The sequence below is a fragment of the Chionomys nivalis genome, chromosome 3 (genome assembly GCF_950005125.1).
Source record: "Chionomys nivalis chromosome 3, mChiNiv1.1, whole genome shotgun sequence".
In the NCBI taxonomy this organism is placed as follows: Eukaryota; Metazoa; Chordata; class Mammalia; order Rodentia; family Cricetidae; genus Chionomys; species Chionomys nivalis.
This window is the reverse complement of record NC_080088.1, coordinates 83362930-83433930: the sequence shown is the minus strand read 5'-3', so window position 1 is coordinate 83433930 and position 71001 is coordinate 83362930. Positions and strand designations below refer to the sequence as shown.

The 71001-nt window shown below is 46.2% G+C and overlaps 3 protein-coding genes across 5 annotated transcripts in view; 2 read left to right on the top strand and 1 right to left on the bottom strand.

The window, feature by feature from the left end:
- Medag (mesenteric estrogen dependent adipogenesis) overlaps positions 1–15113 on the top strand; it is an 18666-nt gene extending 3553 nt beyond the window's left edge. Inside the window, exons 2-5 of the mRNA XM_057764868.1 lie at positions 6219–6328; positions 9854–9966; positions 10224–10509; positions 12559–15113. Of these exons, the coding sequence (XP_057620851.1) occupies positions 6219–6328; positions 9854–9966; positions 10224–10509; positions 12559–12683 (634 nt within the window). The 3' untranslated portion in view covers positions 12684–15113. The remainder of the gene's footprint in view (positions 1–6218; positions 6329–9853; positions 9967–10223; positions 10510–12558) is intronic.
- A 10937-nt stretch (positions 15114–26050) lies between these two features.
- Positions 26051–27159, bottom strand: LOC130871907 (renin receptor-like). Its single transcript, XM_057765615.1, has one exon. It carries the CDS (start codon positions 27135–27137, stop codon positions 26082–26084), a length of 1056 nt encoding a protein of 351 aa, XP_057621598.1. The 5' UTR covers positions 27138–27159; the 3' UTR covers positions 26051–26081.
- Positions 27160–28059: 900 nt separating this feature from the next.
- Tex26 (testis expressed 26) lies at positions 28060–59609 on the top strand. 3 transcript variants are annotated; one of them, XM_057765540.1, is made up of 7 exons: positions 28068–28137; positions 35604–35688; positions 41856–42021; positions 45864–46008; positions 49753–49929; positions 52193–52354; positions 58986–59609. In XM_057765540.1, the coding sequence occupies exons 1-7, from the start codon at positions 28077–28079 to the stop codon at positions 59078–59080; spliced, it is 891 nt and encodes a 296-aa protein (XP_057621523.1). In that variant the 5' UTR covers positions 28068–28076; the 3' UTR covers positions 59081–59609. The 3 variants fall into 3 exon arrangements, with proteins under 3 accessions (XP_057621521.1, XP_057621522.1, XP_057621523.1); XM_057765538.1 differs by lacking the exon at positions 35604–35688 and having other exon boundaries at positions 28060–28137; XM_057765539.1 differs by lacking the exons at positions 35604–35688; positions 41856–42021 and having other exon boundaries at positions 28066–28137.
- Positions 59610–71001: the final 11392 nt, after the last annotated feature.

Genomic DNA, 71001 nt, shown 5'->3' with positions numbered 1-71001 from the left:
GGCAATTGATGTAGGTGAGCAGCCTGGTTTCAATGTGTCTGGCATCTGCAGAGTCTGTCTGTCCACAATAGGAACTTGACATTTGTCGTAACAAGCTGAGGCCTAGCAGTGATGGACTTCAGCGAGCTTTCATCTTTTTTTGCAGCCACCGCATTCCTGCCTTAGGTGCGGGATGGCATCTAACCAAGAACAGCGGCCATGGCAGTTAGATTGAGAAAGGCAGGGGCAGGATCTTCAGCGCTTTGCACCACTGACCTTTGAGGACCATACACAGACCTTCCCAGAAATGGAGATGCAGTACCAGTGTCCCCGGCCAACTCAGATGCTCCAAGACGTGTGGCTAAGAATCCTTGCTCTACTAATTACTTAGGTTTTTAGCCCCCACGATGAGCATTTTGTGTGAGGAATAGTCCATAGTGTAATCAAGGTGCAAGGCCTCAAAGGTGTGCTCTCTTCCTTTCCTGGGCTCCTTTCCCAAGAAACTTCAAAGTGCTAGGAGCCCCTCACTGAAGGCGTCTCTCCTCTTTCCTCGGGTTCTTTTTTCTGATACTTAACATTTTTTCTCAACACAACACTAAGTAAATTATAGAAGGCAAGCCTTTCCTGGTTGTTTAGTGATGGCCATAAAGATCCTCTGAAAACCTGCTTTAAAATATTTGTTTTAATTTGTGGAGTTAATGAGCAAATCTCTACCATCCACATCATCATCATTCAAGATTTCTGTCCATGTCATATCTACAGCCTGCTCAGGACACTACCCGTATGTAATGGTTACCAAGAGGCTTGAAAGACAAACCCACATTGATCATTGTGCATGCACACACACATTCACACACACATACACACACACAGAGACACATACACAGATATACACAGACACATACAGACACACACAGAGAGACACACACAGACACACATACACAGACACATATACGACATACACACACACAGAGACACATACACAGATATACACAGACACATACAGACACACACAGAGAGACACACGCAGACACACATACACAGACACATATACGACATACACACACACAGAGACACATACACATACACAGATATACACAGACACACAGAGAGACACACACAGACACATACACACACACGACACAGACAGACAGACGCACATACCATCTTTCCCCTAGGATGCAGCCTATTACTGACATGCATTGGCAATATCTGGCAAACATGACCTCTGCACTGTGCACTGCTCTCCTGGAATGAAAGAGGCTTCTGGGTAATCTAAATAAATAAAAGAAGAAGTGTGACTGCTAATGTTGACTTGAGTCCCCAGAAGGGCGCAAAGTATTTTACCAGTATCATCGTGTGAAATCGCACAACGTGGACCCTATTGCTGTTGTTTATTTTTTTATGAAGGAAAAATAAAGGTAATGAACCCATGGAAGACTCTGGCATCGGCTGAGCTGTGGTTTCTAAGCAGGGCTGTCGGATTATGCCTGTGAGTTCAGGAGACTGCCACAAGCAAGAAGCAATCTGCCTTCCAATGGATTGGCAGCTTCTCACACTTCCGGAGGCCCCCAGATAAAAAACTGGGTTTCCATCAGTTGTTCACACTGAGTATAAATCAGTCTGATGAAGGAACTAAGGGTGGGATTTTTAAGGAAGAAGATATAGAATCTGGCCTTACCCATAGCCGACCAACTGGGAGATAAGCAACCCTCTTCTGTCAGGGCATCCTGTGGGGGTAGAAATGCTTGGGAATTGTGGGTAAAGAAGAGTAGGTCTGGGCTGTCCAAGCCTCATCTCCATCCCACAGTGAGAAGTGACAGCCTTCTGCCAGCTCTGGCAGGGCCACAGTTCCGTGTGTCAGCGTGGAGGTCTCTACTCGGCCAGCTTGGGCCCTGTCCTGTGACCTCCTGCTCTCCCTCCGGTCTCAGACGTAGAAACTGACGTTTGCAGCGTCCTTCCCCAGGAGACAGCGTGATACTGATGAGGTGACACCCGTCCATCTGCACCCTGAGCAGTGAGTAGGATGAGAGTCAGCCTCGAGGAAGTGTATGTGAGCCTGAGCGGCAAGCCCTGCACTGTGTCTGGGGCGGGACCCTGAGACATTTCCTTACTTTTTGTAAAGTAAGTTTCCTCATCTGTCAAATGAGAATAACAATCACCTTATAAAATGGGCTTAGTGAAGACAGGACTTTCATTCCCAGCACCCACATCTGATGGCTCTCCACTGCCTCCAACTCCTGCTCCAGGGTACCCGATGCCCCCTTCTGGCCTCTGTGGGAACTGCATCCACATTCACAAACCCATCCACAGAAACATGTACATACATAATGAAAAAAAAAAAAACTCTTAAAAATAATCACCTCAGTATTAGAATTAGACTTGGCGAAGTCCCGAAGGAACAAATATTGGCACATATTGATCCTTTGCTAGCCATTAGTTTCTGTATCATTACTGAGCCTCATACGGGAGCCCAAAAACTTCATGTGAACCGTATTTGATCTAATCACCCTCTCATGGGAAGCTTGTCTGTTTTGTTGGTGATGGAAATGAGTTTCAGGAAAAGTTAAACAGCCTCAGAGATCACAGCTCAGGCACTCCAAGGCTTCCTGGCTTGGCTCCCCCAGAGACTCGCTCTGGTTTTAAGCTATGCTGTCTGCTTCTTAGTAGCAGCACCCCCGGTCATTGTTAAATGGCTGCCTGCCTTCTGCCCTCACCAGCTGCGCCTCCTGTCTGCTACAGCAGCCCTCTTGCTCCTTGCCTATGTGTTTTTGGCAGTCTCTCACCGGTACCTACCTTGGCTTTCCCCTGACGTTTCGGTGTGTGAATGATGGACCAACTTTTAAGTTCAAGTGATGGGGCGCCCTCTTCCGTTGGTGTTTCTCAAACTGTTGGCAATTTAACATGCAAGTTTCCTGGGGTTCTCGATGAAGACACAGGTTCTGGGTGGATGGAATTGGGCAGGGAGTTGAGTTCTGCGCTTGGATGGATTCTCAGGCAGCTGATGCAGGCGGTCCAGGGACCACATGCTGAGCAAGAAGGACTTCTACCGCTACCATTGCACATTGAAATAATGGGTTTTGAAGCCGGGCGGTGGTGGCGCACGCCTTTAATCCCAGCACTCGGGAGGCAGAGGCAGGCGGATCTCTGTGAGTTCGAGACCAGCCTGGTCTACAAGAGCTAGTTCCAGGACAGGCTCCAAAACCACAGAGAAACCCTGTCTCGAAAAACAAAAAAAAATTAAAATAAATAAATAAATAAATAAATAAATAAATAATGAGTTTTCCCTGGCTCTCTAATGTACTACGTGACTCTTGCTCATTTTTGTGTTAGCAGACCCTCCTCACAGTGGGTCACAGAGAGCTATGACTGACGGTCAAGGTTAGATGTGACTCGGGGGTCACTGTGAGCCTTGGTTCTGGAATGGAGTTCACACATCACTGAGCTTGGACTTGAATTCCATCTTATTTTGAGACATGGCTTTCTCTGACATTGTCCTGCCCTCAGATCTTTGCCCTGAGGTCAGGCTTAGAAAGTTATAGTCTAAAAGTAATTTGGGGACGGTGTAAAATGAAGACACGATCATTAAAAGGACCTGTTATCTTAAAGTAACCTTAAAGCTGTTTACATTTTGCCACCCCCTATGCTAACTTTAGCAAACATAATATTCAGGGCACGGAGGTGATATTTGCATTACTAATTCAGAAGTGTTCGTGATTAAATACGGAATAACTGGTCCCTGGTGCCAGCTAGTAAGACATCCTGAATTAAAAGCAATAACTAAATGTCATCAGGCAGATACGGAAACACCTGTGGAACGGAATGGCGAGACCCTCTCATCTTTTTGTTTTGTAATGATTTTTATATTCAAATTTTACAATCCTAAATTTCCAATAAGCATCCACATTTACTTATCTCACATGGACAGAGGGACCATGATTGAGAACTGGGAATGGGATTAGTGAGGTAGAGTGGCCGCCTTTCACTTAGGTTACTTACGTGGTTACTAAACTGAAAGCTTCAGGAGTCAATACATCGTACTTTTTAAATCGTGCACCATTGTGAACTACACAACGCAATCTTTTGTGTCACTCCTTCCTACCCAGCACGTGGCTTATCCCTTTGTCCTGAGTGCCCAGGCTGTATATGCTGCCCACCTGCCATCACTTAGACTTCTAGCTTCTCAGCTCCACTGTCTGAGTACTGCAGATTGCAGCACTGTGTGCGGACGCGGTGCCGTCAAGTGGTTCCACGGCTTCCGGGTGGATAAGAAGGGATTCCTGTGGTTCTTCTTTGTGGCCAGGTTAGACATAGGGAAGGTATTCCTTTTCTATAAATTATGCTGTCAAAATTCTCTGATATACAGCATTTGCACACACCCAGGACGAAGGACCCTTTAAATGACCTCCGAGTCATCATAGGCAGGGAAGTTCCGCTGCACCTGCTTCTACCGTCCAGTTGTTTCCTTTGGCTCACACTCTACACGCAGTGCGTGACCACGTCTAGTTTACACACAGACTCAGTGTGGGACTTCCTAGATCCTCTCCTCTGCATGCAGCCATGTCTCTCTGAGCCCTACGGCACGGCAAGAGGCCTGTCACTGCATTCTAAGGGCCCCTTGTTCCCAGCTAGTGATCGCTTCTGACTTGATGCTTCTTCTTCTTGTACTGTGTGTGGGTTTGCTGAAGACAACTTGGCAATAGCAAAATTCAGTGATGTCTCTGGCCGGATGTCAGTTGATCTTATAGGGAGAAGGAAACGCCACACTGTCGTTGTGTCCTCAAAAAAGTGTGTGGAACTGCTTCCTTTGGGGGCTCCATTGTGCATGAGTACCAGGTGCTCCTCTAGTGAGCAGCCATTAGACTGCAGACAAGGGAAAGGGAATTGCCGTGGGGAAGGTGGTGAGAATGCTAAATGGGTGGGTGGGTCACAGGTGCCACACACACCACACACACACACACAGAGGGGGGGGAGAGAGAGAGAGAGAGAGAGAGAGAGAGAGAGAGAGAGAGAGAGAGAATGGGACTGGCATTGGCTTTTGAAACCTGCAGCTAGTGACAAGACCCACACAATTCCTAATTCTTCGCTAACGGTTCTACTAAGTGGGGAGCGAGCATTCAAGCATATAATTCTACGGAGACATTCTCATTCAGACTACTACACCCTTGAAGGAAGCCGGTGTGCATTTGGATCTTTTTATTAACCATATAGAGGCATATGAAGGCTGCTTGGGAAAATCGGAGGGTAGTGGAGGAAAGCTAACTCACAAGATGAGAGTCAGTCAGGACTGACTCAGAGAGAACTTTCTGGAGTAGAATAACAAGGAAGCTATATTTAATGAGGATATGGACAGAAATCTATTAACAGTTTGGTTTTTGTAATTACACGAACCGAGAATGGAAGAAATGTGAATTAGTAATAGTTTGTAGGAAAGATGATTAATGGCGTGACCCATGCAGGAGGTTGTGCTTCTCTTGGGATTACGGGGGGAGGGGGGGGCAGGGGAGGAGAGGGAAAATTCCAGACCTTTTAGGCAGGATGAATCCACTGAAGAAGGGTCAGCAAATTCTACCTCTTCAATTCTGCTCTTTTTGTTCATTTTTATGGTTAAGGGAATGGTTTTTTACTATAGTTATGAGAGAAAGAGAGAAAATAGCCAGAGGCAGTTATATAACAGTCATGTGGAAGAGTCCAGAGCAGAGAGAGAAAGCAGTAGACTGAACATGGTCGGCAGACTGGACCAGGCCATGAGAGACAGCAGAGAAAGACACACACGCACATACCACACACACACACACACACACACACACACACACGAGGCGGGGAGACACAGAGATGAAGAGGAGCATAGAGAGAGGGAGAGCATGGGAAGGTGAGAGAGACAAAGAGACAGGGTGGGGTTGTTTATCATTGATCTGGGGGGAACTCGGGGCTCTGATAGCTTCAGATGAACTCTTTGCTCATGTGATGTAGGACATTGGTCGCATCTGGCAAAGGCTTCTCTCAAAGCAACACGTTGATACCAATTCACCCCAAGGACCATAGAACCCTCAGTTACTCAGGAACGACCGGAAGGGGATTCCCTTATGTGTGTAAGATGTGGTGTCCTTTATTAGGACACATTTTAAGAAACATTCCTCAAAGGCTGTGGCTGAGGTCGGCTTACGTCTAGTCAGTACGTCACCTTCCTCATGTGGGAGCGGGCGCTACATCTGCTGTTATTTCTCCTCTTTCCGCAGATATGTGGAACTGACCACCTACTCTGATTATAAAGACTACAGGGAAACGATATTGAGCAAGCCCATGCTGTTCTTTACTAATGTGCAGACCAAGAAGGACACCTCCAAAGGTAGGTGTATAAATAGTCTGCATTTGGTTCGGCCTTGCTGGGTGGCGGGCTAAGGTAGGAGAGGGGCCCAAAGAAGAGAGGGTAGACGTCAGCCACGCCAAGGACAACAGCGAGTTGCTCTGCACAGCCATTTGGAGTGCTGTACATAAGGCTGGCTCAGCGAACCTCAAATGATAGACACCCCCTCCACACACTTCTCACTTCCTGTTCAGGAAGGAAGTGACCTGACACGGAGCCTTCAGAGGTTTGACTTCCTTTCTAGACAGGAAATGATTTGACATTCTAGTCCTTCTGGGGTTGGAGGAATGGTCGGAGTAATGAAACCCTCATGTATCAAATATTGGGTCTGAGGTGTGTTTTCTCATTACTAGCTAGACTAACAACCTGCAGGGTCTGTGGTCCAAATGGAGATGCCTCGAGCATGAAAGTAGGTACAGCTGATCATTTATCTTTGAGAAAGATTTAAGGTTCTTATTTTCCAGTGTATTTTGTGTAGGTGGGTGTTTTGTCTCCACATAGATCTAGGTTCCACTTACTTGCCTGGTACCCTTGGAGGCCAGAGAGGGGACTGGATCTCCTGGAACTGGGGTTACAGATGGTTGTGAGCTGCTGTGTGGGTTCAGAGAATAGAATGTAGGATCTCTGGAAAAACAACCAGTGCTCTTAATCTCCAAGCCATCTCTCCAGTCCTTAAATTTCATTTTAAATTATGTGTGTGTCCAGAGTGGTACATGTACCTGTATGTGTACAGTATCTTTGGGGACCAGGCGAGGGCACTGGATTTCAGGGAGCTGGAGTTACAGGCAGCTGTCACCCACCTGATGTGGGTGCTGGGAACTAAATCCAGGTCCTCTGTAAGAGCAGTTCGTGCTTTTAGCACGGATCCATCCCTCCGTCCCCACAGTTATTGATTTTCCCAGATAAAGGTATAAAGTTCACTGTGGCAGGATGCAGAGCCAGCATCCCTGTGGGGTAAATATTTTGTCCTTGTTTTAAAGATGAGGGAAACTAAGATTTTTTCCTTGAGGGTAGTTGTAGGCACTTTAGGTTTTGTGTTTCTGGGTGTTACAGGACAGTCTCTAAAGCTACAGAGAAACTTTGTTTTTTTTTTTTTAAAAAAAACAAACAAAAACAAACAAAAGACAGGGTTTCACTGTGTAGCCCTAGCTGTCCTGGAACTCACTCTGTAGACCAGGCTGGCCTCAAACTCAGAGATCCACTTGCCTCTACTTTCTGAGTGCTAGGGTTAAAAATGTGTGCCACCCACCTGGCCTAAGTAATATTCCTAAAATGAGTTCAAGGTAATAACTAGTAACTGGCTCATTTCAGACAGACTCCCTCAACACCCCTCGGTAACCGGAGCACTCTCTGCCCTCTCGGTTACTGGAGCACTCTCTGCCCTCTGGGTTACCAGAACACTCTCTGCCCTCTCGGTTACCGGAACACTCTCTGCCCTCTCGGTTACTGGAGCACTCTCTGCCCTCTCGGTTACTGGAGCACTCTCTGTTCATCATCCCGACTCAAAGTTAGAATGTTTTGTTTGCTGGAGAGGCCAGAGCACAGCTGGCGGTGACCAGCCACATGTGACTAGCCACATCCTAGTACCGCGTGTGATCTGGTTTGGTGATGTCCTGGAAGCTGGCCAGGTCTCCAGGATTGTAACTCACAGATGTATAAGTGCAACCCCTGACTTGCTCCCCGCCCCCCCGGAGAAATCTAAAGAAAGAATGAGAACTCTTAGTTCAGCATTTTAATCAAAGTTCCAAGAGTGGCACAAGAAGGAATCTGAGAGAGATTCAGAGAGCATGCGTAATTGCATGGTAACGTCTACGGGTAAAGACATAGGACCACAACAGCTGGCCAGCTGTGAGAAAAGAGAGGGCATGAAAAAGTTCTGTAATCTCAAAACCAAAAGATGACTAAGCTTGCACAAGGATGACTGTAACTAAGGCAACATGTCAGCCCTCCTGCAATTCTAGACCACAGTTTATGCAAATTAGGAGCTCCCGTCCTCCAGAAAACACTGCCGTCGTCTAGAAGCCTGTCGTGGTAAACACGCAGACCGGCAGACCGACAGATCTGTGAATGTGCAGTGTGCCTCCTGCCTAGTTGCGGCATAGGCCAGACCTAGGCGTTTAATGAGCCTTTGTTCTGGGTTCCGAGTAGCTGTTCGCTTTATCCCTTGCCTCAAATAGCAGATAACGTGGTTTCTATCTAAATCTCCTTTTAAAAGTTCAGGAGGAGGGAAAACGTGGGTCAGAAAACTAAAAATGAGTAAGATTAGTATAAAATGCATTCAGGGCTGGAGAGATGGCTCAGCAGTTAGGAGCACTGGCTGCTCTTCCATGGGACCTGGGTTCTAGTCCCAGCACCCAGGTGGAGCTACCAGCAACTGCAACTCCAGTTCTAGGCATATGGCGTCCTCTTCTGGCCTCTGAGAGCACCAGGCATCCAAGTGGCACACAGATATACATGCAGGCAAAACACCCATACACGTAAATCAAAAGAAATAAATCTTCAAAAAACACATTCCTTAAAAATAGAAATGCTTGCCTTTGGCCCACAGAGTTAGCCTCTGAGATATCTCAAAGGCAATAGATATTCTCAAAACCATATAACAGCTGGTCCACGCCTGGAAGCAGAGACTGGCATGCATGCTTTGCCTTGCTTGATAAACTAATTTGGGCTTGGTTCTTGTGCTGGGAAAGAGATAATTGGTTAATAATATTTCATTTTTTTTAAATGAAGAAACAATCTCCCTTTGTTTATATTGTGTGTGTTGGGCAAGACTCAGGGGGCAGACTCCACCTCCAATGCCTTGATGCTTGGGACTCTAGCCTAGAGCAATGGAGATATCTTAAGCAATGGTTCTCAAACTTCTAATGCTGCAACCCTTCAGTACAATTCCACACATTGTTGTGAGTCTCCAATCATAAAATTATGGCTGCTACTTCATAATTGTAGTTTTGCTACTGCTATGAATCATGATGTAACTATCTGATATGCAGGATATCTGATATCCGACCCCTGTGGGGGACGTGCCCCACAGGTTGAGAACTACTGGCTTACCGGCTTAGGAAGCCTAAATTCCATCCTGAAGACCACAATGTGGAGGCAAGAACCCACTGGAGCAAGCTGTCCCCTGCCTTCTGTGTGTGTGTGCGCATAAACACACACACACACACACACACAAAATCAATAAACAAATGTAAAAAAAAAATTGCAGAAAGAACCTTTTCCACACTGGAGACACACCGTGGAAGGGAGGTTCTCATGGAAGGGGCTTTTGATTTCCAAGGTAGCTGAAGCCCAAGCCTGCATTCACAGTAGCCCAGAGCGTCGTTCACATCGACAAGGTTCTGGAGAACATTGCTAGAAGTCTAGCTGGGCACCTGAGGAAGCTGTCGGGAAAGAGAACAGATGCATAAAATCTTCCGAAGCGGCTCCGGGTGTGCTTCTGCTAACCGAAAGAAGCATGTTTGGGTCACACAGATGCTTTTTCTGACTTCTGCTTGCCTCTTCTAGAAAGGACCTATGCATTTCTTGTGAACACAAGGCACCCCAAGATAAGGAGGCAGATAGAGCAAGGGATGGACATGGCCATTTCCTCAGTGATCGGAGAAAGCTACCGACTTCAGGTGAGCCGGGCTTTCGGCAGGAGGACTGCCTCTCCACAAAGCGACCAGCGGCCCTAGCTGGTGGACCGCCTTCTCAGAGCGCAAGGCTGTGGACATTCGGGCTGTGGTTGTAATGTCCATGTGGTTTTGTATGCATGTCATTTAACTTCTCTCTCTCTCTCTCTCTCTCTCTCTCTCTCTCTCTCTCTCTCCCTCCCTCCCTCCCTCCCTCCCTCCCTCCCTCCCTCCCTCTCTATCTCTCTATCTCTCTCTCTCAGTTTGATTTCCAGGAAGTCGTGCAGAATTTTTTTCCTCCAGGTACTGAAGTGCTGAATGGGCAGAACTTGAGCTTCGCCTACGAATTCAAGGCAGACGCCCTGTTTGATTTCCTTTACTGGTTTGGGCTCAGCAATTCCACTGTAAAAGTGCGCGGGAAGGTTCTGAACTTGACGAGCATGAACCCCGAAAAGAAAGAAACAATTAAGTTATTTCTGGAAAAAATGAGCGAACCTCTAATCCGAAGGAGGAGTTTCTCTGACCGGAAGTTCAGTGTCACATCTAGAGGTATGTTGCCCACTCTTAGGGGGTGGGAAAGATGGCTGGTTCAAAGGGTGGAGCCCAGAGCGAGAGCCAAGTGGCCACTAACGGAAACACCAGAGGTCTGCCTCCATACAAAGAGAACGATGATACCCCGGCAGGTGGCTTTAATCCCAGCGCTCTGGGAGCTCAGTGCCAGCCTGGACTACATAGCAAGGTCCAGATCAGCACCTGCTACCTGCAGCTTGGGGAGGAAGGAATAAGAGATGTTTGATAGCCTAAATGAGACGCAGGGCACAGTGGTGCGTACCTGTCTCTAGCTGGATATGACAGTGAGGCAGGAGGATCACTTGAGCCCAGGAGTTTGAGGCTAGCCTAGGCAACATGGGGATCCTGTTTCAGACAAAAAGAAAAGAGGAGAAATGGACAAAGAAAACAAAAGGGAAGAAAGAGGTAGTGCGTTTTCTGACATCAGTTATCTGATGCAGCAAGTGCAGAATGCTAATTTAAATGAAAAACTGTTGATTTAAGTATCTGTGCTCACTTCAGCACAGGGTTTGACTATTTTGGAAAGAGTGCCGCCTCCCTCATTTCATCTGTGTGCACTCCTGGTAACAGAGCCATCGGCCAGCTTGCAGGCTCCGTGGCCGCGGTCTCTGTCTTAACTGTGTGTTCCAAAGGGCTCTCAGACGCTACAAGAATAACTCCTGGGAAGGTTTCATTTACCAACCCAACATGACATATGGCGGGTTCTTGGTTTTGAAATGCGCCTAGCTCAGACAGATGGCGCCTTCCTCTGTGAGACGCTCTCTGAGGGATAGCTAGCCTGGACCCCAGAGCGCTTCCAGAATCAGGTGGGTGTTTGCAGCAACTTGGGCCCAGGGCCCCGCAGTGCTCTGCAGCGCAGATGTCAATGGTCTAGATTAATTGTATTTAATAACAGTTCTTTCTTCCTCTGTGTACAGCCGAAGTCCTTACTCAAGGGCTTCTTATCCTGGAAATTGTCTGTTTCTCTCCCTCTTTCCTCTCTCCCCCGTCCCTCCTGCCCTCTGCCTCCATCCATGTCCCACTCTTTCCCTCTTTCTCTTGTCTTTCTTTCTCTCCATCTCTGCCCCCCCATTTCAGCTTCTGTCTGTTTCATCCCCCCCATCCCCATCCCCAATCCATCTTGTCTTAGCTTTATCTCTCTGCCTGTGCTTTCTCCTTCACGTTACAATCCAAAGCTTTGTGGGTGGTCTCGGCTTGTTTTGGCTGTGCCACCTTTGCCTGGGCCTCAGTCTCACCCACTGGCCCCATCCCGGGCGGCATTCCTGCGTCATTGTGACTCAGCTTCTGTCCCTGCGTAGGGTTTCCCGTAGGGCACATGTGGTGTGAAAGTGTGCGCTTCCTAGAAAGTTTCCCCCGAGCCAGGCCTAGGGCCTCCTCAGCTCGAGAGCAATGGAGAGGATGGCCTGCACTGCCAATGGCACAGCTACGGCACACCTGTCGCACTGGCAGGCTGCCGAGCCTGGCACCCAGCTCTCAGACTGACTGGCAGCCCACCAAGGTTGGCAGTCTGTTCTGTTGGTATCAGAAGCTGACCTCTGGCTGGGAATGCAACTCAGTAGTAGAGGGCTTGTTTTCATCTTCCACCAGAATCTGACCCCTGACCTCTGACCTCGGTCCTAAGCATCCCTTTCCCAACACCTGCTGTTTACCCCCAATTCTCCAGCCCTCTGGAAAGCAAGTAGTAGTCATAGCAATGGTATCAATCAACAATTTTTTTTTTCTTTTTGATGAAGTCTCACTATGTACCCTTGGCTAGCCTGAAACTCGCTCTGTAGACCAGGCTGGTCATGAACTCATAGAGATCCACCAGTTTCTGCCTCCTGAGTGCTGGGATTAAAGGCGCGTGCCATCACACCCAGCCAGCAGAAAGAGCACTGATGAGAGAAAATCAGCACATTTTTGTTTAGCTCTTTGAGTGTCCCCGAGGAAGCCAGGGCTCACGACTGAAGTGGCTTTTGGATGAGTTTTGATGGCCCTTTCTCTTCCTGTCGTGATGTCATAACGAGCACCTTCTTTACTGTGTTTTAGGTTCAATCGATGATGTTTTTAACTGCAACCTGTCACCCAGATCATCGGTTACAGAGCCACTTTTGGCAGGATTATCATTTCCAAGGGTTCTGGAATCTGAAGAGACATCCAGCCAGTTAATCTGATTGGTCTGAAGATTCTAGCTGATGCCCTTTGACGGGGCCCCTGAAGCAGACAGTTGGGTTGAAGGGGTAAGAGGAGAGAGGAAGTGGGCACTTCCATCCCTTTGCCAGCCCCTGGTCCTCCAAGATCCTGTAAAGGCCCTTTCCCCCATTTCCCTGGGCATGGTGCCCTGGCTGGCCCAGTGCGCATGCTTTCCCTCAGGGTTATGATTATGGGATGGAAGGGTTCTGTCCCTATGGCACACGGTGCCACTGACATTGAACATCTGAAGACTCTGAGGGATTCTCAGGGGACTGCCACCCTGGACTCTCTGACTGGGACCTTAACCCTGGTGCTTCAGTGGATCACGGATGCCCTCTGCTTGGAACTCACTTTTAGGCTCAGTGCCCAGCAGGCCTGGGGTAAGCTCTTCTCTTGTAAGTGTGTTAGGCAAAGCTGGTACCATATTTCACTTAGAGACAAGTATGGTTTTTATTCCGCCCATGGGAAACCTTGAGGACATTCAAGATCCTGGCTCTGGTGGATCTGCAGGGTGCCAGGATGAACCCTGCCAGGAATGTAAAGCCAGGTGGCGCAGCAATCCACCAGTGACAAGACCGTGTCCCCCTCCCTGAAGGCACACCATGCGAGTTGGCATTTGAAATACGCTTTTAGCAATCTTAACGTGAAAGCCATTACCAAAGTGGATGGAACAGCAGCGCACGTCCCGCCTCACAGCTAAAATGGGATTCACCAAGAGGAAAGATATTATCCAGTCTACGTGTAAACGCTTATGTGAGTGGCCAGGCGTGGGACACACCCGCAATCCCAGCACTTGGGAGCTGGAGGCAAGAGAATCAGGAGTTTGAGATCATCCTCGCTGTATAGGGAGCTCCAGGCCTATCTGGGCTATTTACACAGACGATTCTGTCTCACGAAAACAACAAAAGCTCTGCATTTGTGGATAACTGCAAATAGTCGCAGGAAGCCAGATGTGTGGACCCTGAGTATCGTTTCTCTCTACCCGTTAATAACATTCCCATGCTCCGTATTTTGATAACACTACTTGCTGACGGCCTGACCTTTGCATCTGAAATGCTATCTAGTGCATACGCACAATTAAAACTTTCCTTGGCGCTCAACCTGCAAGTGATTAAATTTGTGGCCGAAAGGGTATGGGGTGGGCCCCTTGAGGTCTGTAGGTGGTGGGTTTTCTTTGTAGTGCACTAGACGTCAGCACAGGTGTGGTTTTCAGAGTCACTTCCTCAAGGAGACACTCCAACAGCGAGGCCGGGAGTATTTGGAGAGAGAAGATGAAGTTTGTATGGAGAAAAAGAGGAGCAAAGTGCTTCATGGGAGAATAAATACACTATTAGATTCAGGAAAAAGACCAATAATAAAGAGTTGGAACCAGCTCTCCAACCATGGAAACAAACCATTGGTGCATGGTGAGAATTAAACTCTTCCCCGAGGAAATAAAAGCTCCATTCATAAGACTGACAATTTGCTTTTGAAACTGAGCTGAGAAAATAGTCAGTAACATCCGCAGAAAGGGACTGGAGATCTGGGACGTTAATCTCGTCATTCAGATTTCTCGGTTGACTCTGAAGTCGCTAACTCCATTGTTCACCCAACTGAGTTTTATCAGTTGCCTGTCCCCAAATGCACAGTGATAGTGTATTTTATTGGCAATTATTTCAGAGAAGTAAGATTGGCAAATCTATAACTTGGTGATAGCTCCTCCTGGCTGAAGGAGGCCTCGAACTGGGCACACGTGCGGCCTGATGTGGACCAGTAGCGTGGAAGACTAGGAAAAATCTGTGGCCTGCTCCCACCAAAGCTCCTGCTGAAATGGGATCCTCAGAGTCACCTGTTCCTGCATTTATATCGGCACTTGCTGACTACACATAACAGTGTGTTTTACGATAATCTCATGCATGTCCATATGATCACGTTCATATACCCCAACTTGCTCTTTGGCTAACTTCCTCCCCCGCTTCCACTCCTACTTCCATGGCTGTTTTCTGGAAATTTCTGTCTGAGGACAGTGATTAGTCTAGGGCTCCTTAGCTGCCACAACCTCAGGAAGTTTCAAGGCCCGTGATGGTCAGTCAGTTCCATGTGTCAGCTTGACTTGACCAAGGAGCCTAGATTTGGTGCGGCATCATTCTGGATGTTTCCATGAGAGATGAAGTTAACCTTAAATTAATGACCTCTGAGTAAGGCCAGAAGTCCTCTCTAATGTGGGTGGATCTCACTTAATCAAAAGATTCCTCCCCTGCAAGAAGGACTCTGCCAGTGCTGATGGCCTTTGGATTGACAGTGCAGACGCTTTGCTGAGTCTCCACCTACTGGTTCACCCTAGATGGTGCATCTAAGGATGCCCAACCCTGAAGTTCAAGGCTAGCCTGGGATATATGAGTCTTGTCTAAAACAAGAAAGTACCCAAGGGACGGGGGACACACACACACAGAGACAGAGAGAGACAGAGAGACAGAGAGGGAGAAGAACATAGAGGGAGAGCATGGGAGAGTGTGAGAGAGGACAGAGGGATGGAGGGACTTGTCTTCATTATTAATCCAGGGGGATTTAGGGCTTTGATAGCTTCAGATGAACTTTTTGTCCACATGAGAGACAGAGAAAGACAGAGAGAGAGAGAGAGAGAGAGAGAGAGAGAGAGAGAGAGAGAGAATGAATATGAGTTTTCCTGCTTATTAGTTTCTAGAATCCTAACATAGAATGAATCCACAAATCGAGACAATGTCTTAGTTCACCAATTAGCTAAAAAGAACACAGTGTGCTTTTCACACATTCCTTGATGCAAATAACACACACTCCATGGTAGTAGTGTCTTGCCTACATCAAAAAACGAGGCAGAGTAGCTCACTCAGTTTCTGTTGTGGTTAATATAGATTGTCAGTCTCATAGGGTCTAGAGTCACCTAGGAGACACCTTTCCTCTTGCTTGGGAAAGTTTAGTTAGTTAATCTAGTTCATTAAGACAGGAAGCCCTACCCTCCCATGGTTTGGGACCCTGGACTACACAGAAGAAAGAAGGTTAGCTGAGTACAGACATTCATTGCTCTCAGCTTGCGACCTCAGATGCAAATGGACCCAGCAGCTGTCTTGTGATTTCCCTGCCATGATGGACATTCAGTCAAAATAGAACTCCCCCTCCCCCACTTCCTTCAGCTGCATTTGTCAAGGGCTTCAACACAGAAACAAGAAAAGTAGCTCAGACGATACCTTTGTGCTTAGAGTGGCAGGGGCATGACTGTGAACCGGCTTGACTGGCTCTGGTCTCTTCTGGGCTGCTGGAGAAGCCACCGTGGGGCTCTTCTTCACCCTTGACTAATTCTCTCTGAACTTTCCCACAACTTCTTTCTTCCTCCTAGTCAGGAACTGAACTCACAGTCTGCTCTGTATTTCTAGAGCATTGATCACAATTTCTAGTGTGGGTCGATGTGTGTGTGCATGTGTGTGTGCGTGTGTGTGTGTGTGTGTGAACTTGGCACAAGCTATGGTCATTTGGGAAGAGGGAACTTCAACTGAGGAAATTTCTCCATCAGATTGGCCTAGGGGCATTCTACTGACTAATGATTGATGTGGGAAGGTCCAGCCCACCGTGGGCGGTACCAACCCTGAGCAGGTGGGCCTGGGTTATATAATGAAGCAGGCTGAGTAAGCCCTGGGGAACAGCATTGTTCTACAGTTCCTTCCTCCAGGTTCCTGCCCTGGTGGGCTGTGATGTGGAAGTGTAAGATGAACTAAATCTTTTCCTCTCTAGGTTGCTTTTGGTGGTGGTGACAGAAAACAGACTAGGACCCTGTGAAACTCAAGACTCAGAGGCCCCTCTCCAGCCTCCCCCCCACCCCCCACCCCCTACCCCTCCCCCCCCACCCCCCCACCCCCGGTCTCTTCCTGGGCCCCTCTGCCCTCCTGAAGCTCCGAGCTCACGCCCTGATCCTTACTCTTGACCTACAAACTTGGCCAGGTCTCTCTCCTCTTAAGTAATAGTGTCACCTGACTACCATTGGCCTGCTGTGCCGGTTCACAGCTTTCATTTATGCTGTTTGTTAACAATAAAGTCACAAGCTATGTAAAGTTTTATTTTTTTTTCTGTTATATGTCAAAAATCCCGATTTCCTTTGCGAGCCAGCTTTTGGAAATCACCAGTTCTTTTATTCTGGTCTTAGTTACTAACATTAACTCAGATTATACATAACACTTCGCACACTATATGTAGGCTATAGAATATAGATGTGTGTGTGTGTGAGTATACATGTATATGTAGGTTATAGAATATATGTGTGTGAGAGAGAGTATACATGTATGTGTAGTTATCAAATATATATGTGTGTGAGAGAGAGTATACATGTAAGTATAGTTATAGAATATATATGTGTGTGAGAGAGAGTGTATACACATATATGTAGGTATATAGAAAGATACTTCAAAGAGCCCTTACCGGAAGTAGAGGCGGAGCCAGTAGAAAGGTAGAGAAAGCCACTGCAGACGATTAGACACTTATGAACCCAGCTAGAGGTGTATGAAGGTGATCACGGAGTCCAGCAGAATCAAGGTCACTGGATGGACAGAGCGATGGACAGAGGACCATGATTTTGGTGGCCCCGGGAGGCAGGTAGTGGGACTCGGTGATGTGCTAAAGCCCTGAGGACAATCAGGAGTTTGGTATGCATTGGGGGATGAGATGTGTGCACTGGGGGATGAGATGACAGGTTAGTAGGACCACTGTCGTCCATCGCTGGGCATCCTTCTTTGTCTGTGGCTCAGGTGAGAGCATTTTATCCTTTGTTGGCCTAGTCTGTTTAATGAGCTCTTCAGCCTGGTTTTTCTGATGTGGTATTAGTGGGTCCCTGTCCTCACTCCACTTGGTAAGTCTGTAGTGGGCATGTTTAGGTGTGAGTCATTCATCAGTACCTCCTAGGGAGTCCTGCACAGCTCCTGGGGTTCACAGCTGGAATGAGGTACACACTCATCTGCCTCAGGATTTGTGCCTTCAGCAAAGCTAAATGCTGCTTGTAAAGTGAGGAAAGCGCAGCCTGAATGTTTCCCCTACCGTATGAAGTCATCTAGAGCCAGGAGCAGTCTGCAGCTCCTTTAACCTCCTCCCTTCCTCCCTCCCTCCCCACGGGAGATTTACAGCTTGACAGCTGTGATTGCTGTCTGCTCACTTTTACCACCCAATGTCTTTACCGCTTCACACTGTGTGTGCAGAAAGAGAGATTTATTACAATTAAGTTTGTTGGAAACAATGGATTAACTTTTTTTTTTCAATTTAATTTCTTTACTGATTCTTCGGGAGTTTCACATCATGTTGAAATTTTGCTCACCTCCTGGTTCTCCCTCACCTCACCCCTGCTGTGCCCTTCCCCCCACGCAATAAAATTTTTAAGAAAACTCAAAGCAAAGCAAACAAACAAGCAAAAACAAGAACAAAACAAACCAAAAAAGAAAGAAAGAAACTCTTTGCTTCTCCCCCTCTCCCGCCTTTCCAACACTCTTCAACTGTCCTGGTGGCGTTGGAGTCCTCGAGTGCCATATCATAGACCCTCTTGTCCAGTCAGCTTTACTAGCAAATGTTCACTGCAGTGAGTCACTGCTCTGGTTCGAGGCCTCTGGTTTCTGGCACACCGTCATCCTGAAAGACCCCCAGTGGGGACCTTCCCTCAAGTGGAGACCCCCGGACCCAAAGACTAGGCCGAGACCACGGGTCGGATGCAAACTGCAAGAGGTTTATTAGGTAGACACAGGTACCTGCGGGTGGCAAAGTCCTTCGGAGGACTTGCGCGCCTGCAGACTGGGAGGAGGTCTTTTTATAGGAAAGAGGGCAGCAAAAGGACGTTTGCAGAAGCAGAAGCGTGGTTATCGGAATGAGGCGGGGGGGGGGGGGGGGCGGCATGAATGGTTTTTCCTCTCCCAGCATGGATGTCTGGCAGCAGACATCCTGCTCTTATCTTATAGATATCCTACTTTGCAGTCATCCTGCTTTGTAGATGTCCTATCTTATAGATATCCTGTTTTCCTCTCACGAGAGCAGGCTAGCTGCTGATCCTGAGAATCTTTCAAGCAAACAGGACGTTCTCCCGGGAGCCTGCTAGCTGCGGGTTCTGAGGAGGGGGTCTGTAGGGTCTTTCAATCCCTGGGTCCTCACTGGAACTTCTCTGGGGTATCCTGCAGGTATTGTTCCCCAGGACCAGTCCCTTCACAAGCGCCGGCAGGTCCTAGATGGGGTAGATGTTAGGGTGGGACAACCCAGGGCCTGGCTGTGGGCCTGAGTAGTAGCTGAGCGGGTCAGTCTGGGTCCCTGGGGCCACCCGCCTCAGGTGAGGGGGCTGGCGTCAGTTCCCCTATGCCCATACCCTCAGGGTTGGCTCACCCCTGCCTGTGGGGTGGGTTGGGGCCATCTCTCCCAAGTACAGAGACCCACTGTCTCATGAGGACCAGCTCTCTTGCTAGAATGTTTAGTGAGAGACAAGGCTAGCTTTTCTTGGACAGAAGAAGTGCGGAGCCAGCTCAGCATGGTTCCTATGGGCCCCGAGGTGACACAGGCCTCAAACATCAACACAGACACCAGCTACAGCTTGACCATGGACCCAGACATGGCTCTTGGCAGCAGTGTGGGCCTGGACAACATCCTGACTTTGGGTGGAAGCACAAACAGACCATCCTGACTCGGGTTGGGATGATTTTGATAGTAACGTGGTCCCTGGACACTACCGAGGTCTCACGTTGTGGCCCTAACCCTGGGCTTCTATGTGACCTTTGGTGGCAATACAGGACTCGACTTAGTGCAGACCCTGGCTGCAGTAGGGCTATGAATCCAGGCTCCAGGTGGATGCCCCGCCCACCCATTTCAGGATGACTCTGGCCACAGCATGGGCCCTGGACACCATCAGGGCTATAGGTTGTGGCCCAGACCCAGGGGTCCATGTGGCCTTTGGTGGCAACTTGGGCCATGGACTTCAACACAGACCTCAACTATAGTAGGATCATGAACCTAGACACGGTCCTCAGTAGCAGCCTGGGTCTGGTTATCATCATGGACCCAGGTGGTGGCAAAGGTCACCCAGATTGGCATGATTCCAGCGGCAGCATTGTCCCTGGACACCAATAGACTCTGACTGCAGTAGGACTGTGGACCCAAAAGTGGTCCAAGGTGTCTGATCAGACCCCTGGGCAACCACACAGTCTTTGACAACTGATTAACTTTTAACCTACTGAATCCACACCTCCGTTGTTTGAGATCTATGCAAAACTACCGAGGCAAGTCAGTGACCTAGATGCTTTGTTTCCTGAGTGACAGTTCTGAGTTCTCCTAAAGTTCAGCTTGGTACCTTCACTTGACTGGGCACTGAGCAAACCACTAATTGAGCCGCCGCCTCACTCAGGTGACCTGTAGCTCTGCTGCTGGTCTTGCAGAACCCAGTCCTGTTGCCACAAGCTCTGTGCCTGCACCCTCCCCCATCACAGCACTGAGAAATTGTTTCAGCTTCTCCGGACTCCACTTCTCTTCTGGGTGTTGCCCCCTCCCCTTTGCTTGGCTGGCTCCACGCATCCTTGAGAAGCGGACGTCTTGTCTTTGCGCAGGCTGTCTGCAAGCCCCTGTCATATCTAGGGTGCTGCTTTCAGTGTCACCACACAGCTCATATTCAATACACAAGCAGTGTTTGTTGAGAGGAAAGAGAAGAAAGGAAAGCACACAACAGAACTAACCAAACAGGCAATGGCTTAATCAGTTATAGGCTTGCCTGACTTCAAAGTCAGGAACCTGGCCATGCCACTCACAGTAATAAGACCCAGAGCAAAATACATATGTTGAGTAGAAATAAGGAATTATAATAAGAATGGAGACATAGAGTAGAAATGAGGAAAAAGAGAAATAACTTCGCTTGTGTGGGTAACCACTGATAAACTGTGGTCAGGGTTATACCTTTGTAAGCCCAGTGTTTACAGACAAGAGACCTGGAGCTCACAAAAGGATCTGCTTTCCCCCAGAGGGAAAGTGACAAAGATGGCTTCTGGATCTGCATTCAGTGCACATCCCACATTTTAGCTTGCCTAAGAGGAGACAAATCTAAGATATTAATATGAACTCACTTTAAAAATTCTATATGCTCATTGCTCTGCTTTAAAAATATATTTATCTTAAATTATACTATGCTAATCAGCCCTACCATTTCCAGATAGCTAATCTGTTATTGGGTGTCACTTTCTTAATTTAGATGCCACTACTAAACCCTAATTTAGACTCATTTCTTTTTAAATACCATTGACAGAAGTCTGTGCCTCCTAACTTCTTCTGCTGTTTACTGCATTAAAATGTGCTACATTCCTGACATTGTGTGTATGAGGCTCCCTTAACAGAACGCTCTGAATTAGTTCTTAATTTTAAAGATGATGCTTTGTGGTTTTTGCAAAGGACCAGAGTCCAGTTCCCAGCACCTACATCCAGACTCCCCCATCCACATCCAGTGACTCATAGCTTCCTGTAACTCCAGTTCTAAGGGCTCTAATGTCCTCTTCTGGTCTCCTCAGGTACCTGCCCACCCCTCCCACACACACACATTTAAAAGTGACAAAAATAAATCATAAAAATGTCACTTGCAGACACATTTGTGATCTTTGATGCCTACTCAATGCTTCTTAATAAAATAAAGTCCTCTTTGGGAGACCTTATTTTCCTTTAAGACCTGATGCTACAATTATTCCTTTTAGGGTAAATAGGAGTTGTAAATTGTTATTTTTATTTCCTTTTTTAAAAAACAGGATTTCTTTACCCAGCTCTGGGTGGGCTAGACTCATTATGTTGACCAGGTTTGTCTCAGATTCTCAGAGCTCCATCTCTGCCTCCAGAGTGCTGGGATGAAAGGCCAGACTGTCAATCACCTACTAAACAAGTTTCCAGAAATCTCCATTGCGTATTTCCTGAGCCCTCTTCCCAAGAGTGAATGGTAGCTGTCTTCTTTTCTGGAACCGTAGTTACTAAGCACCTACTATGTAACTGATAACCAGCAGTCGTCAGGAATATGAACACAAGATACTGTCTGCACCCAGTGATGAACACACGGCTTCTTGTGCTATGAGGGAATGTTATGCTCAGATCACGGAATCCCTCCAAAACCAACTAGGAGACCAAGTTCTGTATGTAAAAGCAAAGAGCCTTTTTATTCTTACACAAGTTCGCAAACTCGGACTCTCCATATATCCATAGTATTGGAGTGGTCAGAGAGCCCTGAGCTCAGTTAGGGTTGGCTTTTATGGTAGCAAAGGCGGGGCAGAGAGAGATTTCTGAAGGTTCAGGACTCCTGATTGGCTGACATTTGTCTAGGGGTGTCCTGGTGAAAAGGATGGGTGTGTACTGGCAGGTGATCCTTTCCTCAATGGTTGGAATTTTAGGAATTTCCTTTGGATTTTCTGTTCCTGGCTGGTGCCTAGGTAGTCTCAGTTTGTGGTCTTTCTTGGAAACAGGTAAACTACTGAGAGTCAGGCCTCTATTGGGCTTGTCATGGCTGGTCCTACAGAGGGGTCCCGTGAGTGAACGAGGGGCTGCAAAAAGCACTAAGTTTCCTGCGTGTACAGTGTTAAATGTTAGTTCAAAATCAATCATGTAACCTCAGGATCCTGGAAGCTTAGGGTGTTTATCATATAGAGTTGAACAGAGAGCTTGGTTACTACGTAGATCTGAGCAAGGAGACCGTTATTACATGGTGATAAACAGGGAGTCAGGGTTTATGGTATCCATGGAGACAGTTATAGATCGTAATGATCTCTGGGAAGAAGTTATGATGCACATTTTCTGCACACGCTGTACACACCCACACTCAGACCACCGAGGAAGGTTTTGCTATTTTCCTCTAAGCCTCAATCAGGAATGCTCCATTTTAAAAAAGGGCTATTTGATTTGCTGATTTGAGTTTCAAAAAAATCTGGTAATGAGTTTTGGCTTAGGGTTGGGGCAGAACTTCCGTTTTTGAAATGGGCCTAAGCATACTTCTGGCACTTTGTACTTGATATTTATGCAAAATGGTCTTCAGGTGTTGGTGATTACAGAAACCAAAGTACTGGCCGATGCTGAGAAGAGCTGAAGACAGTGAACCCGGCAGCATCTAATATTCAGCCAAGATTTAATTCTTTATATAAAACAAACAAGCATAACCATCTCATTAGTATGAAAATTTGCTTTTATCTTTCATAGATGGTAAAATTATATGCACAGCAATGAATTGTTTGAAAATAAAGTTCCCTGTGGTTATTAATAAATGTTTGACCTGTGTATCTGTTTTGTAAACCTTATATGCCTGGCTTGCATAAAAATTCTCAGGCACAGAGTGGTCACAAATGGAGAATAAAAAGTCAAACTCTAGCATGCATACACAGGTGGGTAGGTCAGCATACAGTAGCGTATTGGCCCTCACTGCAACCAATGGTTGGTACTGGGAATGCAGTTTGTACATTTTTATACTTTTTAAAAACAGGGTCTCCTGTAACCCAGGCTGTCCTTGAACACACTATGTAGTAGAGCATGATTTTGAACTCTTGGTCCTGCTGCCTCTGTAATGGAAAAATAAAAATTGCTGCGGATCCCTGAGTAGCTTGCTACGGGCTCCCCGGTAGTGGCAGGCAGTAGGCGGGGGTCCCAAGAGCAGCCAGTCCTAGGCAGGGACTGTGTATGAGAACATGCTGCAGGTCTCCGAGGTGAGAGACAGACAGGCACACCACACAGAGGGAGGTTGGACATTTATTCAGGGGGTTATGGAGGGGAAGGGAGAAGTGGAGAAGAGCAGAGAGGCAGAAGTGGGGAGGTTGAAGCTGCCTCTCTGAGAGGAAGATGAAAAAGAGAGAGAACTCAGGCTGGAAGCTAAAGATCAGCTTGCCTCAGGATGGGGGAGGGAGTGGGCGTGGCTTGTTTCTTAAAGAGACAGATCATTACATTCCCATCTCTTTTTTATAATAAAAAGGTGGGCGGTGGTGGCACATGCCTTTAATCCCAGCACTTGGGAGGCAGAGGCAGGCAGATCTCTGTGAGTTCGAGACCAGCCTGGTCTACAAGAGCTAGTTCCAGAACAGGCTCCAAAACCACAGAGAACCCTGTCTCGAAAAAAAAAAAAACAAAAAAAACAAAAAAAAAACAAAACAAAACCAAAAAAAGGTGGGAGGTTAGGCACCACAGGTTAAAGGAATTGGGGCGGCGAATTCTTAAGACTTTTTCCTGCTTATTTGTGGGCGTTGTCTTGGGGGGGGGGACCTGAGAAGGCTGGGTACCGGTCACATCCTGGCATAGTTGGGCTCTTTGCTCCTGTCTGGTGTTTGTGGTGTGGAAATGTCTGGTGTCTCTTACACCTGTTTAAGGTATTGGCAGAACAAAGGACAAAGTTAAGTTAAGGAAAACAATTTTAGGACCAGGGAATTGAGGGGGATGTATCTGACCTGTTTAAGGTGGATCCTTCAATTCGGCTCCCTGGAACTCACAAGAATTCTTTGTGCTTGTGAAAACAGAAGTTTTAGACACATACATTGTATAAACAGTAGCATATTTATGTCAGAATGACTGTGACAGATATTTTTGCACAATGAAAAGTATTTTTAAGACTATGGAAGGCAGTGTGAGAGAGAAATTTGATAACTTGTATTTGTCCTCACACCTTTATAACTTGCAGGTCTTGTATTTGTATTTTACTGAAATTTGTTTGGTGAGGTTGTCCTTTTAAACTGACAAAACCTCTCAACTGTCAAACTGCATCAGAGATCTTTGAGAAAGATAAAATTTTACTTGAGTTACTGATTAAAAAATGATAGAGAACTTACTTGGTCAACACCTAGAGCTACTCCTCAGGGTCCTCCATGGTTGCTGAAGGTCACATTGCCTTTTGCTGTTTAGCACAGGGCCTGCCAGACTCCAGAAGATCCTGTGGGCTAAGAAATCTGTAGGAAGACAAGCCTACCTTGACCTGAGCAGCTAGGCTGTCGATTCCAGCGATTCTGTCCACACCTGGAGATCTTTAGTTTAAATGAAAGGCAGTTTTTCCCGGTGGTCAGCACTTTGCAGTTGCAGTGAATTGCAGATGGACGTTGTTGTGTGCCCATTTGTCTTCTGTCTTCTTTGGAGGAAGTAGAGTGTTGCTACTAGGAGCCAAACTGTCTCTTTGTTATGAAAAGTTTTTTAATAATTAAATATTTAAATGTCATATTCCCCAGATCTCTGAGCAGTTGAGGGCTGTTTATCAGGTATAACTACAGTATAGAATCTGCCTGGAAAGCTAGGTCTGAGCTTGACTGTACTGACTCTCAACTTAACAGGTAAGATTCACACTCATAAAAAGACAGAAAGAAGAAAAAACTGCTTGTAATAGGTTAACGGCAGAACTGACAATAGTAGAGAACATCTTAATATATTTTAAATGAGGGATGGATTAAATATAAAGTATTTTTGTAAGGGACTTAAAAGTACATACCAGTTTAAAACATGAGACTTACTGTTTTTGTAGTTTGGAGTGAGATGCAATAAACAGACAATTATAACATATAGCAGAAAACATGAGTGCATTTAAGTTGAACACACATACACAGAATGAACAGAAATTGGGCAAAGTGGATGCTCTTGGTGGACCCTACCAAAGGCATGCCACTGCACAAAACACACATGTAACAGAGTCAGTGAGAAGAATTTAGAGACAAAAACATAAGTAAACCAGATGAGGCAGGGTAGACTTCAGTAAAGATGGGAGAACTTGGTCACCTGACCTGGCTCTCGGTTCTTCTGAAATCAACACAGTATTTTTAATGTTTTAATATCTCTACTAAACCACACAGATCACCAAACTTGCAGAAGAGATTAACAACAGCTAACCTGCCAATCACACACACACACTTCCAAAACTAAGTGATTGTAGAAGCATATCCAGTATTTTTGGGATACGCTTAGTTAAAACCTTCCCTCCTGTCTCGGAGATATTTACATCAGATTAAAGACATTTACAAATAGTTCATAGTGAATAACAATTGAACTAGGATTTATCTGTCCTGTGCAAGGAACTCAAGCATTTGAAAGCTTCTAAGAAACCCAGTGCATTCTCCAATATGAAAAACACAACTACTCCAAATGGTTTATATTTCATTCAGTGCATATTTCTAAATGTATTAAATGGAATGAAATTATGTTATTCCATGGCTATATCAACAATATTTGAACATCTATGGAATCTACATCACAATTCAATTGTGTTAGTATTATAAGCCACTCTAAGGAAACAATAAGCACACACAAAATAGAGAACAAAATCTATGTTTTCTTTAAAATAAATTTAAGGTATACCATCTACTTTAAACCATAGTAAAAGATATACTTTAACAGAAAGCAAATTCCCAAAACCTGTTATCTAAGTGTAGTATAAGGAAAACTCAATCCATCCGAATCTTCTGGTTTGTCATCCTGTAAATGACGCTATCATATCCAGGATCCATATTCCAAATGTTGTAAGAGGTGATGATCACAGCCAAGGCCAAGCCAATCATAATCCACAGTACTAAGTTGAAAACCACTGAATACTCCAAATTATACTTATATGCAAGGTTATAGGGATTTGGGGCGGTCTCTTGTTTTGCCTCAAGGATGGTCCTTGACTTCCTCACAAGGGATGTATCAAATGATTTGACAGTCACTAACTCTACCACTGCGTTCCCACCATAGAGACTGTACATGTCATCTGCAAACTTTTGGAGAGCATCCACAAGGATCCTAGAGGCATCCCTGAATTGTTCAGAGTCTTCCCCATAGCGCTTCCCAAGTTCATCCAATCCCGCCAGCTCCAATGAATACAAGTCGGGAGAATGATCTTTGGCTAGATGCTTATGACGAGCCAACAAGCTCGAAATATCATGTAGCATTTGCAGTTCAGAAAGGAAGAGCAGGTCAGCTTCATTATTCCTACTCAGAGAATTGGGGGGAAGAGAGCTGAGGACGGAGTTTTCTTGAAACAGACGATTACATAGTTGCCGTAATGTGACTGAAAGGTCTTCAAAAACAGAGTTTGCTTTTCCCACCATATCTACTCTTCCCTCACTGGGAGCCCACTGCAAAACCACAGGAGTTTCTTCAGAAAATAAGGAGTGGATGGAACTCGCAACACTGTCGAGACTGAAAGGAACTGCATTCTCCAAAGGGTAGGAGAGGACACTGCCCGCGCGGAGAGCCAGTTTGTCCACTCCCTTCACCATCACCATAATGGTAGCCCGTGGCCGGTGGAAGAGATTACCCACTGCAAGCCCTGGCCAAGATAGGTCTTCTTTCACAGAGAAGCCCATGGACAATGCAGCCACGTCTGGGATTCGATCTCCTGGTATGGGCCAATTTCCTTTTCGGAATACAACAGACCCTGGCGACCTTAATATGCTAAATTCATTCCCTAAAGCACCCATCACCTGCAAGCACAGGAGAGCAACGATGAACACAGCCATGATGCCACCCGGCAGTAGCGGAGATAGGCCACACGAAAAAGGGACGCTTGGACTCGAGGGAGCACGGCAGTCCGATTGAGTGACGAGAGAGAGGAGAGAAGAGGGAGCCGGAAGCTGTCTTCAGAGAGGGAGCTAGAAAAAAGGGAGAACTCAGGCAGGAAGCTGAAGGCAGGAAGCTGAAGATCAGCTTGCCTCAGCGGAAGGGGGAGGAAGTGGGCGTGGCTTGTCTCTTAAAGAGACAGAGACCATTTCAGCCTCCACCTCCCAAGTGCTGGAAATGCAGTCCTGTGCCACCAGGCCTGGACACCCCTTTGGACTTGTACCCCCCCCCCAAAAAAAAAAGCCTCAAGGCAAAATAAGCTTTTCTTTGTAATTAGCCCGTCCCTAGTGTTTCCTGGCCTAGGCTCTGGGTTGACCCTAGCAGGGACCTGTTAGAGAACCTCTGAGCGTCTTTCCACTCATACCAGATCCTGTGCCTGAAATTTCCAGGCACATCTTGCCTATATTTGTTTGCACTGAAATTTATGAGTGGACACAATGTGTGGTTGGGAGTCTGGCAGTTCACTTTGGTGTTTTTAACACTTGGGGTATTCAATATTTTGAGGCAAGGCATCTCTTTCCGGGTCTGGCCTCCTTCCTACCTTAGCCTTCTAATTCTGGGGTCACACTCACACGTGTGCACCAGTACACGAGGTCTGAAACTAGCTTTCAGTTTGCTCCTGTTTGCCAGTACACAAAACAATGGCATGGAAAGTATTGCTAGGACTAGAGAAGCAGGTGAAGGCCAGGGATACACCCCCAACCCACCCTGGGGCCGGAGACTCAGTGAAAAAGAAGGCTGTCGGGCGTTTCCATAGCGACGCGTCACAAAGGCACAGCTCAGAGGGTGGGGCTCCGAGCCGAGTATTTCTTCTGCGGAAGACGGCCTTTTGGGACGAGATGGCCCAATGTAGTGACAAGGCTCCGTGCCCCACTGAATGTGACCCCAAGCTCCAGTCAAGTAAGACTGCCCACGCTGCGGGACTGCGGGGCAGGGTGTGCCGTGTGTGCGGTGGGGATGTCTGAAGTAGGTAGGGGTGTCTGAAGTGCTCTTTAGGGGTGTTGCCTCGCTCTTAGAGGAGAGTCTAACCCAAGGAGGCACAAGTGAGTCAAAATGACCAAGAGACCGTAACCTCGCTCTGTCCAACCCTTCGTACTCCCTGCTTTGCTCTCTCTCTCTCTCTCTCTCTCTCTCTCTCTCTCTCTCTCTCTCTCTCTCTCTCTCTCTCTTTCTCTCTCCCCCCCCCCCTTTAAACGCTTCAGGAATAATCCTGAGAGGACAAGAAAAAAAACAAAACAGTGTCCTTGCAGAGATAACAGGGTCGAAGACCAGTGAACAGAACCGGGGAAGCTTGGGAGGGAGAGAAGGATCCAAGCTGGTTCTTCAGTCGTTGTCTGGCAAACAGCAAATACAGTGGGCCGGGGAGGGGAGGGAGAGGAGCGGAGTCTGTGGGCGGGGCGGCGGGAGGGGTGGGGGTCAGCGGGTCGGGGCTGCTATGGCTGCAGACAGCGCTGCGAGCTAGCTGGGCCTGTTTCAAAGGCTCTCTGCCAGGTGACAGATGGAGAGCTTTTCTCTGCGGTTCTTGCTTGCGGAGGCAGCGGGAGTTTACCAGCTCAGCGTTTTGCGTTCGCGGAAAGACAACCTCCCCGACCGTTAGCTGTGACACCAGTATCATGATTACTAACTGCACCGTCAGCTCCTCCATCCCTTCCGAGCCATAATGGCCAGCTTCTGCCGTCTAGCCTAGCTGGTTATAGGGCTGTGCAGATTCTTTAGAATTATGCTTCTAAGAGAACAATGAAGTGTGTGTTTACATTCCAGTCTTGTTCTCTGTAAAACTAAGAATGGAAAGTGAAAGCAAAAAAAAAAAAAAAACAGTTCAAAAACGTCAAATGTTCTCAGATTCTATGGGAGAGATGGAGGGGGGAAAATCTCCCAGGATTCCCAAGGGGACTCCTTAATTCCCCTTTCCCTTTCTAAGCACTCTGTCAGGGTTCACTGCCGGTAGTCTTCCTCCTTGTCTGGAATAGGTGAGGTTAGGAGTCCCCCTCTTACCTGGGTGATCATCCTCCACAGGACTTCCCTGCTGCACAAACTGCCAGGGACGCTCCTGTTTGTCCCCAGCTCCAGATGTTCAGATGGAACTAGTCAGCTGCTCCTGTGTCCCAGAAGGCCTCTACCTCAGCATGTTCCTGTTCTCCTTGGAACCTTCCAGACACTGAGAGCGTAATGCCGAGGGCCCAGGCTGTTAGAGAAGGCAGCTTCATTGGTACCTTCATTTGTTTACAGAGCTCTTTGATTCAGCCTCCACTTTTTTCTCCCGGGTCATCTTGACTCTGACCCTTGAGTCTGTCACAGCCACCACAGCCCCATCTCTGTTGCTGATAAAGTCACACTCCTAAAGGAGTTACCCTGTGTCACTATTTAATCTTTGGTCCCCAAATAGATAGATGGGGCCAGTTTTTTAGTCACTCCCGTGACTGAGTGAGTAATTCTGGGGTACTGTACTCTTTTTTCATGGTTGCTATGCAAAACCACAGACTTAGATATAGATTCTAAGTGCAGGCAGGGCCTTGTGCCTCTGGAGTCTCCTGGCCAGGAATCTTCCTTCTCTCCTTCAGTTTCAGCTGGCTATCAGTAGTTATTTTGTTTTTAATCTATTTATTTTTGAGAAGACTCTCACTAACTAGTTCAGCCTGACCTTGAACTCATGATCCTCCCTCTTCTGCCTCTGAAGTGCTCTGAACACTGGCACGTGCCACCACCTCTGCTTCTGTGAGCATTCATAACCATGGACATGTCATTAAGTCTCACTTCTGAGGTCCCAGTGTCTGTCACAGGGATACTTGCCTTGGCATTTAAGGTCCCAGAGAACAATCAGGGTGATTTTCCCATTTCCAGATCCGTGACTGCATGCTTAAGGATGTCCTCGTCGGAACACCGTCAGTTTCCAGGTTCCAGGATGTCGGACATAGGCCTCATGAGCACATGGGAAGTACTTATTACTTAGTGAGTTTGGCCATCTGTCGAAAACCGTGCCATGTTGGGCTGCCGTATGTCAAAAGCCAACTTCAACATAACTCACATGTTCCAGGGTAGGAGCCTAAGGATTGGAAATGTTAGGAACAGAGATGTAGAAGAACTAAGACAGAAACATAGAACAGCATTGGCACATTCAGCGAATACTGAATTCCTCTCGTTTATTCTTCCATATGCTTATATATTTCACTCCAAAAGGGGAGGGGGAGGCAACAGACATCATCAGCATGACACAGGGAATAGACCTGAGTTCTCCGACCTTTGGTCCACACTCAAAATACTAATTAACCACACCCTAGGCCAGACTCTCTCATTTGTAGCCACTTGTGCTGTTAACAACTTTGAAAGAGCACAAGTAATCAAACTCTCTATTTCCTCATTAAAGCTGTATATAATCTGTCTGTATTCATTTACGTCGTTACAACCTTCAGACAAGGTGGAATAGGCTCACATTTCTGGGTCTCCACAGTCATCAGACGGTGAGAGTGAGAACTGACAGATGCAGGGCTGGAGGAATGGTTGAGCAGCTAAGAGCACTGACTCCTCCTGCAGAGGGTTCAGGTCTCAGCACCCGTGTGATTCCAGGGGATACAACAGCCTCCTGGCCTCTGTGGGCCCCTGCAGGCACCCGGTGCACACAAACTCACACAGGCACATATATACACATAAAACAACAAAAGGATCAACTGTTACAAAGAATTATTAGATGTTGTTAGTACCTGTGTAGTCAGACTTTGGGCTGCCAGCTCCCAAATAATGACACAGAGACTTCTTATTAATTATGAAAGCTTGACCTTAGCTTAGGCTTGTTCCCAACTAGCTCTTATAACTTAAATTAACCCATTTATTATCTATATAATCTACCATTACATATATATTATAGAGTATATATAATCTATAGATTATTTATATAATCTACATTCTGCCGTGTGGCTCGTTACTTCTCCCCCATACTGTGCGTCTGACTTGCTGTGCTCACTGGCGAATCTCACATGCCTCAGATTCTTCCCAGAGTTCCTATCTCTGTCTGGAAGTCCCATCTATCCTCTTCTGACTAGCTATTAAGCCAATCAGAAGGTGCCTTGGCAGAGACACATCTTCACAGTGTACAAAAACATCATTCCACAACATACCTGCCTTATAAGCCCATATAAACATACCAGGCAGTTGCATGGGTGTCCCAGAAGGGCCTCTACCTCAGCATGCGCAAAAACTTATATCAACATATCAGATTGTTGTGAAAACAGAATAGTATACACAGAAAACTTTGTATGATTTAGTACAGTACACACATTAGTCTATTTAATAATATAATAATAACATATAATTTATCTTTTTTTTAGACAGGGTCTCACTGTGTAGCTTGGGCTAGCCTGGAACTCTTGTGTAGATTAGGAAGCTTTCAAATTCAACAGAGATAAGGGTGTCTCTGCCTCCTGAGGGCTAGGATGCAAGGCCTCTGCCTCCGCAGCCTGATTAACACTATTAACACAACCATGAACACCTTGGGTAAGTCACCATGGTTACCAGGCAGGGTAAGGCCTTCTGAGATAGGCAGTCAGGAGCTGGACTGTTTCTCCTCAGTTTCACTCACAATGGGCCATTCGGTGCTTCAAACTCTAGCTCCTTCTGCACATCAGAGAAATGCCTTCTTCACATCTGTTTCCCTGTCAGACCCCTATCAAACTAAACCACAACTCGGATGGCCCCCCTCCCCCATTTGATAAAATCCCTCTGGGATCTGACCTTGTCCCTTCCCCACATCTGAGCAAAAGGATGGCACCTTCTCAGGGTGCCAGGGGAACCTAGGATGTCAGCCCCCTGCTGAAGCTGTGCTCCTGTGACTCAAGGCATCTCCACCCTGTGCTTTTCCAAGCTGGAAAGGGGCTCTGTGTCCCAGTGTTGAGCACCACGTTGTCTCACACGTGGGGGGTGGGGTGGGGGGGGAGTGGGATGGGGGGGGTGGATGAACTAGAACTAGAGAAGAAAGAACCAGTCAGGAGGACAAAGGCACCACAGGAGAGATGGGTTTGGGGCCACTGAGAAAGCCTTGGGGATTCCGCCCACCTCTGAGAGTGCAGAAGAAACCAGTGACCTGCGAAGATTTCCCCGGAGACCAGTTTGTGGATGTTGTCACTATGGATTATAGGATTCTCTAGTGAGGTAGAGGAGTAGCGCCGTTTCCAGGACCTTTGTCAATGCGGATCAAGGCATACGTGTACAAAACTGACAGACAGGATTGCAGTAAGAAGAGCATTCAACAGGAAACGGAGGTGCGCTGGGAATCAGATGGGCATCCGAGAGTGCTGGGATGCGAGAACAGACAGAAGCTGGGCTGTGCTCAGGTGGCACGGAAAGGAGACCTTCTTGGCCTCGGGCCCTGGAGGCAGCCAGGCATGATGCTCCCCTCCCTCTTGACTCCTAGAGCCAGGCGTTCAGTAATCCATGTTGCCAGCTGCCGGTCCCCAGCTGTCCTCGGCAGAGGAAAGACCCCCGTACAGGAACATGTGTCTGTGCGATTGACTGGAAGGCACGGCCTGGAGCGGTTTCCCCCGGGTTTTCAAGGCCTATCTGGGTCTAATGAAAGCAGTCTAGCCTCTAGACGAATGAGCACACACATACACAAGAAATTCCAAGCCATATTCTTACAAAGTAAAAAAGCAACCAATAATAACCCAGAAATGCAAAATGAGACCATGACTGAATTTACAGTGAACACCTCTGGAGGCACTATGCTCTGACATCATATTTGGTACTGGCCCTGCATACGACCCACTGTGAACTGAAAGGGGCTGGGTTACTCCTGGGCAGGCAGTGTATGCAGTGTGGATATGATGGACCGCAAGTGGTACACAGCCAAAGCTGGAGGGATCTGGATGGCCCGAGATTTTTTATCAGTCAACTCAAAATGGCATGCGGTTTTAAATTTACAAGTCAATTTCTAGAGTTTTGCCTTTGAAGTTTTGGATGGTGGTTGACTAAAATACCCTTCATTAAAATTACAGATCAGGGAGACTGCTGTATTCTTAACAAATTTTGGGGCACTTTGTTGATATGGGGTCTGATGACACAGAGTTGGTCTGTTGATGGAGAGTGCAGGTCTGATGATGTGGAGAGCTGGTCTGTGGATTTATGGAGTTTCTCTGCTGACATAGGAAGTTGGGCAGGTAAGCTCTGCTCACTGATAGGTCTCAGCATCCTTCTGGAGTCATTGGCTGACACAGGAAGTTGGGCAGGTAAGCTCTGCTCACTGATAGGTCTCGGCATCCTTCTGACATCATTGGCACTGTTTCCTCTGTCACCTGAAGTCCCTTTCCTTACCTTTCATGACACCACACACTGGGTTTCTCCTATATTAGCTGGCTGCTTTTTACAGCTCTTTCCCTGGGTTCTCTTCTCAGTCTTCAAGTCCAGGATTTGGCCTTGTAAGCTAACTTCACTGTTGATTTACCTGTACTCATAGATTCAGTAACACCCATGCTACAGAATTTTAGTTATTGAAAAGGGTGAGCTATTATACCCCAGGTAAGTCACTGTAAGACACTGAAATAAGCAAAAGATACCTTTCATATATGAGTTCACTTTTGTAAATCCAAACGGTGAGAGCCAAGTCCCACTGCCTTAGTTACTTTTCTATTGCGGTGACAAAACTCTGCCACCAAGGTTACTTATAAAAGAAAGCGTTGAATTTGGAGGCTTGCTGTTCCAGAGGGTTAGGGTTCAAGACTACCATGTCATGGACCATGGCAGCAGGTGGGCAGCATGGTGCTGGGAGCAGTAACTGGGAGCTTACAGCTGATCCACAGATAGGGCACAGAAGGAGTGAGGGGAAAGAGAGGAGAGAAAGACACTTGGCCTAACATGGACTTTTAAAACTTTTAAAAGTGTGCCCACAGTTGACATACCTCCTCCAACAAGGCCACACCTTCTAATCCTTCTCAGACACTGTGAACTGGTGACTAAGCATTCAAATATATGTCTGTGAGGGCATTCTGACTCAAACCACCACAGGCATTATGTCTATGTTTACACGTATGCATATATTTCAGCAGATGATCGCATGTCCATGTGTGCATGCCAGAGGAGGCAGAGACACGCTTCCGTGGGGCTGCCTTCAGCATCCAAGGAGTTACCTGAAAGGCAGGTCCTAGGAGCTCCACTGCAGAAGGCATTTCAAAGAGCAAGCATATGATGAAGAAGAGCTGGAATGCATTAAAGACACTTCTAACATGGACCTTCAGCATCAGGGTTAAGAGAAAGAGAGGCACTTAGAGAAAGAGTGAGACGTATCCGAGTGTGGGTATGGGCTTCCCCAGGGAGCCCCGGCTTCACTGTCTACAGTGAGCTCATACACATGATCCCATGGTTTTCTAAGTTACGGCATTTCAAGGGTGTAATTGACAACATAGTTTAATGATTAAGCAAAGCCTAAAATTTAAATAAAATCTAAAAGTTAAGTAAAGATATACACGCAAGCTTACTTATTTCTTGCATCAAGAATTTCTGGTGGAGTTGACATTTTAAGGTAGTTTTTATGTTGTTTCAGGTGGTTCTGTGTGTGTAGACTTAGGGATGGGTGAGGAGATCTCATACGGTAAACTTCTGGTCCTAAGCCCTTGTTGTCTTTAACACCCTTGTTTGAAGTCGCTTTGGTAAAACATGCCTGTTCTCTGCAGGCAAAAGTCCCTGTTTCCTCTTAATTTTCTTTGTATTTGGCCTCATGCAGATGTGGAACACAATAGGTAGGGCTGCTAACATGGGCTGGCAGGAAGGAAGACTGGGGAGGAGGGTGGCTGTGGGCACGAGATGAAGAGGCAAGGGGAGATGCCAACTTGTGCCCGTATTTTCCTAACATGGCACAAGCTTGTCACTAAAGTGTAATAGGGGCCACTTGAAGGTAGAACTCACGTCAACTTTCTTCACACTGTTGAACAAACACCTTAGAGTTGTTAAGATAGCGTGTATGTGGGGATGGAGGCCCCCTCAGTGGTTAAGAGCACTGACAGCTCTCACTGTCAGAGGACCCAAGTTCAGTTCCTCATTGGGTTGTTCAGAATCATCTGGCCCTCTTCTGGCCTCTTCAGTCACTAGCTCATGTGACATATGTTCACACGTGCGTGCATTCACACACACCTAAACTGAGAAATAGCACACACGAATGCTCAAGAGAAGCGACTAGCCTGTTATAATGTCGGCACAAACCCAATAAATAAGCCCACCTTCCCCTTCCTGCTGAGACCATCAATTGACCCTTACGATTCATTGGACCCTAAGATGAAATTACAGTACAGATTTTTTTCTTTTGCAGTCTAATTTTAGTTATGAAAACAATATCTGGTTGGGATATTCTGCTTTGCCACATTTCAAATCACCCTGGTGTCCTTTAGCAGGTAACACCAACTGGGATTCCTATGCTACCACCATGAAGACAGCATTCACACCTAAAGCAGGAGCAGTGGCCAATTTAATACGGTAGGTGTCCGCTTGGGTCGCATCCACAGACCCTTTGCAGTTTGACTTTGTCTTTTATTAATCAGAATCCAAAACGAGTAGAAATAGCAACTGGAGACACAGGTAGAGTAGGGCCTATCATCCACTCTGCGGTCATCTGCTTATCTTGAGAACCCACCTTTCAAAATTCAGCCAAACTTTTTTTAAGAAAGACAGAAAAATCCCCCACTTGTTCTTCCCAATGTCGCTGAACACTGTGGGTTGCTGTAGACCCGTGTTGACATATATTAGAAATGACTCGAGCACCTCCCATAGACTACCGCAGGCAGGCAATGTGGTGGCTGCTGAGTCCATGGATGAGTGCATGGGAGGACATTTGTCACCGCTGTCACCTGTGCTGTCCTGGAGGCTCATACAGCTGTCCTCTGCCTCCACTCTCCCAGTTACTGCAGTGTTGGCTTGCAAAGCTTCTCCTCTAGATGCATGTGAACTGAGGGCTGTGGGTGTTTTTGACCGCTTCTGAGTTCAATGGTGTGTGTGCATGTGTGCGTGCATGTGTGCATGCGTGTGTGTGCATGTTTGTGTGTGCGTGTGTGTGTTACTTTTCTGTAGCCATGATGGAAGTAAGAGCTTAGTTAGGCGTATGGTTCCAGATGTTAATGAGAGCAGGCAGCGGGAGCAGGAAGCTGAGAGAGCATGTCTTCACCACGAACCAGACAGAGAGCAGTTTGCAAGTGGCTAAGCGATGAGCCCACCTTCCCACAGAAATGCACTTCCTCCAGCAAGCATGCGCCACCTAAGGGTTCCATACCTGCCCAAACAGTGCCACCGAGTGCCGAAATACCCTGAAATACCCGAGCTTATGGAAGACATTTCTCATTTAAACCACCACGGTGACTGAGCAGGGAGGAGGGGCAGTCCTGTCTTTCACTGCATGACCCCTTGATGGGTCTCCATGGCCTGTGCTCACTCTGGAAACCAATTCTATGAACAAGAATCAGCCCTTTAGAGTTGATCCTGGGAAGTCAGGTGGATTATGAGCAAACTTCTGGCTTGCACTTCTTATCTCTGCCGCCCAGGAAGACATCACACTACTCATGCCTCAGTTTACCTGTCTGTACAAAGGGTACGATGATCCTTGCCGAGCAATGGAGGGAGTTCTCGAGCCACTCACAGAGCAGTTTGTTCAAAGACATTAGTAATTTTCATTTATAGACAAACAAAATGATTGGTAGTCCTGCATCAGCACAAGACTGCAGGACTCCTAAGGTCTGAGCTGCCGGATGTCCCACTGAGCTGGGGAAGTCATCACTGTCCTCTCCTGAGGAGTATGCCAGGTCCACGGGCTCTGACGGTTGTCTAAAGAGGGAGCATTTGGGATGAAAGCCAAAACCAGAGGCATCCGGTGATTTTTCAAATTCACATATTTTCAAAGTTTTCATAGCTGCAAAGGATGATACTTCCAGCCCGATCGAAACATTGATATTTCAAAATAAGCTTTTAACCACTCTCAGTGGGTACTTCAAATGCCTTAGCACACTAATATTAACTGAAGCTATCTAAATAGCTCAGGTTACCCTCAAGACCACCCTCCTTTCTTTACCTCTCAAGGGTTGTCTTTTTCCTTCTTAAGTGCTCTACTTGTCCACAAATGCTCCTCCTGTTGTGACATATTTATTTCTCTCTTATTATTTCACTTCTTCCTTTTCTCCCCACAACCCTTTCCATGTAACACTCCCTTGATCTTTCTCAAATTCATGGCCCCTATTTATTGTTTCATATATATGTGTGTGTGTGTGTGTGTGTGTGTATATTTCTAAATAGATAACTACAACCTGCTTAGTCCATATAATATTGCTTGTATGGACATGATTTCATGGTTGACCACTTGACGTTGGGTAACCAACTGGTGTGTGCTTCCCTGGAGAAGACTATTTCTCCCGTTCTCAGAGTTCTGTAGCTGTCTGTAGCCCTTTGTCTAGAGTTGAAGCCCTGTCGGATTTCTCTTCCACGTTAGAATACCTATTGGTGTCATCCTTGTTCTGGTCTTGTTTAGGCAGCCACGTTGGTGAGACTTCACAACTGTAGCTTCGCTGATGTTTTTAGGAGACACAGAGTCACAGCAAACGTACCGTTCCTCTGGCACTTCCAATCATTCCATTCCCTCTTCCACAGTTACCCCTGAGCTTCAGGTGCAGGGGTTGTGGTGAAGATGCCTCAGGTGGGGCGGGGCACCACACAACTACTTGCTCTTTGCATTTTGATAGACTATAGTTTTATGTAATGGTCTCTGTCCATTGCAAATGTTTTCTCTTGTGAGAAGTGAGACATATACTTGTATATGAAGATTTGGAGTTAGGAACCACAGAAAGAGAGAGAGAGAAACAGGCAATGTTTGTCTTTTGGGGCTGGAGTCACCTCACCCAATAAAATCTTTTCTAGTTCCACCCATTTACTTGCAAAGTTCACGATCTCATTTTTCTTTACACACTGAATAGTATTCCACGGCGTATACATACCACATTTTCTTCTATCCATTCTCCAGCGGAAGGACATTTAGGTTGTGGAAGCAATTTATTGATCACCCTATTATACTTCTTTGTAACTGAGTATATTAATTGGAAATGTTTTAAACATTATCTATGACCTAAAGATTTGAGTTACCACAGTTATTTTAAGCACATAATTGCTCAAACCAATACATATGAAGCTTATAATAAATATATTATTTATAAGACAATTTATATATTATATATGAAGTTAATAATTAATAAACTAAAAGTACTTTTAGAGGAACTGTGTGCTGAGATAAATGAGCTTATGCATCCAGCCTCCTGTGTCGTTTTTAGGGTGATAGGGTACCTGGCATCTGCTTCTTTCCACTTTGGGTTTTTTCCAGTGCCCAGGAAACTGGTCCACCTATAAATGAACAGATTGTGTGTGTGTGGGGGTGGGGTGGGGGGGGAGATATCCAGTGCCAGAGTGTTATCTAGATGCCCGAAGTCCCAAGGAGACTGTTATTGACTGATCTGTTGATGGCTTGGCGGGGAACCCCTCCCATTTTATTGAAAGCAAATGGCATGGCCTCTCATCCATTCACTGAGATGGCCCTGTTGTCAAAGTCTGGGAAACAGTTCCACCGAATCAAAGAGCGATTGAATTATGCCTATTCTTCTACTCTGATGTAACTTTAAAAATGTTATCTAATGCAAGACGGACTTGGAAAACAGAAACAGGAGTTTTGACAAATGTGTTTGGGTAGATTTAAATTTTTTTAATTCATTTTTATTTTATGTGTATGGATGTTTTGCCTGTGTTTATGTCTGTGCCCCATGTGCTTGCCTGATGCTTGAGGAGGCCAGAAGAGGGCTCTGGAGCCCCCGAACCTGGAGTTATGGGTGGATGTCAGTGTCATGCGGGTGCTGGGAACTGAACCCAGGTCCTCTGCAAGAGCAGCCAGTGCTCTAGCTATCTCTCCAGCCTTTGGCAGAATTTTTTAAAGAGAGGCTTACAACTGTCTCCGACTTTAAATACATTTTTTGTCTAAATCTTGGAACCAAAATTTTAGCTTGTGTGGTTTATGCCATCCTTGTGTACCTGGTTGTTGTTTTTGCTTTTGTTTTTTCGAGGCAGGGTTTCTCTGTAGTTTTGGTTCCTGTCCTGGAACTAGCTCTTGTAGACCAGGCTGGCCTCGAGCTCCCAGAGATCCACCTGCCTCTGCCTCCCAAGTGCTGGGATTAAAAGCGTGCGCCACCACCGCCCAGCCCTTGTGTACCTGGTAAAATCAGTTTTTATTGCCAAAGATGCAAAACTATATTATTTCTTGTTAAGACAAGATCTACCTACACTTATTATTCACATAAATGCTAATATGTATCTTAAGGAATATTAAGAGTAATATTGAAGAATAAATTATGGAATAAATTTGTGTAGAAAAGATTATTAAAAGTAGACAAGAGAAGTATAAAACAATATAAGTTTCACATGATTATAGTTAAGTAACCAAAAGAAAGAACCAAACCATTTATGTTTCCTGTGAACTGAGGAGTATTGGAGAAAACAATGCTGGCTGGGTGTGGTGTCACGTGCCTTTTAATCTCTGTGAGTTCAAGGGCAGCCTGGTCCACAGTGCGAGTTCCAGGCTGTGCAGGGCTGCATAACAGGACCCTGTCTCAAAACAAGCAAATAGGTGATAGTCCCTAGTTAAGTGTGTTGGTGTACAGAACACCATGCTAAACTTCTGTGAAAAAATAACAAAGTCAGAGTTAACCAGGCAAAGTGTCCCATGCCTAGAATCCCAGCACTCAGGAGGCTGAGAAAGATGGCTGGTTTGAGGACCAGGCTGTCTGTCTGTCCATCTGTCTGTCTGTCTCTGTATCAGAAACAACTTCACTGTTTTATAACACAAAAGAGTTGACTACAACACAGTGAATATTTCAAACTGCGATGAGATTAAAAATAAGGTGAAAATACCTTGCCGAGCGATGAGCACCACACCTGAAAGATATCAAACAGCACTAGATTCTTAGGAACCAGTTTTGTGCAGTAATCTTGAAAAGACCAGAAAAGTCTAGTTCTATTTAAAGTCAGCAGCAGCAGCTTGTGAGGCTTCCTGCGTTCAGTCTCGTCTTCCTCTCCAGCTAATGACATTTCCCAGTGATTTTTTTGGTGCAGTTGAAAAACAAATCTGCTTATCTTTAAATATGAGGGGTGGGGAGCCATTTAAAACCCTGTATGCACTGTCGTCTTCGCAGAAGCTCTCCTCCCCCTCAAGACTGATGGGCATTTTATAGCCGTTAGAACACAAGGATCCAGATGTCGTTCAGCCAGGCTGCCTCTGGTTTGAGAATCTGCAGCATCCGGTTCTTCCTGTGGTACCCGGGCCCCAGCGCCATCCTTTACTCTATAGAAACACCTGCCACAGAGGATGAGCCCTGGCCAAGCGTGGAGGCCGGGTGACAAGCAGACTTCCTTGAAAGCTCTCTGACCAGGATTCTCCCAATGACTGCCTTTCTCTCCCTTTCATGTATTTCTTGTAATTCCATAATCTAAAGGTTTCAGTTGATTCTTATTTTGTATTCTGGCAAAAAAGAAAAAATACTTTATGGGTGGTGGTATAAAATGTCCAGGAGCACACAGTATCTGGTGGTAATATCTCATGATAATATCACGTGGGGGTGATTCCTGGAGATGGTGCCATGGGTGGCAAGAGCTGATGATGATATTTGGTGTCCTCTTTTTGAGCTGAGTTACAGTGCTGGCAGCATGCATTTCGCTGGGGACTTGCACATGGAAGAATATCCAGCCTGGAGAGATGGCTCAGTGGTTATAGCACTGGCTGCTCTTCCAGGGCACCTGTGTTTAGTGCCCAGCACCCACATGTGGCCTCACAACCATCTGTCACTCCAGTTCTAGGGGACTGATGCCCTCTGCTGGTCTCCTTAGGTGCCATGTGTGCCGTACAGGCAGGCCAAACCCCTATGCACATAAATGAACAGACATGTTTAAAAGATAGCAACATCCCAATTCCTACATCTTTCCCTTCAGCCTATAAGAATATTTCTCTAGAGAGATGCTTCTCTTCACCAGTTATCCAGATGCATCAATAATCTTTATACACAAGTACCTGGGGTTCTTTTAAAACACTAAGATAGATTTTAGACTTATTCTTCATTTCCTTTTATGTCACTCTCTCTCTCTCTTTTTTTTTTTTTTTTTGGTTAAGTATCAGCCCAACTTAGAGAATTGATTTTATTAAGGGACTCTGAATAATATTAAATAATATCTGGCAAGTCTTAAGCCAGCAAATCTTTAAGAAAATTGTAAAATGCATACAATAATTTGACATGCGAGTCATTGTAGGATGTGGTACTTAGTCTCTTTGATGGTTAACGTTGTCATCTTGATAAAACCTAGCATCACCTGGGAAACAGGTTTGGGGGAATGCCTGCAAGGGGATGACGCTGGTTGCATTGACTCAGGTGGGAAGGGCTTAGCCACTGTGGGCGGCACCATTGCTATGTGGCTGGCTGCTTCCAGCCTCTGTCACCTTGACCACCCTGCCATGGTGGACTGTGCTCTCGGGCTGTGGGGCAGAAGAGATTCTTTCTCCCCAGGGTTTTTGTCACTATAACAAAAAAGGACACCAAGACAGTCCCTTACTCTAATTCTACTTCTTGTTTTTATAGTCCAAAGAGCACCAGAAGATTGGGATACACCTACTCACTTGGTGATCCTATTCTGAATCAGACACTTTACAATGACGAATATTCTTGGAAAACATACGCGAAAGAAAAAATGATAAAAAGTGGGACTTCAAGAGGAGTAAGGACCCATAAAGCACATCTTGGTCAAGTAAGACACCAGCTACTCATCTGTTGAATTTAACACTGTCTTATTAAACCTGGAAGAGCCTTCCAAAGACTGTCCGTCTGTTTGCAGTGGTTAGCGCCATGCTTCTCTTTGGACTGCTTTACAGTCTCACGTCCCCCCTATTTCTAGTCCTTAGGGTTCAGAGATCTTAAAAAACGGAAATGATATTCATGTAACATAAAATTAGCCACTACAATGGACAGTTAGTACATTCATGTTGCGGTGTGCCTACCATGGCTATCTTATAAAGCGTCTTCTTCATCCCAGAAGGAAACTCCATGCCCATTAAACCACTTTCGTTGCCTATTCCCTTACCCTGGCACCCTCCAATATGCTCCAAGAGAGACTTATCATTTTATGTGCATGTGTTTTGCCTGCATGTATGTGTACCACGTGCACGCCTGGTACTTGCAGGGGTCAGAAGAGGACACCACATGCTCTGGAAAGTGGAGTCACAGATGATTGTGAGCCTCCATGTATGGGTAGGGAATTAAACTGCAAGAGCAACAAGCGCCTCTAACTACTGAGCCATCTCCCCAGCCCCTCTCCCATCCACTCTGAGCCCTATGCATTACCTATTCCTCAATAATTTTTATGAGCGATCATGTAGCGTGGTTTTCGTTTCTGTTTTCTTCAACTGTTTCTCTTTCTGGGCTCCCCATGAGAGAGCAGCATCAGGACCATCCACAATTGACTAATACGCTGTGTGTGTGCCACGGTTTTCCCATCTGTCTATCGGGCGATCTATCTTTGGATTGGTTCTCCCTCTTGGTTATCGTGGCATAGCACTGTATGAACAGGTATTCACCGGAGCACCTGTGGTCCATGTTATGCTCTGGATACTCAGTCCATCCTGCCTTTTATCACTGCTGCTTCTCTTTAGAATCCCCTCTTCCGCCCAAAGGGAGCCTCCCTTCCATCTCTTCCTGGCTCAGTCCAAAGATCTACCCCTCACTTCCCCACTAGACAGAGGTCACTGATCCTCCGGCTGTGTTTCCTCGGCACCGCCCATTCTCCCATCACAAAAGGCTCTGTTGTAAAGGGTTTCATTACCTGGACGGCTGTCTGGGTTGGAGCTATCTGCGGGTGTCCAGTAGATGACAAGGTGGGAGGATGGATGATGCTGATGGCTAAGAGGGAGGAGAGGAAGACCCCATTCCCATTTCTGACTTGTCTCTGTAATGCTGAAGCAGCAGACTGGGCTGGACGGACTCCGTGCGGTGGTTAAAGAACAGGAAATGGGAAGACACACTGGTCGGAGGTCTGTCCGGCAGGTAGATGAGCTGGAGATGCAGACTTGAGGCTCAGAAGGACAGGTATCATGCCACATTTGATTTGTCTTCTCTTGGCTTCCATTGACTCAGCCATTAAGAGCACTTGATGCTCTTGCAGAGGGTCCAGACTCAGTTCCCAGAACCCACATGACAGCTCATAACCATAATTCATAATTCCAGTTCCAGGAGACCTGGCACTCTCTTCTGGTCTCTGAAGCACCAGGTATGTACATATATACATACAGACAGACACTCATGCACAGAAAATAGAAGTAAGTAAATATTTTTTCCAAGCAGATTTTCTCTGTGTAGTCCTGGTGGTCCTGGAACTTGCTATATACATCAGGCTGGCCTCGAACTCAGTGATCTGCCTGCCTCTGCCTCCTGAGTGCTGGGATTAAAGATGTATGCCACTCTACATAGCCTTAATAAACCTTAAAAAATAAAAATAATGCAAAATTTGTTATATTTACTTAAAATGTATATACATATACAGTCATAAATCTTTAAAGTACTACTAAAGACTTCAGATATTTTTTTGTGTGTATAGGTATTTGCTTGTATGTACATCTGTGCACCATGGTGTATCTGGTGCCCAGGGAGCATTAGATCCCTGGAAACTGGATTTTCAGATGTTTGTGAGCGTCCATGTGGGTGCTGGGAATCGAACCTGGGTCCTCTGGAAGAGCAGCCGGTGCTCTTAATTGCTGAGTCACCTCTCTCGCTCCCTATTAAAGACCTTTAGCGAGTGTTATTGTGGCGTTCCCGAGAGTTCTCAGCCAACAAGAGCTAGCATGTCAGATGCGTGTGTGCTTCCAGACAGTGAGACATTACACATAGAGAAACAACATATATCATGCGACTCATTCTGCCTTGCCCAGACATCGGACAGTCTGTTCTAAGGACTCTGCCTTCAGTCTATGACCTGGGGACAGACACTCACTAAATAACACATTGAGTATGCAATCAACAAAATCCAGACAGAGGACCTGTACACCCAGTGGTGTCTTCAACACATACATTACATTTGTAATTGCTCTCTACAGCGGACAAATCACAAAGGGACGAACGGGTACTGCAAAGCACTGGTACCCATAACTATCTTGCAGAATTTTGATGCAATTCTGAAAAGCACTTTCCTCGCTGCAGGGGGGAGAGAGATGGAGGTAGGGCTTTCTCTGAAAGGCAGGGAAGTGGGCTTCTTTTGGTTGGTGGCAACCACCTGGCAGAAAGGGAGAAACTGAAGTTTCGAGGGCGCAGTAAGAACTGTTGAAGAGTGCTGGCATTGGACCCTGCTGGAACACCTCGAATTCTCTCACCACAGCCATTTCCTTCCGCATCAGCCATGAGCGTGGCTGTGGTGCCTGGGGCCTGGCGTGGTGGATCGCGGAACTCTTTGGCTGGCGGTGGTACCATCTTCTGAGGGAGCGGGAAACATGGTTGCTTTTGTGTCACTGAGATGAAGCACCAGGCAGGGACAGCCTGAGGAAAGAAGGGGTAACTTATGTGACTTGGACTTTCACTGTTCAACCCATGATTTCCTGGCTGCGTTTAGCAGAACATCCCGACAGCAGGGTGGGGTTGGCTCTCATCCCTACACGTAACTCTCTCTGGAAATGCCTCCTGGACATGTAGGAAGCATCTCTTTGATGATGCAAAATCCAACCAAGCTGACAATGAAGATTACCTGTAACACACAGTCATGAGAGAGGAAGGTGAGAGGAGAGACCAGGAGGCGATTTCAGCATGTGTAGTCACTGACTGTCTGTGGAGGTGAACAGAGGAGAGTGCCTCCCTCCTTAAATCCTTCACCACCATACTGCAGCTCTATAAGGGAGGGAGGTTCTTCCTCTAAGACTCAAAGGGACACCAGACTCTATCTCTGCTCCTTACAGACGTGTCACCGGGACCAGAACTAACATGCCTTTTGTTCACACAAGAGTTCTGCTCTCAACACATGAAGCTGACAGTCTTCTTCTCTTGTCAGTGTCAAAGGTCAAAGCAAGCACACAGAGGTTATCTGTGATGGTTGAATCTTCATGGTTAACTTGACCAGATTTAGAATTCCATCAGAGACATCCTGCCCTGTGTGTCTTGGAGTTTGCAGAGAGATTTAACCAAGGAGAGATACACCCTGAATATGAGCGGTGGTCATCCCCGGTGGCTCTGGTCCTGTACTGAATAAAAAGGGGAGGGGAGGAAGCTAGCTGAGCTCAGACATTTATCTGCCTATACGTCCCAACTAAGGATACAACAGGACCAGCCACCTCTCAATCTTCATTCTCCACCACAATGAATTATAACTTTCAAACCATGGCCTAAAGAAACCCGTCCTTCCTTTAATTGCTTTGGTCAGCTGTTTTTCACGGCAAGCCGAGCCAGGACTTGTGCTATGGCTCGCAACTGCCAGGCCCCTCTTGCCACGCTCTCTGTACAGGCAGCTGCAGGCTTCCAAAGACTTCGGACTCACAAACGCTCGTGGGTATTCTGACTCCATGAGGCGAGCCTTCCTGGATTCTTACTAAAACCCGTGCTTGCATTGATTGACAGGAATTCTTTCAGTGGACACTCCCCAAAGGGAAACCAACCCACACCCTCCCCTGGATAGTCCCTCCGTCCATGGAAAAAGTCCGGGAGGCGATAGCAAATCAATTTGTTTCCCATACCAAGAGGGACTTCGTGGATGTGACTCAAGGTAAGCAGGTGCTCCCTCTTTCCCTGGGCACAGGCCTGGGTACTGCCACCGTGGTGGTAAATGTCACGGAGATAGTCTTTCTCTTACAGGAACTCCCAAGCTAGTGTGGGGCAAGAAATTTTCACCAACAAGGTACATGTTGTAAGAAGCATGGGTGTGTGCGTGGGGGGGGGGCTGGAGCACGGCTCAGTGGTAGCAGTTTTGAGCCTTAGCACTGAAAAGCGAACAAAGCAGATAAATGTGCATTGCTACGAATGTCTATCCCAATGGAATAGAGAGTCTGGAAAAGACTCCCACTACTCAGGAATGGTGGTGAATGTCTATAACCACATCTTTGGAGGCCAAGGCAAGAGGACTTGGAAGTTTAGCTTGACATGTATAACAAGACCCTGTCTCAAAACACAAAGCAAGGAGAAAAGAAAAGAGAAACGGGAAAGAGGGGAGAAGAATAAAGAAGGGAGGAAAAAGGGAAAAAGAAAAACAGATGCCCCTTCCCATTCCCAGAGGGTGATCCGGAACTAGTTGCGGAGAGTCACGCCCAGAGATGCATTCCCAGTTGGCAGTTAGTTTAAATGAGTGACGGGGTGATCGTGTTTCGAAGAGGGTGCTTGTAGAACTAGGAGGCTAAGCACGTGACTGCTGGGCTAGACTGAGGCTGGAGAGGGAGGCGTTGAGGTCTTCTCAGCTGGCGAGCAGTCTTTAGCCTCTCTCTCCTTCCCGCCATTGTCCCACCCACCCTCTTCTGAGTCCTAAGCACACAGCTCTGAAAGAATAAAGTGTTTTGAGACTGAACAAATCATTGAGTCACTACATCAACCCATCTGTGTGATGGTTTTACCTTTGAGCTCATTACCATAAAGTGATTTTTGTATTAATTACTTTTCCTACAAAGGGAAATGTCTGTGTTTTCTCCTGTAGCAGAAGAGTGCTGTCTGGGCACTGTTGAATGTGAGTATCTACCCAGCTCATGTGTTGAAGGCGTGGTCCCCAGCAGGTGGCACTATTTTAAGAGATAATTAAAACTTAGGAGGTAGGGGCTTCTCTGGAGAAAGAACTGTTGATGGGGATGGGACTTTGAAGGCAGATCTTGTCCAGACTTTTCTCCATCTCTCTGTGTTTCCTGGCTGCTGTGGGGAGAATCTTGGCTCCATCATGTCCTCTCCACCATGATGCTCTGGCTCACCAAGGCCCAGCAACCATGGAGCCAGCTTGACCATAAACAAAAATCCCTGAAACTGTGACCCTAAATAAATTCTTTCTCTGCAAATTGTTGCCACTATGGATTGGGTCACAGATCTGATGACTGACTAGGAATTTATAAACCATAGTTTGGTTCATGGTGCTGGAGGCTAGTAGGTCACAGATACAGGGACTATATCTGCTGAGGGTCTTGGTGTCCTTAGAAGCTGGAGATGTTGGATCCCCTAAAGCTGGCGTTACAGGTGGTTTGAGTCCGCTGGCATGATGCTAGGAACCAGCTTGGGTCTTCTGTCAGAACAGGAAGAACTCTTAACAACTGAGCCAGCTTCTCAGCCCCTCGTATCAAGGGTTTTTTCTGTTGTTGTTGTTGTTTCTGTTTGTTTCAGTCTTTCATATTTGGCTTAAGACCCCTCTCCAGAGGCCCTAGTTCACTCGTGGCCAGTGAAGGGCTTGGTAGCTAGAAAGAGCTGGGGAAATACTTGCTGAATGGCAGAATGTATGAAAAACACTATTTTGGAGCTAGACAGGTATAAGATCAAAGGCCGATGCTATCTGTAGATAGACATCGGGATCATTGAGAAGCATTCAGATCTCTGTTCTTTATGAAAATCATATTTCTATTCTGCTCAGTGTAAGCCGATCTCTGTTGCCCCAAACTCCTGTCGAGACTCCTCCTTTGTCTCTTACTCTTGTCCGATTCTCGCCTTCCTCACAGCCCTGGCTTGGTTCTGGGTGCCAGTGTCTCTCTTTGGATGGCCTCTTATCCAGCTCTCTTCCTTGTTATGTCTCAGTGGGTTCTTTGATGTGCAAGTCGATGTCAGCTCTGGCTTACAACCCTCTGTAGACTCTTGTTGACCTCAAAACGAAAGCTAAATGCCTCAATTGACACAATTTGTGTCATCTGGTCCTTGCCCCTCTCCGTTGTTCTCCTCGGCTGCCCGCTCCACAAATTCTCCAGGCCCCTGATGCTGCCTGCTGTCTACAATGCTACTTCCCTCCTCCACAATACTCCACTTTTGACCTGCCATCTAAGTCTAGGCTTTGGAGATCTCTCCTCTCTCTGTCTCTCTCCTTCTCTCTCCCTCTCTGTCTCTCTCGCTCTTGTGTGTGTGTGCGTGTTTCCGTTGTAACAACTTTTACAGGATCCACCACATAATGTTATTATATTGAGTTCACGTCTTTAACACTTTATGCTTCTGAAGCAGAGAGCCCTGCTGTGGTTTTGAGTGTTCTTTGAGGAATTAAGCAAATGAGGAGGTGGAGCACTGAAAAGTGGCTGTTTTCACGTTCAGGCTTGGAGAACTTGGCTTTGACGAATGAGAGCCTCACGTGAAGACTGCAGAGCCAGTTCCCCTTCTTACAGTTCATGTTTCTGGGGCTAATGATCTTGAATGGTCTTCTATTTTTACCTTTAGGTCGTGCCTTTCTGCAGAGTCTTAGTTTGATTTTGAGACAAGATTGCACTACGAAACCCTGGCTAGCAAGCCTATAGCTCACCATATAGACCAGGTTGGCCTCACACCTGGCCAAGAAACCCTTTTCATCACGGTTCCATTGGGGATTGAACTTAGGACTGTCAGCATGGAAACAGATATGATCACCATTACACTATGGCATTCAGATTTAATTGAGAATCCTGCTTCACCCGGCAACTCTGGTCTTACCCCAAACCTCTCTCTCTGGTTTGCCTTGAAAAGGTCTAGGAAGACCCCAGCAGGGTCACTGCTGGTTTCTGTGCCCAGCAGCATGTTCCTAAGGACTCCTCATGGCCATGAGTATCTAGCCGTTCAAAAATGACTTACGGTCTGTTGTGGAATATTACTTGAAGATGTGTTACATTTGTTTATGTTGTGGAACATTTGTTTAATGATGCAAAGATGTGCTGCATTCTTTTATGTTGTGTTTAACTCTGTGAAGCTGTGTTACTTTGTCTGTCTAAACACCTGATTGGTCTAATAAAGAGCTGAACAGCCAAAAGCTAGGCAGGAGAAAGGATAGGTGGGGCTGGCAGGCAGAGAGAATAAATAGGAGGAGAAATCTGGGGAGAGAGGGAGCAAGGAGCGAAAGGAGGTGGGGAGGAGGACTCTGGGGGCAGTCACCCAGACACAGCAAGCCACAGGGTAAGAAGTAAAGAAAGGTGTAGAGAAAGGTAAAAACCCAGAGGCAAAAGCTAGGTGAGATAACGGAAGTTAAGAAAAGCTGGCCAGAAACAAGCCAAGCTAAGACTGGATATTCATAAGTAAGAGTAAGACTCAATATGTTTATTTCGGAGCTGACTGGCAGGCCCCCAAAAGAACAAAGAGTAAAAATAAAACAAAACAAAAAAAAAACAAACCTACCATGGCCAGTTGAACATATACTCCATGTCCCAGAGCAGAAATAGTTTCTCAACTGAAGCAGTCATAGAGTACACAGACTAATCCTCTAAACTCGAGGAGAGTCAGTTTAATGGTATGCATTGGAAGCTGCTGGCTGAAACGGTGCTGTGACAAGCCACTCAGACAGTTGACAAGAGGTAATCATTGTCTTCCTGTCTCACCCCAGCTAAGAAGACCATGAAATCTTTTCCCATGTCCCGGGACTGGAAAGAACTCCTTCCTCGACCTCTGGACACCGAATTCCGGCACCATTACCAAATTCCAGCTAAGATTCCTGAACTGCAGGATTTTAGTTTCAAATATGGATGCTACTCGAGCCTGCCTGTTGCTTCCCAGGGTCTAGGTAAGGAAGCCTTTAGGGATTACAAATGCATAGTGATCCCCTAGGGCTCTTGACCTGACATAGATGCCAACACTATGGCGCTGACTTTTGAAAAAAAAGTTTTATTGTTATTAACTGACAAGTAGAGGAATGGGGTCTGTCTCTCATGTTATCCACTAGCAAGGAGACCAAAGTGCAGGGCATGAGGGAAGTAGGAGCTGGAACTTTTTTTAAAAAAATATGTATGGCTGTTTTAACTGCGTGTGTGTCTGTGCAGCTCATTTGTGCCTAGGGAGACCAATAGAGGGCATCGGACCCCCTGGCACTGGAGTTGCAGATGGTTGTGAGGCACCATGGGGGTCCTGGAGATTGAACCCAGGTCCTCTGCAAGAGCTCAGTTCTTAACCACTGAGCCGTCTCCCCAGCCCCTGCACCTGGGATTTTTGATCTGCTCTGGCAAGCAGTGTTCAGAACCAGTTGTAAATTGTACATGCATTGTGATTGGACATCTCCGGCCTCTTCTTAGCTTAATCCACTGGGCCTGGTCCCTCACTGCCGCTTCTCCATCTTCAGGTTCCCACCTCTGGGTCCTACCAAAGCCTGAGCCCTGGGAAAGTTTGCTCAGCAGATGTCTTTTGTGGGTTTTTTTTTTTGTTGTTGTTGTTGTTTTGTTTTGTTTTGTTTTTGAAGCAGCCGGTAGCTTGGCATTACCAGTTCCCTGCTCCAACATTGATGTTGCTGAAGGCCCTGGCAGCCAGTTTTGATAATGGCCACACACGGAGTCTGTGCCACTGTAGTGCCCAGTCTCAGGGCAAGGGAACTGTGAATCTCAGAAGACTGCCAGCTTGTGTCTAAAGTTGATGGCATTCTGCCTGGGTGGAACAGTGGTTGGAGTCGGGAGATGCCCTAAAGTGACCGAGCTGAGAGGGAATCTCTTTAGACTTGTCAATCCGTCAACCACTCAGTCTTTGCTTGTGGCACGCTCCGTAAACATTCACAGAATTAGTTCCCACCCCGTCCCAGAGAACTGTCACGATCCCGATCCCTATCACTTTTGATAGGAATGTCTCACGAGTTCCATCACTGGGCACCCGCTAAGCCACTCGTTGAGAAAATCTCTCAGTGGGTTGATGAGATGGCTTTGCCGGTGAAGGTGCTTGTAGCCAAGTCTGATGACCTAAGTTCAAGACTCCAGACCTACATGATGGAAGGGGAACACGGACTCCTAGTCTAAAGCCTTGAGTCATGAGTGAGTTCCAAGTGGTAACAATGAAGGGTGACCCACCTTTGCTAAGGGCTGACCCTGTTCCTGTGTGTACACCCTGGGCAGTGCTCCACACTCCAAGGTGGTACCCCCGTTATCTGATATTCCATCTGCCTGAATCTTCTCACAGCTGGGACAGTCCTTACTAAGCTGGTAGCTGCTGATTCTGTTTCTTCCCAGGAGGTTAAGGAGTAGAAATTTTCTATCCTATGAAGCCACAGGGTAAAGGAACCCTGAGAAGCACGGGAGAGAGGGACATCAGTGCGCTTTCTCAGTTTTCAGGCCCTGGTGCTCTTCTCATGGGGGAAGGCTGAGGTCTCTTGTCCAGCCTGTTTCTCACATTTATTCCTTCAGAAGGGAATGCCTGGGACTGGGGACAGTATTTAAGGTGTTCCTGTTTTACAAAAGTTGGGCCACTTATTCAAAAAAAAATCACTTATTAAAACACCTTATCTCCATCACTGAAAATTATAACTCCACAAATCTCAGAATCCAGATTAATCTCATCATAATTTATATCAAATGTGAGTGGCTGGAGTTGCTTGCCCCTCTGACTGACTGGCCCCTCTGAATGGACAGCATATGCTTGCTGTAAATGTCACCCTTCTTCCAAAGTGCTCATCCTAAGGCTTTCCAGGTCCCTGGAAATGGGTCTCTTTACATGCCCCTCCGACGATGCAGGGAGAGGTCTGAGAGAAAATGAGACATTTACAAAGTCCGTTTAGCATTAAGCAAGTGGTAAACATTACACACAGTGTTGGGAGCAGAACTCTTGAAGAGCTGAGTTTCTGGAAACGGTGCTCACACTCAACCCTGGGCCATGTCTCCCATTCCTCTGCGTCCAGCATCACCAACCACAGCCACTCAGTACAGCCCCTGGTCATTGGTAGGATGACTAGGTGGCATCCGGTAAGGATGCTAAGTAGGCTCCAGGCTGGGCTCGGGTGTGAGGGTGTGTTCAGACAAGGACAGGCATTTTGGCTTATTGACAGCCTGTGCTGCTGCCCTGTGTCCCTTTAGTGCCCTCTGTGCTGCGTAGCTACATACGGAACCAGGAACGCACGAAGAATCAGACCACGTATGAGAGTGACTATGGAAAAGACTGCCTGGACTTCTTGATGATCTTAGACTCGTTCTCCCCCTCCCAAATCCACAAGTATCTGCAAAGTGTTTCCTACAAAGGTAAGAGGCCTCAAGTCACCACTTCTTCCGTTTACCAGCATAGTGAATGCCTTCCTTAACACGCTATTCCCATGCCTGATGAGCTGTTCCCATTTTAACCATGGAATTGAATATAAAAACCAACCAAACAAACACCCCCCAAGAACAAACAAACAAACAAACAAACACCCCCCCAAGAACAAACAAACAAAAAGACAAAGACTACTGTCTTAGTTAGTGCTTCATTGCTGTGGAGAGACACCATGACCACAGCAACTCTTATAAAGGAAAACATATGAAGTTCAGAAATTTAGTCCTTTATCATCATGGTGGGAAGCAAGGCAGTACGCAGGCAGGCTGGTTCTGGAAGGGGATCTCAGAGTTCTACATCTGGATCCTCAGGCAGCGGGAAGAGAGCTACCCTGGGCCTGGCTTGAGCATCTGAAACCTCAAAGTCTTTCCTTAGAGACACACTTCCTCTAACAAGGCCACACCTACTCCAGCAAGGCCACACCTCCTGATAGTGCCACTCCTTGTGTGCCTATGGTGGCCATTTTCTTTTAAACCACAACAACTACTTTTTAAAAAAGGAAATCCACAGTGCCATGCAAACCTTGATCATTGAAAACTTTTCCTATGAGTCTCACCAGAGTCCACAGCTCACGTAGCTCTATGTCTACCGTGTCTGGTCCCACCTCACAGGTGCTTGAGCTGCGTGCGCGTGCGCTGGGGTAACTTCCCTTTCCTGCAGTTGGCTTTTGTACTGTCTCACAGTTTCCTTGTATTTTGTTTACGTTTGACTTCCTGTTTGGTTGTATTTGTTACACAAGAATCTTCAAATTTCACGCCCCCAAATAGCAAGTGCCATCTCAGGACAGGGTGGAGTTAGTCCATGTAGCAAGCTTATCAGACCAGCTCTGGGAAAGTATAACAAAGAAGTTTCAGGACAGGAATCAATCCTTCCCAGAGCTGCCGTCAGCGGCTTTGGTTTTGTGTGTGTGTGTGTGTATGTTTGTGTGTGTGTGTGTGCTCACAACCCAGTGTAGGTGAGTATTCTTATAAGGTATAAGTTTTTTTTTCATTTTTTTTTTTTGGTACCCCCCCTTTGTTTGTTTTTTTAGTACCTGGAGGGGCAGCCGTGGGTGCTGGGAACCGAACTCTTGTATTTTTTGTTGTGAGCCTAGCCTTTAACAGCTGAGCCATCCCTCCAGGCCAAGGTATAAGTTTTTATGCCACAGATGTGCTGTGTCCACCAGAAAATACACTAGTTTCAAGGAGGAAGTAAAAGAAACATAGGAAGAGAATCTAATATTTTCACATTCCTAGGATACCTCCTACACCGGACAACGCGGGGCCACCTGCTTCCTCCTTTTCTGTAATCGCCTTTGCTGTAGATGGTTCCCAGTTGCTCACTCTTCGATGGCACCCTTCCTCCTCACCCCTCTCTGTGTCCCCTCCATCCCTAATCACCACTCCTCATCAGTCCCAGCCTTCACCCCTCCCCTGGCAAAGACTACCCCCAGGACCAAGACCTCCTGCTCCAAACAAGACTGAAACCCTACGGTGTGTGCATACATAGAAGCCCGAGGAAGCCTTGTGAGTCTTCCTCCTTTGCTTCCTATCTTGCTCTTTCCCTCTTGAATCAGAAGCTCACAGGATGGGTTGATTGACCAGCAAGCTCCTTGGGAGCCATTTATCCTTGCTTCCCAGTGCTGGGATTACAGGCATTTAAAACCATGGGTGGCTCTTTTTATGTGTACAATGGATACTCAAACTCAGGTCCTTGGGCTTGCAAAGTAAGCAGTTTTACCCACGGAACCATTGCTCTAGGCTTTCAGACGCTTTTAAGGATGGAGTGTATACACACACACACACACACACACACACACACACATGCATAAAAGAAGAAACAAGTGCCTGGCTGGCTGCTGGGTGTCAGGGAAATAGGTTAAGCAGCTGCTTTGCCTCCTATGGAAGCAGAAGTGTGTTTTCTTCTGGAAGCCTCATTCCTCTCAACACCTCAAGGCCAGACTGTCTCTTCAGAAGGGACTGAGAGCCTTCTGGAAACCTGCTGAGCAAGTCCCTGAAGACACAGGGGAGTCCACCAGCAAAGGCAGGCTGCCTGCCTGCTCTCAGTTTCCCTGAAAATGGTGTAAAACCACCCTCTGCATTTACAGAAAGCTCGCTTTACCTTTAAGAGCCACATCCCTTGGGCCCACAGAAAGGGGGATTCTGCTTCCTTCAGAAGGTGCTGACATCTGCCCAGGGATCAGGGACCAGCCATACCAGATGTGACCATCACACAGGCCAGACACCTGGTTTCCCGCTCTCTGTATGTGTGCAAGCTGAGGCTTGCGTGGCCTTGTTCCCTAGGAGTGAGCGGAGGTGCAGGAGTGGGGGTGGGGTAGGCTCCTCTGCTACGTGCTGTTAACAGCCAGCAACATTTGTCCATCTGGTCACCAGCCAGGTTAGCTTTGGGACAAGTTAGGCTTTTGTTTCTTCTTGGTTGTCCAGGGCGCACTGGGGGCAGATCCCAGAACTGTGCCACGAAGCCCTAGGCTGCTCGAGAAGCCACTCTGTCCCAGCTCTGCTCTAATGCCCTCGCTCATCATTGCAGCTATTAGGGGGCAGCGAACCTCTTGTCATCTCCTAGTGCCAGGGATGATGGCAAGGCCTGCCAGCTGTGGCCATCCCAGCAGCTCCTTCACAGTGGGGCTCAGCTGGATGTCAGGATGGAGGGACCTAAGATGCTGCAGGCTCACTTATTAGTAGCTCAGCTTAAGTCATGTAGTAAGCTTTTGTGAACCAGGAGACCACGGCAGTGGCATTTTGATGGAAAGAGAAAGAGAGGGAAGGAGGAAGGGAGAGAGACAGAGACACCCACAGAGAAGGACAGAGAGAGAGAAAGAGACAGAGAGAGGTGTGTGGGAGGAGACATTAATCTTCCCCTCCAAGTGATATCCCAGGCTGGGGTGAAGAGCGGACAGGCTGAGCAAGGGTAGAGGAAAGAGCAGAACTGGGGAGGAAGAGTGGGTCCCTGAAGGCAGGCTGCTGTTTAGTACAAACGTCTCTCCCGTGAAAGCTGAACCCCTGTGAGTACCCGTGGGACCACAGGGGATAATTCCCACACCTCACTTCACACCACGTGTCACCATTAAAGCACAGGCATGCTAAAAATGTTGCACACAATTCTCCCAGGCTTGTGTCTGCAAGGCGTATAGGAAACAGACGCAATTTCTGTGTTTAGACTTAGAGCCAATCTCCCAGAGACCTCACCATGTATATGCCCATATTCCCAAATCCAAGAAAATCGGAACCATTTTGAGTTCTGAGCATTTTGGAAGGGGGACATTGAAGCCCATATTGAGTTTGTTTCTAACTTGAGAAGCTTGGACTGTGTTCGTTAGTGGACGGTCTAGGTTCTGAGTTATTTTATTTCCTGAGTTAGATTCTGACAAGTTGGAAGCTAGCAGTTCCTGCATATGTTATCTGCTGGTAAAACCCTGTGATCTGCCCACTGTCTTCCCACTTGAGGGATAAAATTATCTGAAAGCTGGTTTTCTTGATATCTTTTTAAGCTATGACTCCCTCCCCATTTTTTCCACCAACATACAATTTGTAAGGTGTTTCTCTCAAGCCCATAATTCAGAATTCAGAATTGCACGGATTGGGACTGGAAAGATGGCTCGGTGGTTGAGAGCATTGGCTGCTCTTGGGGGATCTGGGTTAAATTCCCAGCATCTATCTGGCAGCCCACAACCATCAACAACTCCAGATCGAGAGAATCTGACACCCTATTCTGACCTCTATGGGTACAGCAAGCATATGGTACACAGACAGACAGACATGCAGACAGAATACTCATAAATATAATTTTTAAAAGAATACATGTATTCACTCATTTAACAAATGTCATTGGTTGCATGTCTATCACGCTAACTTAATACAAAGATAAATAAAAACAAATCCATCCTAGCAGGGAATCCACCTTCTGGTGTGGAAGGCAGAGGTATAGGCATAGTGACATTTATCACCATTAAAGAAATTGTTGGTTCTAGGAAAAGGCTGTGTGAGGTGCTGTTAGCCCTATGTCCACAACAGAATCAGTAGAATATTTGTATAAAAGGGGATTCATTAGCTCGCTATATAGGGCAGGGGCTGGGTGATCCAACTACGGCCACCTGGAGATAAAGAGAACAAGATGACCATCCAATGCAGGAAGTACCTGATTGGCACTCCCAATAGGAAGCCGCATTAAGTCCAGACATTCTCTGGAGAGTCTTGAGTCTATGCTGGAAGGACAAGGAAGTCAGCACAGGATGCCAGCAGCAAGACAGACACATTGGCCCAGGAAGAGGCATTTATCAACACCTGCTGGCTGCTTCTTCTTCTAGACTCTTTTCATCCAAGCCATCCTCTGGAAGATACCACTCACATTGTGGGCAGCCTCCCCTGCTCACCCATCCACGAGTTGATCTTCTCTGGAAGTGCCCCAACAAACCCACAGCCGTGCCCTAGGCATGGCTAAATGCAGTCAAGTTGTCAATCAATGTCAACTACTGCAAACACAGCAGCCAAAGCCCAGTTGGCCTTTGAGCAGCCTGACTGACATTAAGTTTGATGGACACTGGGCCATCTTGTTTTGGTTAATATGTGCCCAGTTTGACTTACCCTCTATGCACGTCTTTATTATAAGAAGGGCACTTTGTTGCTTCTATACTTCAATATAAACTTCAAAACTACAGACAAGCTGAAAAGAAAACAGATTGGGTGGCAGCAGTTGGGGGTAACACAGAGCACCCAGAATTCCCACATGCAGGGGAGTATCCAGTAGTGGAATCGCTCTGGAGAATGCTCCAATGGCATCTTACAGAGTTAAACATATGCCTACGTCCTGGCTTAGAAATTCCACTTCTGGATATTGGCCTGAGGAAAAAGGAGGCGGACAGCTACAAAAGGACTTGCATAAAAATACAACAATTGCATCCTTGATATCCCAGAACTGGAAATAGTCCCCACCTCCAGCAACAGGAAAAATGGATGAGGTGTGACACTTTAACAACTTGGCAATAAAAGGGAGCACGTTCTTGATACATAAGACAAAATATGGATGCTCAAAAGACGATGAGCCACAACAAAATCCAAACGCTAAACAGGCTAAATAGGATTCCGTTTATCTGAAAGTCCACAGCAGGTAAATCTCATCCACGGTAAATGAAATGGGACCAGAGGCTGTCTTGGGGTCAACAGTATTGCCTGGGAAGCATCGGGAAGGACTTCCTGGGTGGTGGAAACAAATGGGTGTGGCTCATCAGCGGTCAGACATCAACTGGCAAACATTGCACGTAAGGTCAGCACATTTCATTCCACGGGAGACACCGCTGAGTGGAAAAGTACTGGGGCCAAGGGACAGGGAGGATAGAGTAGGAATAGCTCACAAACAGAGGCAGCTGTGACTGGACAGAACACAGGCTGCATTTCCACACTGTGGGAAAAGACTAACCTTGTTGGTATCACACAAAGAGACACAAGATAAAATGAAAGTAACTTGGCAAAGCAATTCGTTTTTGTAAAAAAAAAAAAAAAAAAAAAAAATTGTAGGCTGTGACCCAGACTGGGCTAGCAGGCACCCAGGACCAAAGTCCAAAGTGGCCTCTGTCTTCCATCTCTAACGTAAGGGGAACTTGGTGGTTCCTCTCTGACTGTGGTTTGACCTCATAGTCTACTTTTGATTGGAAAGCAGCATGAAAGAAAGAAAGAAAGGGAGGGAGGAATGAGCGCTTCCAGCCGTCAAGTCTGGGAATGTGCCAGGGCTTTCCAGGAACAAAGTTTTACCGGGTAGGGGAGTTAAAAATTTTGAATTCCTTTGCATAAAAGTTTAAAAGGTGTGAGAAATGTGTGATAGATTGGTCCTTGGTGGGCTAGTTATGTTTGATAGAAAGGTTATTTTTTTCTTAATACACGCGCATGTGAGCATGCACGCACACACACACACACACACACACACACGGAGCTTTCAGCTACTGGTCTCAGCTGGCATTGTGACACCGAGGAAGAGGATGAGTGACAGATGACCCTTCTGGGAATGAGGAATTTTATAGTTCCACCCTATGTGAATGCTGGAATCAAGACTGGGGAGTTACAGATGGTCAGAATCAGACAAGACCACATCACTGCCCAGGCTTTCCCAAAGACAGACAGGTACGACTCAAGGACAGCAAAGGCCACCAAAAGTCTACCATTTTCTTCACCACCGTTTACTACTATGCACCCTATCAAGGTATATACGGCTGCTAATTAATTAATGACACATTAAGTTATTATGTGACATCACCCATAGTGTGCTTAGCCCTTCCCACAGTGTGAGGTAGGCTTGTGATCACCATTAAGGGATGAGGGACAAAGAAGGGGGTTAAATGGCGCTTGCTGGCATAGAACCGTACTGGGTTCTGTTTCTTCGCAAACCCACACCCTTTCCGGGGGAGCTCAGAACAAGTAGGGCCCTGGGGCGCTCTACACCATACACAGTACCCTCCAATTATTCTCTCCTAGCAAACTTGTGCACAGCATACTCCTACCAGACGTTTGCTTCCTCCTAAGATCTTGCTGCTTCATATTGAAGTCGGAAACCTCTGCTTTTCTTCCTTGGCAGACAGACAAATTCTCGATCGCTTCATCCATTCTCACTGTGATATTGGTGAGGGGAAAAATGGGAAAGGGAAACGGAGCCGCGGGAAGAGACCCTGAGATCAACGGAGGCGCCCAGCACCCGCCTCAGCCCAGCCCACCTCAGCCCGGTTGCTTCCTAAAGGTCAAGGACAAATAAGTGAAATTACTCCAAATAGATTGTGGTACTGTGGAAATGTACGTGCTTCTGTGTTCCAGGTTTAAGTGAAATCAGCTAACGTTACAAATTATGCCCAGCACACAGCTTTGCCTGTGTCTCGTAGAGTTTTGGTGGCACATGCTTTCTTCTTTTTATTTATTTATTTTTATTGTTTTTGGTTTCAATTTTTGAGTTCCTCTCCAGAGAAGTTTCAACTTCCCAGTAATAAAAATATTTTAAAGATATTTCCAATGTTGGTCTTTGTTTTGGATGCTGTAAAAAAAACAATCTCCACTTTGGGGACTTCTTCAAAGTTTCGCTGCATGTTTTAATCTAGAATATGATTATACCTTACAACAATTTATGAGAAAAATTCATTTATATACTTCTGAAGTCCTTCTTACTGTTGCCTTACTATATTTTGAACTGTCAAGTTCTGAAAAAAAATGTTAAAGACATGAGATAATAAACATGACCTTGTCAATCTCTCCCTGCATTTTGGGGATTTATTTTCATTTATAAAAAATATTTGGCCTGGTGATGGTGGCATACACCCTTAATCCCAGCCCTCAGCATTTGGGATGCAGAGGCAGAAGGATCTCTGTGAATTCAAGGTCAGCCTGGTCTACAGAGTGAGTTCCAGGACAGCAAGAACGATTACATAGAGAAACCCTGTCTCGAAAATAAATAGATAAATAATTTATTTTTTAGTTTACGTGTATGGGTGTTTTACCTGCAGGAATATACAAACTCCACATACAAGCAGTACCCGGGAAGACCAGAAGAGGGCGTCTGACCCCGAGAACTATGCTTAACAGATGATTATTAGCCACCTTGTGGATGCAGGAACTCCATCCGGGTCCTCAGGAAGAACGGCAGGGCTCTTAACCGCTGAGCCCCCTTTCCAGCGACCTCCGCTTTATTTTTGACCCTGAGATTATGCAAAGTGCTTCTGCTGACTAACGCTGTCCTTTTAAAAACTCGGTTCTTTTTAACAACTCGGTTCTTGCTTTCAAACTGAATCGCATTTAAATTGCTATTACATAGCATTCATCTGTTTCTTTTCTCTTTGTCTCTACTCAGTGCTCTCCCCTGCCACACACACCCTCTGGTCTTAACCTCCAAACTGGTTTTTTACTTTCTCCTTGTAAATTTTGTGTTTTGGGGGGTGTTTTGTCTGCAGAATGTGACCTTGTGCATGCTTGGTAACCTCAGAGGCCAGAAGAGGGCACTGGATCTCCTGGAACTGGAGTTGCAGACGATTGTGAGCCACGCTGAGGTTGCTGGGAACCTGGGTCCTCTGCGAAAGGATCCAGGGTTCTAACCACCAGGCCATCTCTCCTACCTTCAGTCTGATTTTGCAGCTTGCTTCCAGGGCCTGTCCAGAAAGACTTTTTTCCCTTTCAATATGTCATGCTGTGTCTTTTGACACTAGAAATTGCTTAGCCCCACAATGACAGTGATGTTTTCTCCACTTGCTTCTGGGTTGTCTGTACCATTATTGCCGTTTGTCATTCTTATTCTTCCAGTTTTCTGATTTTCTCTGCCTTTCAAGCATGCAACTTTTTGTTTTCATCCTTTAATTGCACATTAATACTAAATTTAAATTCCTCCACCCAGCTGTGTTCGTAAATCATATCTCTATTTTCTCACTACCTTTAGCTCTTTACCTCTCCCCGTTTACTGAGGAAAACACAAGTCATTTTTCCCTTTTATGTTTTGCCTCTAATTCTATCCCCTGCACACGTAGCAGGAGCTCACCATCCCCTCCTGTTAGATACTGAAGTAGTTCGGAATTTGTTTTAGAAGAGGTTTTTCCTGTTTAACATTAACATCATGGGCATTTTATGTATTGTCAATCACTTATAAATATGATCTGTTATATCCTGCACCCCCTTATTTCTCTCTGCGGCGAGCTCCACTCATGGATTGACACTGATTTGGAGGGAAAGTCTCCCATATTCTCCTGATCTTTACTTGTACAAGCACAACTTAGAACTCAGAGACCCATCTGCCTCTGCCCCTGGAGTCTGGGATTAAAGGTATGTGCCAACCATGCCCAGTTTATATTTTAATTTTGATGTTTCCCTTTTTCCCTCTGTATGCTTCTTTAGGTTAGCCCATGTTATTTTTTATTATATCACCTTCACTATCAATTTATTATGTTGCTTATCTAGTTATTGGTTGTTCCAGTTTTTCCAGTATACATCTTGAATTAATCAGATTTTATACCAAACAACATTTCCCCAAAAGTATTTCAAGGTCCTTTTCCTGTATGTACACAGTACCACCATCCTTGGCCTTTTGCTAATGTTACGTGCATTTTACTTTTTACATGGGGTATAAGCACACGTTTCTGTGGATTTTAGACAGATAATCTAAGCAGAGTTAGGTATTTTATGTCTTTACAGTGCTTACTGTAGCCCTCTTCCCTCTGTCTGCAGATCTGAGTCTGTGGAAAGATGCTGTGCCATTTTCATAGCTTCTCTTCCTGATAGACCCTTCCTGCGGTGATATTAACCTAGTCTGAATATGGTGAGTCTAAGGTTAGTTGTTGGGGTTCGCAGAGCACCAAAGGCTTCACACTTTCCTCTCTCACTCTGTGTTTACCTAAAATCTCCATTTCTCCTTGGTTCATGAAAGGTAATTTTTCCAGGTACGGAATTCTTTTCCAACAGGTGTTTCAACCACTGATTGCTCTATTGCTGGTGTCATTTCTAGAGCGGAATGTTCTGGAATCCTTGATTCCTCCATGTGTCTGTCTTCTCTTGTTGCCCTTCTAAATTTCCATCTTTGCTCCCAGAATTTTGAATATGCTATAAAGTGATTTCTCTCTTTGGCCAGCTTTAGTATGTAGCCTTCTAGTTTCCTGAGCTTCCTACACAATAGTTCTTGTCATTAACTTTGGAAAGTTCTCAGCCACTGTGTCTTCAAATATATCTCCTACCTGTTTCATTTGATGCTGTTACACAACTCTGGAGTGCTTTTCCCTTGAGTGATTTTTACCAGCTGGCTTCTGTTGAAGCAGCAACCACAGAATGTCTACCATGGTCACTGGTTCTCCTCTTATCTGAATCAAGTCTACTGTTCAGCCTTCAGAGGGGTTCTTCATCTCTGTTGTTATATTTTCATGACGAACATTTCTGTGCCTGTCTTGCTGTGGGTTCCAGCTCTACTGAAATTCATTAGGTATTGCGTGTTGTCTGTGTTTTCATTGGCGACGTCAGCATTTTAACCAGAATTCATTAAAAATTTAACAACTGGGGCTGAAGAGATGGCTCAGGGTTCAGTGGCACTGACTGCCCTGGCAGAGGACCAAGGTTCAGTTCCCAGCACCCACAGGGCAGATCATAGTCATCTGTAACTCTAGTGCCAGGGATCCAGCTCCCTCCTCTGGCCTCCTCTAGCACTGCATTCATTTTATACACATACACACATGCAAGCAAAACACCCATACATGTAAAATAGAAAGCAATCTAAAATGTTGAAAGTAAAATTTGATTAACTGTGCCATGTCTGTCTGTTTCTGTGTCCGTTTCTTTGAGCCTCAGTGTGCTGTTCTTGTTTCCGGTCACACCCACAACCTGCTGCTTTCACACAGGGGAAGTGCTGCATACTGACACCACAGGGTTTCCTTACCTAAAACCCCCACACCTCCACACAACAAACCTTCATATGAGCCTTCAGAACAGATACCCGGCAGCCCAATTGCCCAAGTCCCGATTGCCCGAGTCCTCAGAAAGAAGTCAGTGCGGTTTCGTGTTCAGCCTCCTAACACTAAACCGAGGAAGCTGTTCAAGTGCCAGTCCAAGCCATTCCTTACATCTGGAGAAAGAGCTCTCCTGTTGTGCCAACGGCCTTCTGGCCTTGTAGAAACTTCAGTGGAAAGCTGAGCTCCAGGCTTCTGTCACCCCTTTCAAGGGAAAACACAAAGACAGGAATGGGCTTTGCTCCCCGCCCTCCCCCCCACCAAACTGCCTCTCCCCCCCCACCCCCCCGCCCCAGCCTTCCCTGGAGGTTTGCAGACCACAGCTGTCTGTGTTCTTTCACAGACACCTTCCTTCCCAACTCAGTGATCAGGGGCTGGTGGAATGTGCCCCTGGGTGGTTAGCCGTGTTATTCAGTGTGGGACAATTTATCTTAAGGCTCCATGAAGTCGTTTCTCTTTCTCCGGGAAAATCCTTCTTGCCTTCCCTTTGACTGAGCAAGCAAGAAAAATTCTAGGTCTTGAGTAAGGGGAAAATCCAGGCTTTATTCTCACCACCACGCATTATTGGACCGCGGCAAAGAACAGTTAAAGACAGGGCTCCCAAACTGTGAGACTCCGGAGAAGGAACGGATTTTCCTGGGTGTCTGTGGAATCTGAAGTGGTCAAAAGGGTACCAGGCAGAGGGGTCCCATCTTTCTTGGACTCAGTTGATCACGAATTTAATGAACTGCTTTTCCAGTGACCCCCATTTCTTGTCCCCGACAGCAAGTGATGCGGGAAGCCAGGCTGGTCTGCCAAACGCCTGCAGATGGAATTTTTTGGGTAAAAGGAATGCTAGCTACGCATTTTCCTCAGGAAAGAGTGTTGGCATTTTGGTGCCCGAACTGACGAAATGTGTGCAGACTGTGCGGTTCAGTGCTGTATCACCCAGTCACAGGTGGCGCTGCCTCTTGGCTCTGCCAGCATTGGGCTTTGCAGCCCAATCCTGGCTCCTGAGGCCGGGGACAACCACCAGAACCCCTACCAGTGTTCACGGTCTCCACTGCCAGAAGAAAAAAAAAATGCTGCTGATTTTTACATGCAGCTAATTATTGCAGCGTAGGGTGGTAAAGGCTACAGTAGTCTGTGTGACTGAGAGTGGGCATGTCGACACGGGTTAGTATCAGAAGTTAAATTGAGTGGATGTTTGCTGTGGTTATGTGTCTTGGACTATTGAGACTATTATAACCATCTGCCCTGCTCACGGTGGCTTGTGAATAGCCTAGGGGTTATACCAAGATGAGGCAAAAGCTGATTGGGTGAGGGCTGGCTCCTGACTCACCCATGACATCTTGCTATGTGGCCGAAAGGTTCCTTGTTTCCTTGGGCCTGTTTCATAAAGACACTAAAACCATTTGCAACCACCTCCTAAGGGCCCTACCACCTAATGTGGCACCTGGGGCAAGGGTGTCAACAAAGGAAAGAGAGCACACACTTTCAGATGGGAGCACTCCCTCAATGCACTCACCTAGCAGTAGGTATTCTTTACGGAGTGACTGGCTTTCAGAGGGTTTCTCTTTATTTTTAAAAAATCATGCAAAATTATTTTTTAAACTATTTGTAAATTTTAGATTGCATTCTCACTTCCCACTTCATTCTCCATCCTCCATCCCTTCTCAAATACCCTTCCCTGCTTGGTCTTTTTCACGTTCTTTTTTTATTATTTTAAACAATATTTAAATTTAGATATATTTTGATTATATTCTTCCCCTCCCCACCAGTCCATCCAGATCCTCTTCTCCTCCCTAGTCACCCAACTTTTAGCTTTTGTTTTAAAACAACCCCCAAACCCACTGCAAGAATAAAATCTAGAAAACAAAATATAGTAATACCCCAAAAGAAAAAAAACCTCCCAAATTCTAATCAAACAATGACAGTTATTTGTAACCAGAACAAACATCAGTTCTGTTAACCTTTACCCTGGGGTCTAGGTTTGCATTTGTTCAGTCATTCATTTTTTTTTTTTTTTTTTTTTTTTGGTTTTTCGAGACAGGGTTTCTCTGTGGTTTTGGAGCCTGTCCTGGAACTAGCTCTTGTAGACCAGGCTGGTCTCAAACTCACAGAGATCTGCCTGCCTCTGCCTCCCAAGTGCTGGGATTAAAGGCGTGCGCCACCACCGCCCGGCCAGTCATTCATTTTTTTAATTTAACAAAATAAAATACCATAAGATAAAACTAAAATTCGAAGGTGGACCAGAAGAACCTACAGAAGAACAGAGCCCACGCGAAGGCGCAGGAGTCAGAGACCCGCTTGCTCTCTTACTTGGAAATCCCATAAAGACACTAAATGGAAGCCACAATACACATGCAGAGGACCTGGTGGAGACCCATGCAGTCTCCAGGGATGCAGTTTCAGTCTCTGTGAGTTCTTATGAGCTTTGCTCACGTTGGCCTAGAAGGCCTTGTTCACCTGGTGTCCTCCATCCCTTCTGGTTCTTACACTCTTTCTGCCTCCTCTACCTTGGGATTCCCTGAACTCTGAGCAGAAGGCTCCAATGGAGGTATGGAGACATCCTGTTTAAAAACGAGTGTGCCAAAGTCTCTTACTCTGTGCAATGCCTGTCTGTGGGTCTCTCTACACCAGTTCCCATCTGCTGCAGGAGGAGGCTTCTCGGATGATGGTGGATCTATGAGTCTAGCAGACTATCATTAGGAGCCAATCTATCACCACACTTCCTTTTTTTTTCTTTTTGAGACAAATATTGTGTGGTTTTGCCCTAGGTCTCTGGGCTATCTAATCTCAGGACCTTGATCACCCAAGCAGTGCTGGGTGTGGACTCCATCTTGTGAGCAAGCCTTAAGTCTGATTAGTTGTTGGTTGGTTACTCCCACAATCTCTGTACCATTTCACTAGCATAATCTTGCCAACGGGACACCATTGTAGGTAAAGGGTTTGTGGCTGGCTTGGTATCTACAAGTGGTATTGTCTCTTTCAATAGCAGGCAAAATACCTTCCTGTAACAAAGACACTGGAATGTAGGGCTGAGGGCTCTATGTAGCCACCAGTTCAACACTTCCATGCTCAATGAGTTGTGTAGGTGTTGTCTTCCGCAATGGGACCTATAATGATTCAGCCACACAACATGGCTGACACTTCCGGGTTCCAGGGCCATGCATGTGCGAGCAGACAAGCCCTCAGGCACAAGTGCCTAATGGTCCTGGGAATCTTAAAGGATCCCGTATGACCCACATGCAGCATGGTCGCATTATCTACGTATGATTCAGCTGCATGAGCCCTTGTGTGTATGTGTGAGCTCTGTCATCTGTGTATGACGTAACTATGCCATCCCCTGTGTGCATGCGCTAGGCAGCACTTAAAAGATGGAGGCGCCATCTTCAGCCCCCCCACACCTCTCTCTCTCTCTCTCTCTCTCTCTCTCTCTCTCTCTCTCTCTTTCTCTCTCTCTGCACACCAACCTTCACCAGGCCTGTTTACCTTTGTTGCATGTTCCATGTTTCCTTCTCACTCGCGCCAGGTAATTTCAGGACCTTTCCGTTCGTAGAGAGCAACCTATAGTCTTCTATTATTTTGTTTTGTTTTGTTTGAGACCGAGTTTCTCTGTGTAGCTTTGGAGCTTGTCCTGGAACTCACTGTTAACCAGGCTGGCCTCAAACTCACAGCCTGCCTCTGCCTCCCAAGTGCTGGGATTAAAGGCATGTGCTACCATTGCTTGGCTTTTTTTCCCCTTAGTTTTTATTATTATTATTATGTATACAGTGTTCTGCCTGCTTATATGCCTGCAGATCAGAAGAGGACACCAAATCTCCTCATAGATGGTTGTGAGTCACCATGTGATTGCTAGGAATTGAACTCAGGTCCTCTGGAAGAGCAGCCAGTGCTCTTCACCTCTGAGCCATCTCTCCAGCCCACAACCTGTATAGTCTTAAGAGCTTTGGTTGTTTGGGGATTCCCATGGGATCCCTTTGGACAATAACTCAATTAGATGTAACCCTAGCCCAGTACTGGAAACTTCATTTGGTGACAGGAGATGGCAAGTGGGGCCTCTGTCGCAAACCGTTATTTGGCAATTTCCTTTAGAGTGCCTATATACATACATACATACATACATACATACATACGTATGTATGTATGTATGTATATATATATATATATGTTCTACTATGTCAGGTTTTCATACTAACCCTCAAATGCCCTTTGATTTTTACTGTCTCTCCCCATATTCCCTCCTTTCCTCCCTCCCACATCCCCTCCCTTTTACCTTGATCAATTCCAGAACTCACCACATCTATCCATAAATATTCTTTTTCCTTTTCCTAATGAGATCTACCTATTACCTCTAGTCCCTTACTCTATACCCACCCAATGAGGTTCTGTGGATTGTACTTTGGTTTACCATTGACTTAAGAGCAAATATTCACTTATAAGCAAGTACAGATCATATTTGTCTTTCTGGGTCTGGGACATCTCATTTAGAATGACTCTTTTTCTAGTTCTATCCATTTGTCTGCAAATTTCATGATGTTCTTTTTTTCTAAACAGTTGAATAATACTCTTTTGTATAAATGTACATTTTCTCTATCCATTCTTCCGTTGACGGACATCTAGGTTGTTTCCAAGTTTTGAGTGTTGTGAATAGAGCAGCAATGAGTGTGGTTGAGCGCGTGTCTCTGTGGGAGGATGAAGCATCCTTTGTAATTCAGAGGTTTAGACCTCTGTGTCATGGCAGGAAGCCTGGCAGCAGGCAGACAGGCATGGACCTGGAGAAGAAGCTGGGAATTCTACATCTGGATCAGCAGGCAGCAGGAAGAGAGAGTGAGCCACCGGACATGAACAACTGGAACCTGAAAGCCCGCCCCCAGTGACACACTTCTTCCAACAAAGCCACACCCACTCCACCAAGGCCACACCTCCTACTAGCATCCCTCTTTATGAGCCAATGGGGGCCATTTTTATTTAAATTTCTGCAGATCCCAATATTCTGAGGTGGGAAAACAAGCCTGTTTGGGGGTAAAGCCCACAGTCACTCTTTTGCTGGGTTCTTTGCAGAGTCTATGGCTTATCTCCTAGGTCAGCTAACAAGCATCTTCCTTCTCCCCACGGACCTCTGCCGTGCCTCCTTAGTTCTGCTTGCCCTGGGAAGGGAATTCAGCTTTCGGAGTGACTCAGAATGACAGCTGTGAACTTGACACTTGCCCCTGTTTTCTGTTGTTCCTGAAAAAAGGAGGTGACATTATTCCCAGCTCTCTAGATATCCAAGCAGGAACGGCAAACGGCGTGATAGAGGACTTTAGGCCTTTTATTTTACATTTTCAACATAGTCTGGAATGGAAATGGCCCTTGAGTGTCCCTCTGAGATTTCCATAGTTTCCTGAAGCCAAACTGCAGGTGACCCTGTGGCAGCACAGCCTCCTTTGTTTGTTTCCTTAGTTGATGGGAAGAATCTGTTATTCAATAATTCATCATGAAGGGATTTTTATTCTTTTTCAGTTTTTATTTAACTTTTATTGCAGATACATAAGTGTACAAGCCCATAAGATATATAACATTTCTTTGGAAATGTATGGATCCTACATGAGGAAGCTTCCTGAGACTCACTTAGTTCACAAAGCCGGCCTTGAGGAACTGCTGGGCCACTGGCATCTCCGGCAAGAAGAGAAGAGGTCACATGAGCCAGGGCTTCCTGAATTGACCTCAATATTTCAACACATTTCCAATGATAGTCATTGCATGGCTGTGCACAGAATTCGAAGAGAAAACATTGAAAACGCATTTGAACAGAGTACGTATCTAGAAAGGTCAGAGGATTTATGATGGAAAGACGGGTAAACATCAGCATCTCCCTCATAAACACTAAAGTGTGTTGAAAGTCATTCAGAACTGTGCTACAGGTGCAAGGTGAGACAAGGCTAATGACACAAAAACAGTCTAGAAAAAGACAAACTATATATATTAATATATAAATTATATGTATGTGAGAGCTTGATATTTAATAAAGGTGCCAATAAAAAGCTGCATAGAAACTGGCTTATTGAATAAATTACCACAAAAGGTAACCTTTTCGGGGAAAAGATGTACTTATTATATATTACTCATCAATAAAAACAAATGCCAGATGGGTGAATAATAATATATAATAAATATACTTATTCTTTATATTGACATAGTGTCAATTTTCCCTAGCAAATGTCTTATTAATTATTTGGGAATTTCATACAATGCACCCCATCACACTCACTTCACATTCCTCCCAAATCCAGCCTCCCACCCTTGCACTACCCACCCCACCCCCCAAAAATATAGAAAAGGAAACAAGTCCAGGATGTATTGCATGGTTAAACACCCAGTGTTCAGCCCCTTAAAGAAAACTGAGCCGGGCGGTGGTGGTGCATGCCTTTAATCCCAGCACTCAGGAGGCAGAGGCAGGCGGGTCTCTGTGAGTTCGAGGCCAACCTGGTCTAGAAGAGGTAGTTCCAGAACAGGAACCAAAAAGCTACAGAGAAACCCTGTCTCGAAAAAAAAAAAAAAAACAACCTGAGTGTGCCCCACACACGCACTGGTGAGAAGCCATCAACTGTGAAGAGCTATCCTTCAGCATCTTGATCACAATTGTAGGACTTCATATCTGGACTATTCATTTTCGGGAGATGCGGGGTAGGAGAGGTTGTCGCCTTTAATGTCTCTCATTCTCAGTTACAAGTCTGCAGTCATCGATGCAACTGCCAAAGAAGCTTCCTTGTCCATAGCAGCTGATAGCAGCATGAATCATGGACATGAGCATGGTTTCTGGTGGCAGCAGGAACCGCAGACACCAACATGGCTTCCAGCAGCATCTCAGACCACGGAAGTCTTTGGAGGGCCTTAATCCAGAAAATGAACTATTCTTTATCCTGTATATCGTGTCAGGGTGATCCTATGGTTGGGCAGCATGTGTGTGTGTGTGGGGGGGGGGGGCGCAGAACCTGAACAAACTCCAGAGTGCGGGGCACCACGCCTCCCTGAGTACTAGCCTCCCTGGGTACCAGCCTTCACCCTGGCTGGACCAGCATGACCTTTGTACTTGCAGCCTTGGGGCAGTGCGGCAGTCCCCTGCTCTTCTCACCGCAGCAGGAATGGCCACAGCAGCGGGGGTCCCAGGCCTTGGTCAGGGCCTGCGGCGGGGGGGGGGGGGGGGGGGGCAGCAGTAAGGACCAGGTCTACTTAGCAACGACAAGCACCTTTGTCTCGCAGCAATAAGGACCAGGTCTACTTAGCAACGACAAGCACCTTTGTCTAGGCAGGCAACCGTGCTCCCGTCCCTGTTGGTACCGAGTCTCTGCTCCTTTCAGCCCTCGCCACTCCATTCTGCCTCTTCTTTGTTCAAATGTCACTTTTTTTTTTTAAGAAAGGAAAATGATTCAGCTTCTCGAAATTTCTTTTTTGTTGGCTTTTTTTTTTTTTTAAGTCTGTGGCTAAGGAAGTCTTTTCTAACTAAGCATGTAAAATTCAAAAACTTGAGAGACTGTTAAATCTGTCTTTCTAAGACAAAACCTTCACTATGGTCAAAACAAATTTAAAACAGTGTTTAGTCTCAAAAAAATTCTCTGTCATATAAATATTTAAGAGACAAAGGGACAATGAGCTATTTACATCATCTATAGCAAAGTCCAATGGATTATTTTTAAATACTTCTTCTAAATAAGAATTTAAATCATCGCCAAGGAAACTTAGGCAAAGATTTGCCATATTGGCAGAGATGAACCAAACAGTATTGGGGAGGGGACCTCATGATGGTTGGAGTATGTCTCCTAGGGTAATAACCATGTACCATGAGCTAAATGGCTTTAAGCAAAATAAAAAAATGTAGTCTTGTCATACTGAGTACTAGAGGTAAAAATCAAGGTGTTAGCAGGGTGTCTTAGTAAGGGTTTCTCTTGCTGTGATCATGGTGTCTCTTATAAAGGAAATCATTTAATTGGGGCTGACTTACAGCTCAGAGGTTCAGTCCCTGCTCTTCATGGCGGTGTGCAGACAAACATGGTGCCGGAAGAGAGTTCTACCTGCAGGCAGCAGAAGCAACTGTGTGCAGCTTGAGTATATGAGACTTCAAAGCCCACCCCCACAGTAACACACTTCCTCCGACAAGGCCACATCTAC

Excerpts from the sequence above, each read along its gene's own strand:
- Tex26 (XM_057765540.1), top strand. The coding sequence starts at position 28,077 with ATGGCCCAATGTAGTGACAAGGCTCCGTGCCCCACTGAATGTGACCCC. Across the intron at positions 35,689-41,855 it reads GCAGTGGCCAATTTAATACG|TCCAAAGAGCACCAGAAGAT; the intron begins GTAGGTGTCCGC and ends TTGTTTTTATAG. Across the intron at positions 46,009-49,752 it reads CTTCGTGGATGTGACTCAAG|CTAAGAAGACCATGAAATCT; the intron begins GTAAGCAGGTGC and ends GTCTCACCCCAG.
- LOC130871907 (XM_057765615.1), bottom strand. The coding sequence starts at position 27,137 with ATGGCTGTGTTCATCGTTGCTCTCCTGTGCTTGCAGGTGATGGGTGCT.